Below are 60,948 nucleotides of genomic sequence, written 5' to 3'. Positions count from 1 at the left end.
GCCACCACTTGAAAGCCCAGGCAAATTCAAAATAACAGAATCACAAAAGTGACGCCCCTTGGTATGATCTCTTGCTTCCGAGCGTCACGAAAGTGACACCCTGAGGTTAAGGGGTTAAGGTGCTCCAGTTGGATTGAGCTGGTGCAGGTTCATATCCAGGGGGTGGCTGGGGTTGATAGCACACGTAATGCCACTAGGGGATGGGTGAGGCTGGTAATGTTCATTTTAAATGTCAGGACCAACTTGCCTAGCCCCGGTCTCCCTAGGCTTCTCATGGGGCAACATCGGATTAGATGATGAACAAATGAAAATAGGTCTGTGACGAACACTAGGATCTGTCCTGACGCCACTGGTTTGAAGAGTCAAGCTGAGCAAACTAGATAAAATTCTTTCAAGTTGATCCACAATTAACTAAGAAAAAAGTGTCCTTCACCCAAATAGATGGTGTTGATTAGAGGATCATATTTCTGCTTAAAGTTGCCTCATCCACTTTACTGTGCTGGGCTGGAGGGATGTGTGTTTGACTAAAGTTTACAATCACCATAACACTGGGTTGGAAGGATATTGTGCAGAGAAGCACAAAAAAAATAAAAACAAGATACAGAATTTTTCCATATAGTTGCATTTTTGGTTCATCTACTTTTGCTTATAAGTGTTGCTGTTAATCTGGTTATGTTAGATCACCTGAGAAGTTCCTTTAAAAATGTTCTGTTTTCCACACATTCTACCAGAACACACTAGCCTGGCCAGTGGAATTTGTGTTTCTTGGGGAGACTGGAGACACTGACTTGCAGTTATCCATGATGGTACTTAGCTTAGTGGAGGAGGGGGAATTGGAATCATTACTCATGTGTGACTTATGAACTTTATATCTAAAGATCCACTCTCTCTTGATAACCTGATCTGTATCTGATGTAATGTGCAGCTTCAGTCAGAATTTCCTGATTCACACAGTGGATGTCAGTTAGCCATTCTGGCCCTTCTTGGACAGCAGGTCACAGAGCTGAAACTCCAACACAACAGTATGCAACTGATAAATGAACGATGTAATTCATGGGACTCATCATGAGATGGGAAAGGATGAAAATATGTATGCCATTGAAAGTTACTGCTGGTGGGTGAAGATGTCAACATTCTCATTCCATAGTCATACAGTAAGACATGGAAATAGACCAAAGAAACATCGGGTGGGAATAACATTGTTTCATATACAGTAACAGGTTGTGTTCACCTTGAAAGGCATCTCTGACACTAACATCCCAAAGAAAATGTGTGTGTGTGTGTGTGATATTAGGACCATTCAGGTCTTTCACCTCCATTCAGGCTTGGTAAGAACTAGGCAGAGATAATGAATGGTTATTAAACCGCTAGTACCCTAGCTTGTGGATAGAGTCAAAGTTGACATTTGTGCAGCTCATATCCCCGTGTGACCAAATGAATTCTCATGTGAGCCCCATATCCACTGGGCTTAACAAACTACTGCAACTACAGTGTGCTGGGGGAGGGAGGGGGGACCTTTTACACATGCCATCTGACCTGTTGATTATGCAGTCCTCACAATCCCTAGCTTCATTGAGAACCCACAATAGTATCTCATGCTGAACCAGTGTGCCAATGTGTTGGTGGTGGCTCCCAGGTGGACATTTAACTGACAATGTCCAGGAGGAGTGCCAGTTTACATCTCTGTAGAGGTACTAACAGTTGTGTACCAACTTTGTGGCAAGGATGATACAATCACCAGATGACAGCAGACTCCAAAAGCTTACCACACTTCAAGATCAAGAAATGCTTCCCATAAACAAGTGGCCAGACAGCGCAGTGAACACTGAACATTTGACTTACTAATCACACTCCTGCAAAAGTGACCTGGGTCTGGATGCACAGACACTCTTAAGCCTACACATGACCTGAAGTTGTATTGTTTGAGGTCACATCTTGTTGAGGTTTATAACTGAACCACTAAGACAAGTCTCCAGCTAACTTAAACCGTGGTTGAGCATATAGTTTCCCCTGTGTAAAGCACCAATTGTATATTCTGTGCCACAAAAACCTGACCAACTAATATTTCTGGTGAGAAATGTAATGGTCTCTCCAAGGATCTCTTCTTGCCCTGCAGAACTACGTGGTCCATTGGTCCTTGCTCAGGAGATTCACCCAAACCAACCCATTAACTGCTCTATACAGCCTGGGCTGTTCCGAGTGTGACTGCTCAATACAGCCCTGGCTGTGCAGGTGAAATTCGAATATAGTGCCATGGTGACCAAGGCCGACTCATGCAAGCATGTTCGAGCCTTCAAAACTGAAACTGAAAACCATACATTCCAATAAGGAATCAGACACTTTGATGTTCATCCATGGCTTTGCCAAGGTAAATATTGAGCTAACATTTCGTCACTATATACTTTGGCATGTCTTCTCTCAATTCCTAAGACAAAATATGGCCTTTGGGAAAATTCATTTTCCCCCTATGTCTGCGCACCACAGACACCTCCAAAAAACCGCCATGAGCAGTTAACGGGTTAATATATGTGTGGTCATATGCTGATGGTGTAGTTCTGCCATACCATGGTAGTGGTCATGTTATGCTGGTGTTGTCATGTCATGTGAGTGCTGTTATGCCATATCATGGTAGTGCTCATGTCATGTCAGGGATCATGTGATGTCAGTGTGATCATATGTGGGTGCTGCATATTATGTTAGTGGTTACACTGTCAGTGCATTCATAGCATGAGGTAAGTCAGTGCAGTCATACCACGTAACTTCAGTTGACAATCAGTGAATCAGTATTGTCATTGGTCGGTTTTTGGCTGGTAATATTGAGCAATGTTTTGAGCGTCTGATATATCCACTCTCTGATTAGTAGAGGGGATCTCGACTGATGTGGGAGATTGCTCTGACATATTCCCTGTGCTTATGGCCTGCTATACTTAAGGTCTGCCAGTCCTACAGCAAGGCTGGCAATCTTCATGCATTGGTCTTACAGGTAGCTTTACTTCTGTGGAGGCACCTTAAATACTGGTACTTCATGGAAGGCTGCCTTCCAAATTTGTGCATCCCAGTCATGAAAAGATGGAAAGTCATTATTACAGAGACTCAGCCGGGAGCGCTTATGTTACAGCATAGCAATAACGTGTTATGGACTGTATATCTTTAACCAATGATGTTTTAAATACAGTACAGTACAGGTAAGGTACTGGAAAGCTGACTCTCCTAGTTAGAATTGGAAGATGTACAGTCAGCATCAAAATTCCTGTCACCTCCTGTTCTTTTTCCATGGTCAGGGAAAATCAGGATGGTGAATGTGTAGCAGTGGACATTGACAACACTGAACTGTAGACAAATAAAATTATTAGTGTTAGCTGCTGTGGACTCACCTGATTTTCAAAACTCATGGAGAGAAAACCAGGACAGATGACATAACTTCTGAGGCTGATTGTACAAAAATGTACAGTATATGACAATGGTGTTACCCCGAAAAATATATCACAGAAAACCTTGTGGGATGCGAAAATCAGACACCATAATCACATCATCATAATTCTATTTCTCACTGACATACAGAACACTGTGTGCATAGGATCTAGAAACAGGGAAAGGCAAACACAAAGTAAGGGACCGATCACCAGATGACCCAGTGAAATGAGTCATGCATCCAGTAATATACTGTATACAAGTCTTAGAAATTCCCATATCCATCCCTCACACTCAGGCCTATGTCTTCCATGAAGATGTGATTACATGGTTCATACTTGCAACACTTGTGGGGGGGTGGGAATGGCTGTGAACCCTGACCTTGATTTCCATGGCAGATCACTCCTGCCCTGACATAGGTGTAGATAAATGGAAGTGTAGGGTGTGGAAAATAAGCACACAGCAGGTGCCAGAATATACTAGTATCTAAGTTGGACAAATGTTACAAGGAACCATAATGATGTACTATTAACCCATACTACAGGACCAGACAACAGCACCTTGATCACAAGGTACACTCACAGATAGAACACAATTATTTAAGATATCTGTCATCCTTACCTCATTTAATACAATGAAATCTTGTATAGTTTTTTCTTAGTACTACCAGACAATGTTTTATTCAAATGAGGCAAACCAGGAAGTTCAAGAATGTTGTGTCAATATGGATGTGCTGGAAAGTGAGAGGTAACCCAAGATGGTCTAGTCATGTGGAGAGAGAGGATATTGACAGAGTGTGTACGTATGGTCGAAGAAAAGGAAGGGAATGGGACATAACGGATGAAACTGAGGGGGAAAAGTGGAGAGGTACTGTATGAGCTTGAGGGAAGGCTGCCTGATGCCAGAGGACAGAATGGGCACTTTGCAGCCATCCCCTCCATAACATACATCATCCAACTATAGTACAGACGTACCAGTACATTCTCGCTACCAGTACATGATAATAGTTTTTTCTGGAGAAACTTTTTGAACTGGAAGGGTTAAATACATCCTCCACTAACTCCTTCAGAGTAAGAAATTTCTCCAACAATGAATAAAGTCCTCTGGTAGAAAAAATAAAACTGAGTCTGTCAGCACACTGAACACGTTGACACTTTAATCTGATGACAATTTTTTTTTTCTCTCTCTTTGTTCTTGCTATTACCAGATAATTATATCCAAATTATGTGAAACTAGTAAAAAGGAGGTTAATGAAAGCTACCACTAAACTCTCCAGTTCAGTCTCTCTACAACTGAACAAACTGGCAGGCATCGAGGTGAGTAAAAAAAAAAAGTCAGATTATAGGGGTTACACAAGGATTAACTATCTCCAGGTTCTGGTAATGCAGTATGGTGCCAACCCTATGACAAGCAAGAGGGCAGTTTGATATCTAGAGCAGTCAGCAATGCAGTGAGAGAGGTGAGGAACTGAGGTGATGGGGTGAGATCCTCCTCTTTCATGGCCCAATACAGATCTAGTGCCTTCCTTCCTCCACTTTCATCTCCTCTGGCAACTGTTAGGGATAGGAAAAATAATTAGAGTATATATGCATGATCACATTAGCCTGCCTTTTCTCATCCACCATTCACTCACTCCATGCCTACCCTTCTGGTGACTCTACACTGTCAAGCCAAGTGGATTCCTATAAACCAGGAAACCATATCTCTGTTGTGTGATGACCATATAACAAACAAATAGTGACCTGGTGGTTTTGTGAGTTAGAGCATTCCAACCAAATGTGGTCCATAAAGGGTGGTCTAAGGGATGGTTGGGAATCACTGCTCTCATAATGCCACTCAGGGACAAGCCACAAGTAATTCATGTCTTACATGCCTCGACTGAACAGCTTAGTCCTTGGCCCCTATGCTCCTGGAGAGAAAAAAGGGGGGGGGGGCAAGTATAGGTCTTTCATTTGATGACAACTCCATGTCGCGCACTCTTTGGACTTCTAACTATTCACATGACAAAAATGAAAAGCAGTGTGGTTCAAAGCACACAGCTCGTAAGTGATGATAATGATTTCCTTCAGTCACTCACCATAAACATCAAGAAGAGCCGAATATATCCTGTGACGCAAGGCAGCAGCATCACCATGCTGGAACACAGTCATCAGGTGGAGTAATGCTTTTTCACGCCTTGCCTTCCCATACAGCACAACCATCTTTTTTACCAGTGCCACATTCACTTTCTCCACATGGGTCTGTCAGATCAAAAAGTGTTGTGTAAACCTCTTGAATCCATGTGATTTCCTTTTTAATTTATTCTTCCTGCTATAGCCAGTTTGTCTCTGATGGAACTAGGCCACTCCCACAATGTAGGTACAGTACTTGGTTGTGACTGCATGAAATTTGATGAGTTTCAGCTGAAGTAGGAATAAATCTCCTTAGTTACTAGTCAAATCAGCCTCCAACTGGACACTGGGTCATCAACCTAGCTGAAAAGGGTTTGGTGTCTGTCACGTTTGAGCAAAACAAGTTATACCAAACAGCTTAATTCAACTTGGAAAGGGTTCTCACTGTGAAGGGAGTTTAGAAGTAATATATCTAACCAATTCAGTTTGAAAAGTCTATCCTAATCTAATCAAAAAAAAAAAAAAAAAAAGACATCCTCAAATACTCAGTGAGATAACCCTTTTGTGTGCAGTTAGGCATCTTATTCAGGCTAACATAAGAAAATTACATTCAGCCGAGAGAAATGCCTTCAGTCTGATGATGTACTGTATTTTGTATATATTTTTGAGTCATGATTATTTTATTCAGCTCTGAGAGAACTCGGAACTGAAAGAACTGGCTATAGCTTTCCTGAACCCTTTCACTAATGGAGACCCTTCCATGGTAGAGTAAATTCATCTGGTGGTCGAATGATTATAATGAAAAGTATGTCAAAGGACTGAGGAGGTTAAAGTCAAATAACTATTTGCAATAACCCTTTAAATGTTAGTTATGTACTTGGGAATTTTGTATTGGTCTGTACTGTAACTGAGAGTTTCGTTCAGCTAACAATTACAGCAGACAGAGATACTGAAGTGGTGTCTCACAAGCAGTTCTGGTAACTTTCTGGGGCGATGATCTTCGTGGCAACTCTTCCGGACAACTACAGCTGCAAAGGTCCATGTTAGTTTATTCTATGCCCCGAGTTCACTGACTGTGAACCCAGTGGACTTCAAGCTGAACTTGCCCTTTGTCTGCAGTCCACCATCATCCCTTCAGGATATGGGGAGGAGAGGGAGCTGAGGGATGTTTGTATAATCAGTTCCTCAGTTATAATGGTGTTATCACAAGAAGACATCCCTCTCCAGCATCTCCAGCACTGTACTTCTTTAAAAGCTATCAACAGAATGTCACCAAGACAGAGGTCCCAGGGAGAAGTTGTAAGAAAGAACAACTGTATGACATTGGGTTTAAACAACTGTATGACAATGGGTTTAAACAACTGTATGACAATGGGTTTAAACAACACAATGTCATATTTACCTTAGTTAACAATAATCCAGTACTTACCCTCAGTTTCAATGTCAGGAATAAGTGGTCTAGCCCCAGGCCCCTACACTCTTGATAGGGCAGAAAAAGGGTTGGACAACAGATGGATGGATAACAGTAGTACTACAAGTTTTACCCAGGAAAGGCAATACATGATCAAGGGTAAAGCATTAAATTACTAACCTTTAAAACTTGTTGGGCAGCAGAAGGCAGATCAGCTTCTATACAAGCAAAGAAGAGGTCGTGTGAGGCTTGCTGGTGACCGTAACAACTGACCACCAAGCTCATCATCTGCCCTAATGGGCCATCACTTTCACCAGTCCAACTGAAAAATCACCATCACCATCACCGACATCATTATCATCATCAAAGAAACACATTACTCAACATTAATACCAATACGATAAACTTCTAGAGGCCCTTCCTATGCTGAAAGGGGGGCGCGGTAGCACAGTGGTAGCGCGCTGGACTCGTAATCGGGGGATTGTGAGTTCGAGCCTCGCCTGGGCTGCCGTGCCGGGAGTGGTAGCTCGCTCCTGTAACCCTAGCGGGGCTATATAGTCCAATACAGGGCTTAGCTCGGGGGAACTCCATTTCTCCCATTTTCTCCCTATGCTGAAGAACTTCATCCAAGGGTAGCAACAATAAACTCAAATGACATTCTCTGAGTAGTAGTAGCAGTAGATGAGTAGCTATGATCCCAGCTTCATCTGAAACATGAACCCAGAAGACTACAGGCTGAAACTGCCCCCCTCCTGCAATCCACCAGGTGACTGGAAGACAGGTGAGGGACACTAGCATAACCTGGCAGTGGTGCCACCCAGCTTGACAGTGCCACTATGCAAAGGTGCCCCTTTCCAGCACCACATCCTCTGAGTTAAGTGATGAATTAGGCATGCAGCACTCAGTATGGAGGTTGGGTTCATCAGGATCACTGTCACAATCATGATCATCATCTCAGATGACTTGCACCCTCCTGGGAACCCCCAGACCGGGGATGGCTATGACAGAACTACCTCTGAGCTACTTTATTCTGACATAGCTCTTTCACATTCCCTGAAACCATCCTCTTCCTTCTCTCTCACCATTATACTGTTCCACTCTCCTCTTCTGTACCGCATATGGTAAGGTGGTCAAGCTTATACGAACCTTAATTCACCAACTACCACCATGTAACAGAGAGCAACATCTGCCCTGGGATACTCTGGTAGCTTTCTTGCATATCTCCCCTTGTCAATTTTTAAGTAACACGTCCTTTATATATACTGTAAAACCTTAATATAATGGACTTCAATAGACCGGAAGTCGCTTTTATCGGACTCGAGGAGCTACTGGACTAAATTCCTATATGTTGGAAAAATTCTGATAAAGGCAGAAGCAGTCCAGACTGCCTGACCACTTCAGCTATGTTCACCACAATAAAGTAAATAAAAGACATGTTTATCAGTGTACAGTACAGTATTATTATATATATTACACCATTTGATTAATGTAGTGAAGTTATAACACAGTACACTACCGCAATGGTAGTCAAAACAGTTTAAAAACCGTTCATGCGATCCGGACTGTCTGATACTGTATATCGGAAAAAGTCTGGATTAGCAAGGGAAAGACCAGATGTCGCTTTTATCGGAATTCGCATTTTTCGGAATGGTTTGGGCCCGAATTAGTTCGTTATAGTGAGGTCTTACTGTGTTTCTCAGGGCTCTGTCCTATCACCAACTCTTCCTTTTATTCATCAATGACCTTCTAAGCTGTACATCTAACCCTATCCACTCTCACACTGATGACTCCACCCTTCACCTTTCCATTCGATTCCCACAACGTCCATCTCAGCAGTTACTTCAACAAACAAGGGATGAGGCTATGGCACACCTAATGTCTGACTTGGCTCATATCTCTGACTGGGATAAAAATAATCTTGTTGTTTTTAATGCATCAAAGACTCAGTTTTTGCACCTATCAACCCAACAAAATCTTCCACAGGTATACCCACTAATGTTTAATAATATTCAGCTTAATCCTGCATCATCGTTGAACATGACTGGGGTTTCATTTACTCGGGACTTGTCTTGGAAAGACCATCTTACATCTCTTGTAAAATCTGCTTCCAAGAGATTGGGTGTACTAAGCCAACTCCGTTCTTTCTTTACCCCTGCACAGTTGTTGACTCTATGCAGGGGTTAAGATAAGCCCCTGCATGGAGTACAACTCGCATGTGTGGGGAGGCTCCCCACATACAGCTCTGCTCAATAGGGTGGGGTCAAAGGCTTTTCGTCTCATTAACTCTCCCCCTCTTACTGACTCCCTTCAACCTCTGTCTCTTTGCTGCACTGTTGCATCTTTGTCTCTTTTCTGTCACTACTTCAATGGTCACTGTTCCTCTGAACTATCTGCATGCATTCCTCCACCTCTACGACGGACGCGTAACACCCGTCTAGCAGCAAACTCTCGCCCCTTTTCTGTCCAACTCTCTAATGCAAGAGTTAACCGTTACTCCCAGTCCTTCATTTATGCAACATGTCAGCTCTGGAACTGTCTCCCTCTGTCTGTATTTCCTGCTTCCTATGATCTCCAGTCTTTCAAATGGAGTGTGTCCAGGCATCTCGAAATGAATGGATCTTGAATTTGGCTCTCTCTTGTATTTTGTTTTTCTCTTGGAAGGAACAGTTCTGCGGGCTCGTTGCCTTTGGTTCCTTCTTCCTCATATAAAAAAAAAAAATATATATTCTTTTTATGTTAAGATAAATTTCAGCTTTAAAATGATCAAGACAGGGTTAGAAACAGTCACCATTACTCCCTTCACACCCTGATCTCTCTACCCAAGCTGAGTAAAGTCATCTGCAGGGCACAGACTAAATAAAATGGTAAAATATGTCTTCAGACTGAGAAGCTTAACTACAAATAACACTTTCCCAAAAATTATTGTGGCATGAACATTCAAAACAACTACAGTGCAGGAAAATATTTACTTTACGGGATCCTCTTTTCCGTGTTTGATTTTCTTAAAAAAAAAAATGTAGATCAATTTGATACTGTGGAAAGTTAAAAACAGGTTTCTGGAGACGAAATGAAGCTAATCTATCCCTGGAGAGGATACAGCATGAAGGGGATGAGATGTTTTGGCAAGAGATGTGCACCATTTACTGTTATAGCTACATGATGAAATTGTGCAATCTGTATACATTACAATCTCTTTTTTAAGTGTTTATAATAAGTTAGTTTAATTTATAAAACACACATTCAACCAACAACATCATATTAACCCACACAAGACCAATACAAGCTGGTAACAGAGAAAAACTGCTGAAAATGAGGAGCTTGTAACATAACTATTGACTCACCTAAATTCTATCTCCATAACATCACTCTGCAGCACTACAGTATAACATATTCTTCAACATGATTACTTACTTCATGCAGCTGGGTATGGATATGTTTAACTTCCTGTTGGTACAGTCCTTGAGGAGGGCAATTAAGATTTCCATTCTCTTGGGCAGAAGTTGGTAGTTTTGATATATCTGAGCTGCTGCCTCCACTGCTCCTATTATATCACCACTGAAAAAATATAGTAGTAGTAGTAGTATAACAGAGGGTAACTTTTCCTCTACAGATATCTTTTTTATGTACCACCTTTTTTTAACCCTTTAAACGCGGCCATGAACAGTCGACCCCCCCCCCCCGAGTGGCGGGGTTGTATCGCGGTCTGAGTACCTGTAGGAAAATATTAGCTAAAAATCGGAGATTAACCCTAGAACATTATACTTGGTATGGCAGATAGTACTTACATTCAGCTTTCTCCAGAGACAGGTGTTGAGCCTTCGTGGACTACCCAAGGACTTGTGGAGACTTGCAAAGTTGGGTAACCAAATCTTCACTTTCACACCTCCAGCAACCCGGTTTCCCCTCTACCACAGCCTCATTCTGTCACAGTAAACTTTACTACTACAACGTAAAGGTAGTTTGGAATCCGTATTTGTACAATAAGCACTGAAAATAAGGCTAAAATCAACGGAGTGTACGGCCGACATGCAGCGCGGCGGCGGTCTTCCCGTCACTCAACAAACATTTCCATTTTCACAGCTAAAAACATGTATACTACATTATTTTCAATCATATTACTTCCCAAAAGATCACCGCGGCGCGCTTTTTATTCTGCCTTACGCCCGTCACTTTATTCTCGTTCCTGTCGGCTGCTTGCACTGACTCGGAAGAGCTAGAACTCGCCATAATGTCACTTTGAAAGCCTGCGGTAAACTGACGCTAAACAGGGGCAAACCATGTGAAAAAAAGCTAGTGTTACAACTGGGGAAACAAGTGTTTCCTATTAGCATAAACTGCTTGTGAGAGGAGAGCGCAGATTTACAGTTCTGAGCAGTCAGAGCGCTGCCATGTATCACAGCCAGGCTGGCCGGGCCTTGGGGGGGGGGGGGGGGAAACGCGATACTTGGCAACAACGGAGGTCAGTAGTACAAAGGTAAAGTATGCTAATTGTAGCTAAAGGGTGGTGGTACTGATAGACAATACCAGCTGGAGCCTGCTTGCCCGCGGTTATTCAAAATTTACTAGAATCGCAAACGTGACGCTCCACCGTTAAGTCCTTTTCGCCGAGCATCGCAAACGCAACGATCCGCGTTTAAAGAGTTAATGTTATTTTTTAATTTACAAGTCCACAGTATTTTACAAAAATACATAAAAACAAATTTTACTACCGGTGATGCCCTGGAAAGAGGAAATTATAGAGGTATAAAGCTTTTAGATCAGATAATGATCAGATAATGGAAAGAGTTTTAGAAGGTATGATTAGAGAAAGAGTGAATATTGATGAGATGCAGTTTGGGTTTATGCCAGGTAGGGGGACCACTGATGCCATATTCATTGTTTGACAGCTTCAGGAAAAATGTATTGGCAGGAGAAGGGATCTTTATTTTGTTTTTGTTGATATGGAAAATGCCTTTGACAGAGTACCTAGAGAGGTGGTGAAGTGGGCAATGAGAAAACCTGGCTTGGAGGAGTGGCTGGTTAGGGTGGTTATGGCTATGTATGTGGGTGCTCACACCCAGGTAAGAGTGAATGGAGATTTGAGTGATGGATTTTCCGTGAATGTTGGTGTGCATCAGGGGTCAGTTTTGAGTCCCATGTTGTTTATCATGGTACTTGAAGCCCTTTCACGTGACTTTAGAAACGGACTCCCGTGGGAGTTGTTGTATGCTGATGATTTGGTGTTGATTGCAGAGAACGAAAGGGAGGTGGAGGAAAGGTTTAGGAAGTGGAGAGATGGTATGGGGCACAAGGCCTTAAGGGTAAATGCAGATAAAACAAAAGTGATGATATCTAGGGCTGGTGACGGTACTGTCCAAGACGAGGGAGAGTGGCCACGTGCAGTTTGCCACAAGGGCGTGGGAAGTAATTCCATCTTGTGCGGTGTCTGTGATAAATGGGTGCATAAGAGATGTAGTGGTATCAGAGGTAGACTGCTAGATAATGCTGATTTTATGTGTATGGCGTGTCGGGGAGAGCAGGTGGAGATTGTCAGACGTGAAAGAAATGAACTTGCTGGTGAATCTCTTGAGTGTGTGGAAGAGTTTTGTTATTTGGGAGACATGTTGTGTGCTGGAGGTGGGGCTGGAGCTAGCTCTGTGGCTAGGGTGAGAAGTGGTTGGAAGAGGTTCAGGGAGATCTTGCCTCTCCTGACAATGAGAGGAATCTCCCTACATGCTAAGGGGCCTTTGTATGCAGCATGTGTTAGGAGTGTAATGCTGTATGGTAGTGAGACCTGGGCAGTGAAGGAGGAGGATATTCGCCGGCTCAGACGTACAGAAATGACAACGATTAGGTGGATGTGTAGTGCGTCCCTGCGTCCAAGGTCTGGGGGGGCTGGGTTCATGATGGAAGAGTTGAGAGGTAGGATGGGACTGGAGTGTATTGGTGTTGTGATGAGGAGAGGTAGATTGAGATGGTTTGGACATGTGGAGAGGATGGGGGATGATAATTGGGTGAGGAAGGTGAGAAGTGTTAATATTGGGGGTGGGGTTATAAGGGGTAGACCGAGAAAGACATGGGACGAGGTCATTAAGTGTGACCTCAGGGTTAAGGGACTGAACAGGAAAGCTGCAATGGATCGTGCAGCATGGAGAGCTGCCATTAGGTGACCAAGGCCGACGCACGCAAGCATGTTGGAGCCTTTAAAAACGAAATGAAAACGAAACGGTACCTACAGAACGTATTGCCCCACTTCCCCAATTTAGAAAATGAGCAGTACAGAAAAAGGCTGTGACACTCTGGAAAACATTATTGATAATTAATGATGACTTATGTAGAATACAGTATGGTAAAGTAAAAAAAAGTGGCAGTCCCTCTACCCACCACTAAAGTGCATGCAGTCACCAAGCTCCTATGACACGGGAGGATGACTACCAAACCGTTTTCACTTCCACTCCACAGCTAAAACTGATAGCAAGAATAATTTTAGATCTTCCTGCCTCATGATTACAATGGAAACAAGGTTCAAATAAAGATAGTAAGGTAAGACCTCTATCTTAGACATGTTCTACAGTATTCTCCATGCAAACTTCGCAAGGAAAAGCTCTAATGACAGAGGAGAGTCTTAAAACAGCCATTAAATGCAATCATCCCATGCACTCACTACATCAAGTTTTTGTTTTTTTATTGGAAGGAACGGTTTGCAGGCTCCTGGCCTTTGGTTCCTTCTTGCATAAAAAAAAAAAAAAAAATGCATCATGATGCTACATATCTGTTCACCATGTTTCCATGCATGTCATCTGCACTCACTTCTACAATTATTTCTTTCAACTGTTGTTGCTGCAAACCATGTTCCTCAAGCATCACCAATATTATAACATTTCACTAAAATGTTTGGCCACGTGGACAGGATGGAGAGTGAGAGACTGACAAGGAAAGTGTATGAGTGAGGTGGAGGGGAAGAGAGGGAAGGGAAGGCTAAGGATGAGATGGAGGGATGGGTGGAGAGGTATATGAGACAGGGGTGTGTGAATTGGAAGCAGGGCAGTGAAATGGCAGGGGACAGGGTGACGTGAAGGCGATTTGTTTGTGGCCACCCCATATAGGATTAAGGCATCTAGCAATAGATAGATAGATAGACAGACTAAAATGAAACAATGTTAGAACTAGTACACTCTAATGTAATGTTTACTCTGCTCTCACACTAATCTGAAACAGTTACTGCACTCAATGCTCCTGAAACTTTCCATCTTTGCCGCACAATCACATTCAGCTCATCATCTGCACAACAGTTCTTACCCTATACAATACACTGCCCAAGTACAGTACCACATTACAATTGGACATCGCACATTCTCCAACAACATGCCACTGTCTAAAATTCAATTCCATTTCCAAGTCACTATTAAATATCACTCATTTATTCATCCATCCGTCCATCATCCAATCCTATGTTGCCCCATAAGGAGCATAGGAGCCCAGGGCTAGGCAAGTTGGTTGTGACATTCGGGATGAGAGTGACCCGCCCCACTCATCCCTGAATGGCATAACATGGGCAATAAACCCCAACCATCCCTGGGATATAAACCTACACTGGCTCAATCCGACTGGAATGCCTTAATTACCCACTAAATCACCAGGTGCCATAATTCAGTTATATGGTTACCACCCAGCATAGTAAATGGTTTCCTGGTGTACAGGAAACCTGGCTTGTCACTCAGTGCAGAGCCACCCATAAACATTTAAAAAGCAAAAATGAAATTTATAACAGAATATAAGTCATGTATATTCACTCTCAACACTTCATTTATCACATTCATTACTGGGGAATAATGAGCATGGCTTTCTTCAATCTTGCAGTAGTGGCTGCTTGCAACAAAGGCACTGGGCAGGAGGGCTGTCATATACCAATATGACAAGAAGGGGAAGAGCAGGGGAGGGAATGTCCAAAGTCAAGTTCATACCCCCTGTAGAATACAATGATTGCCTTTTATCACAAATATGTAGTTAGCATTCTTATTCCCCTAGCCTAAGAGACCATCCATCCATCCATCATCCAATCCGACATTGCCCCATGAGGAGTGTAGGAGTCCTGGGCTAGGCAGTTGGTACCGACATTTAAGATGAGAGTGACCGGCCTCACTCATCCCTGAGTGACATTACATGAGCAATCAACCCCAACCACCCCTTGGATATAAACCTTCACCGACTCAATCCGATTGGAACGCAATAATTACCCACTAAACCACCAGGCGCCAAAATTTGGTTATATAGTTACCTGAAAGAAATCAAAGACATGAACACAATTTTTACTACTGGTATATGCTCAATGACCTCGTCCCAGGTCTTTTGGGGGCTACCATTAACACTTCACTTTCTGCACCCAATTATCATACCCCATCCTCTCCACATGCCTATACCATCTCGGCCTACCTCTACTCATCACAACACCAATACACTCCAGTCCCATCCTACGTCTGAACTCTTCCATCATAAAACCTAGCCCCCCCAGGCCTCTTACTCAAGACTGCACTGCACATCCACCTAATCACTGTCATTTCTGTACATTTGAGCCTGCAAATATCCTCTTCCTTTACTGCCCAGGTCTCACTACCATACAGCATTACACTCCTAACTCATGCTGCATACTAAGATTCCTTAGCACAGAGGAAGTGCCCTCTCAATGTTAGGAGAGGCAATTGCTCCCTGAACCTCTTCCAACCACTCCTCACTCTAGCCACAGAGCTAGCTCCATCCCCACCTCCGGGATGTCTCCCAAACAACAAAACTCTTCCACACACTCAAGAGACTCACCAGCAAGTTCAGTCCTTTAACACCTGCCACTCTCCACACGCTATCCCCAACACACCTCACACATGAAATCAGCATTATCTCACAGTCTACCTCTAATGCCGCTACATCTCTTATGCACCCACTTATCACAAACACTGCACAAGATGGAATTACTTCCCATGCCCTTGTGGCAAATCGCACATGGCCACTTCCCCTCTTCTTTGACAGTACCACCACCAGCCCTAGATACCAGCCCTTTTGTTTTATTTGCATTTACTCTTATGCCCTTGTGCCCCATACCATCTATCAACTTCCTAAACTTTTACTTCACCTCCCTTTCATTCTCCGCAATCAACAGCAAATCATCAGCATACAACATCTCCCACAGGAGTCCATTTCTGAAGCCACATGAGAGGGATTCAAGTACCATAATAAACAACAAGGGGCTCAAACCCACAACATCCACTACAGTACATGGCAGCACATCCACCCACACCAAGGAACATCAAAACAACACCCAGCACACGATACCATACACAAATACTGTCATCTCTCCCCCCTCGCCCACCTCAGACCAGCTTCCAGAAGCATATCCAGACTCAAATCACTTGCCACTCCATTCAGTCACTCAAAGACAACACACAGCTGCATGCACGGCCTCCTGACATCCACCCTTCTGAATCCTATCTTCCTCGTGAGGACAGGGTCCACCTGGCCAGGCTGAGATGTGGGCACCATCCAGCCCTCTTAAGCTACCAGAAGAGGCTGGATGACTCCATCGCTGATGCCTGTCCAGGATGCAACACAGCACCCCATACTATTAAGCACATTATGGAAGACTGCATTGCACACAATCACCTACGCCAACAACACAACATACACTCTTTGAGAGCTCTGTGGGAAAGCCCAGTCTCGGCCATGGCCTTCCTAAGGGACTCAGGGCTGTTCGGCCAGACTGCCTAGGGAACAACTACTACAAGGGGCTCAAGACTGACCCCTGATGCACACCAACATTCACGGAAAACTACAGTGGGGCACCAATTTTCGCGCCTAATTGGGTCCAAAAATAATGCGCGAAAGTGGAATTAGCGAAAGTTGGGGCATTGTCTTTATGGCAAAAAGGCTAATTGGTTCCCGGTTATCCTAAAGTAACATCAGATTTTCATTTTCACTTGCAATACAGTACATCAAATCACTATTGTACATTGCATTGTGAGATACAAACAATCAAAACTGTACAGTACACATTATATGAGGAGAAACATACCACAGAGACCAGGTTGAGGTGTTTAATGGATGTTGGGGGTAAGTATCCGAGGCGCGTGGCGGGCTTATTTAGCCACGCCAGACGTATTGGCGCCACTTTTTATCACCGCCACTGCCTCCCGGCCCTCCCCCCACACCACCAGGCTCTCCCCCCACACCACCAAGCCCTTTCCCCACACTACCAGGTATAGTAGAGGCCATTGAACCGTGAGAATCCAACACAATGGAGCTAGCACGCTCGTACACAATGGCGGGAATGGGTGGACAGAGTGTTGACATGACGTCATTCAAGATGGCGGTGGGTTGCGGGCGGGCGGTGCAGGAAATTCAAAGTTCAAAATATTGTCCCAAACCCAAAATTTGTGCGCGAAAATCGATTTTTTTCAAGCGAAAGTGGAAGTTAGGGAATATTTGGTGCATGCCGCGAAACTGGATTCCGCGAATCCTGCTGTAGCGAAAGTTGGTGCACTACTGTATTCACTCATACCTCCATTCACCCTTACTTGGGTTCGAGCACCCACATACATGGCCATAACCACCCTAAGAAAAACTATTCACTCAAACCTCCATTCACCCTTACCTGGGTGCGAGCACCCACATACATGGCCATAACCACCCTAACCAGCCACTCCTCGATCCCAAGTTTCTCACTGCCCATTTCATCACCTCCTTAGGAACTCCGTTAAAGGCCTTCTCCAAATCAACAAAGTACAGTTCCCCTTTCTTTCCTCTTTATTTTTCCTGAAGCTGTCGAACAATGAATATGGCATCAGTGGTCCCTTTGCCTACCATAAACCTAAACTGCATCTCATCAATAGTCATTCTCTAATCATAGCTTCTAGGACTCTCTCCATTACCTTCATTATCTGGTCCAAAAGCTTTATGCATCTGTAATTTCATCTTTCCAGGGATATCACCCTTCCCCTTGTAAAAATTTGCAATTACACTATTCAGCCAATCATCTGGGACAACACACTCATATATGATCGTATTTATCAAAACAGTGACTAACCTCATTCCTATATCTCCTGAGGCTTTCAACATTTCAGTAGTCAACCCAAACACATCTGCTGCCTTCCCTAACTGCATCCAGCCTACTGCCCTGCTCAAAGTAGCAGTGTCAATTAATGGCCAAGGGCCAGACACCAGATCTGCTGGCTCCAAACTTTCCCTGTCCCAGTCAAACTCCTCATTCAACAACCAGTTGTAGTGCTCTCTCCAGGCGTCTTAAACATTCCCACTGTTCACAACTACCTTTCCTTCATCATTCTTCACACACTGCTCACTTATGATATCCCTATTCTATCTCTTCATCTGATCTGCCACCTTAAATATCATATCTTTCCTTTCCAAACTATTTAGGTTATCAAGTAAATGTCTCCGAGACTCAGACTTTGCCCTGTAAACCTCTCTTCTAGCTCTATGTTTGACAGTCAAGTATTCCTCTTTGCTACCACCCTCTTTCCATTCCTGGAAAAGCCTTTTCTCCCTAACTGCAGCTTTTACACCCTCGTCCCATCATCAAGCCACTTTATGTCTTGGGTGGACCCCTTGTCCATCCACACAATAAATCAGTAACTGTCAAGAGGTTGTTCTTGAAGGCTCTGTACTGTTCATTAACATTTCTATCAATGTCTCCCTGTTCAGCCACCACTTTACTCATCTCGCAATAGAAGGCATCCTTTACTGCCTGGTTTTTTAACCTGCATATTTTCCTCCCAGGTGCATAGGTCCTCATTTTCATCACCCGCTCCTTAAACACCATGTCATACAGTGCTTAAGGAGCAGGTGATGAAAAAAAAAACCTAGGAGGAAAATATGGAAGTTGAAAAACCAAGCAATAGGAAATGGCTTCTATAGCAAGACATCCCTTAGCTGCTATACAAATATGTTTTTGGAGGTCAAAAGTACCATCACACATACTAAATTACGAAAAGTGCACAGTTCATACTCATACCTGTTCATTCTACACTGTAGTAATGGAACCACAGTGTAATTCTCTGGCTCAATCATCTCTGCATGGAGCAACTCATCAAAAATCTGCTGAGTTAGTGTGTGGTCACATGTGTTGGCTGCAGAATTCAATAATGTCTTGCAGTCTGTCCTTAGTTTGTCCAGTTCTATCCTTTCACATGCATCCAACTGGAGGTATTCTTTTAGAATACTCAGTGCTTCTGTGAAGTAGAATGGTACATTGTTATAACTTGCATACCTATAGGTTTTTCATTCCAATGTCCAGACATGTCACTCTTCATTCTTCATGTTAATATTTTTCTCCCATATTTCCCCTCTCAGCATCACTGGAAAACATGAGAAAATTTAGGTAAAAATTTTCAGTATATGATAATGGTGATGATTTTCATCAGAGGTGACAAGCTGTGCTTTCTACAGGAGAAACACAGATAAATTTCTTTTAACCTTCACATGCAAAGAATAAGGAAGATACAGTACAAACTGAGTTGTGCCACAGCTGTATACTGTATAAGACTCTCCTCCTAGGTTCAACAATGTTAAGAGTACAGTACATAATATTCTGACAATGACCAACAGATTCACAATACAGTACAGTATCATCAAGATTATATCTACTACATTTATAATATATTTATTGACCTCTTCAATACAAGGAGGTCTTTATGGTTATATTCTTGTACAAACTAGAGTATTCTGCTCAAATTAGGGAGGACATCTTGAAGTCATGGGGATTAAGGAAAGCAGCATCTATCCACTCAGTACTGAAAGGACTCTCCTAAGATGAATAAAAATCATCTGACATTAGCAAGAACAAAATGGAAAAAATATTCCTAGGCTAAAGGAGTTAATGATGGTGATGGAAGACTAAAAATGACCAGCATCTAAGCTCACAGCTAACTACTTTCTCCAAAATGACTGCAAACCACAAAAAATAAAAAGGTGAACTGTAGTATGATTAAGCATTTATAAAGGCATATCTAACACTGTACAAAGGTTTCAACTGCATTCGCTTCTTGGTTTAGAATGTTCAGGAGGAGGGGATAGTAAGGGTGGGGAAAAAAGTGATTTTTTTTCCCCCAAAAACAGAAATGATCCAAAGCATGCAGCCTGCAAAACTTGACCTTTCCAACAAAACTATACAAGAAAGTCAAACTCAAGATTTGTTCATTCTAAGATGCCTAAACACACTGGGTTTAAAAGACTGGAGATAATAAACAGGGGAAAAGACAGACTCAGACAGCTCCACAGTTAACTACTGTAGTTGCATAAATGAAGGACTGAGAATAAAGCCTGGTTCTTGCATAACAGAGCTGGGACTAGAAAAAAGGTGAGAGTAAGCAGCTCAGCAGGTGCTGTGTCCCCATCATAATGGGAGAAGACTGCAAGCAGAGAGTTCTGAAGAACAATAAGGACCCCTTTCATAATACAGTACCATAATATTACCGTAGTTATAAAATAAGATCTTATAAGCTGATTTTTCATTAAGTTATCTTTTATAAATTCATTATTATTACTGCCCCACGTACATTACTGTACAGTACAGGAAAACTGCCTATTAAAAAACTCCATCGATACCTACAGAGCTGATTTGCAAGTTTCTCCCAATTAGCAGTCCAGTTGTAAAGGAAAGTAATGATATTCTACAATACATCCTTGACTTGTATGATAATTAGTACTGTCTAAATGTCATGCCTACTAAGGAGTGAATGGGAGCTTCCAAGCAACCACACAAAATGATAAATATATAAATAATAAATAAACAAATTAATTAATATATAAATTACTACCCTTTCATTTGATGTAGTGTTGCCTTCAGGTGACTACTACAGTGGCAGCCCGAATGCTCTACTACAGCACAGGAAACCATTTACTAAGCTGATGATAATCACAGAACTAAATGATGCCTGGTGGTCTACTGGGTTACGGTGCTCCAATCAGATGGGGCCTGCAAGGGTTTACTGGTACATCTGAGGAATGGTTGGAGTCTACTGCTCATATACCACTTAGGGATGTATGAGGCTGGTCATCCTTGCTTTAAATGTCAGAAATGAACTGGATCATAGGTATTGGATTAATAAAGGAAATATAAAAGGGATTGGGTGATGGATAATGGATGTGTCAAGAATGAGGAAGAAAAGAGGAAATGGACTGCATGATGATCAATAAATATACAAATATATAATAAAATAACCTGCATATACCCACACTTATGGAAATGTTGGGTTGGAGAGAGACACAGGTTAAAGTCTGACTAGAGAATTCAAGCACTAACCTGTGTCTCTCTCCCACCCAACATGTCCACTTGTCGTAATGGACCATCTCCATACCCCAACTGCTAAGACCTACCTGAGCCTCTCTTCGTTTCCACAAGCAGTGTGCAGAGACCCACGATGGCAGCTGGAGAGACAGTGTGCAGCAAGTGGCGAGTTTTCAGCCAGGTGTGGAGCTGCAGTGTTGTCGCTATGTTGTTATTTTTAATGAAGACTCTCATAATGGTGTTCATCATTCTCTTGCTCACCTCCAGTCCTTCAATTTCTGCTTTCTGTTGAAGAAGAATTTTTCTCTTATAACTTTCTCACTTGCCAATTATCATCATCATCATCATCATCATCACCAACATTATCATTCCCCATACCTCTTTTCCCACCTTGGATGGCTGGGAGAAAAGAAAAAAAAAATGACCTCCAGTCTTTCAGGCACAATGTAAGCAGACATATCAAAATTAACAGATCCTGAATTTGGCTCTCTTTTACTTTTTCTCTTAGAGGGAACAATTTTGCAAATTTCCAGCCCTTGGTTCTTTCTTCCCTGTGTAAAAAAAACTCTCATTCATGCCCTTGGAATCCTGCCTCTCCCTCACAGGCGTACACAGCCACACTTATGGTACTAGCCAATTATAAGGAATAAAATAATTCATCCATCCATCATCCAATCCTACATTGCCCCATGAGGAACATAGGAGCCCGGGGCCAGGCAGTTGGTTCCAACATTTAAGATGAGAATGACCAGCCTCATTCATCCCTGAGTGGCATTACATGAGCAATCAACCCCAACCACTCCTTGGATATAAACCTTCACCGGCTCAATCCAATTGGAGCGCAATAATTACCCACTAAACCACCAGGTGCCAAAATTTGGTTATATGGTTACCACTCAGAGTAGGAAATGGTTTCCTGTTCACCAGGAAACCATTTGGCTCGTCTCACAGAGTAGAATCACTCACAGGCTGAAGGAAGTGGAAAGAATGAAGGAAAGAAAGACAGAAGAGGGAGTGTAAAGTCATCCGTAAGCGGAAGGACAAGGAAAGAATGAAGGAAAGAAAGACGGAAGAGAATGGAAGGAAAGAAGGATGGAGAGGAAAGGGCAGACACCCGAGAGCAGCACTACATCGAGTGAGTGGATGGTGAGCGCCCCCACCTACCACAAGGAATAAAATAAAATACAATAAAATAATGATAATACAAATAATAATAATAATAATAATAATAATAATAATGGGGGCACTCACCATCCACTCACTCGATGTAGTGCTGCTCTCGGGTGTCTGCCCTTTCCTCTCCTCCGTCCTACTTTCCTTCCATCCTCTTCTGTCTTTCCTTCATTCTTTCCTCATGCTTCTGCCTACGGGTGACTTTACACTCCCTCTTCTCTCTTTCTTTCCTTCATTCTTTCCTCTTCCTTCTGCCTGTGGGTGACTCTACACTGAGTGACAAGCCAAATGATTTTCTGTACACCAGGAAACCATTTACTACGCTGGGTGGCAACCATATACAGGTAGCCAAATTTTGGCGCCTGGTGGTTTAGTGGGTAATTATTGCCCTCCAGTCGGACTGAGCCAGTGAAGGTTTATATCAAAGGGGTGGTTGGGGTTGATTGCTCATGTAATGCCACTCAGGGATGAGTGAGGCTGGTCACTCTCATCTTAAATGTCAGGACCAACTTGCCCAGCCCCGGGATGCTACGCTCCTCATGGGGCAAAGTAGGATTGGATAATGAATGAATGAATGAATGATGATAATAATAATAATAATAATAATAATAATAATTCATTCACTCATTCATCATCTAACTCTGTGTTGTCTCATGAGGAGCATAGAAGCCCAGGGCTAGGCATGTTGGTCCTGGCATTTAAGATAAGAAAATGACAGTGATCAGCCTCAATCATCCCTGTGTGGCATTCCGTGAGCAATACACCCCAAACACCCCTTGGATAAAACCTGAACTGGCTCATTCCAATTAGAGTGCCTTAATTACCTACTAAACCACTAGGCACCATAACTTGGGTATATGGTTACCACCCAGTGTGGTAGGCCTAAATAGCTTCCTGGTGTACAGGAAACCATTTGGCTTGTCACTCAGTGTAGTGTCACCTGTAGACAGAAGGAAGAGAAAAGAACAAAAGACAGAAGAAGAAGGATGGGAAGAAGGAAGGAAGAAAGGAAAGGGCAGGCACCAGAAAGCAGCACTACACTGAGTGACTAGTTGGTGAATATAATAATAATAATAATAATAATAATAATAATAATAATAACAATATCTATCTATATCTACATATGTATCTATATCTATCTATCTATATTTAAATATCTATCTTGAACCTTTTCCTAACCAAGGATCATGCGACAAAAAAAAAAAAAAAAATTAAATACAGTAGACTAATTACAAGGGTTTACATCCAGAGAGTCGATGGGGTTCGTTGCTCAAAGAATGCTGACCAAGGAGAAACAACTGGTCACTCTCCATAAATAACTGGATTGAGTTACCTACTTCTGAATCCCTACACTCATGTTGGGACAGTAAAGAATGGATGATGGCTGGATGTATGAAGGAGTCGATAAGTAAACAGATTAACAATTAAGGAGCATTTAATAGCAGTGCCATTTAATAAGGTCACACATGCTTTTCAATGACATTACATTATTTCAGAAATCTTGGTTCATTTCCCCAGGTCAAATTAATACCCATCAGTTACCTCATAAATGTCTGTAGGATGGAACTGTTCAAGAGACTGCCAAGTTAATAAAGGAGAGCAACCATGTCATGTGCATTTCCTTCCAATTAGCATCCTTTCAGCTTACTATTCTTTGATAAAGGTACTGAGTAATTCAAGTGCATTTCCTTACAAATATCATTCATTCAACTTACTGTCACCTATTAATACTTTTGTTTCTGTGCTTTCCATATCTTGTTCTACCACATATTAATTTACCATCTATCATCTTCTTAAACTGCCACACATTTTACCATACAAGGAGAGAGCAGACTCTTCATATATCTCTCATTTTTCTTGCTACAACAAATCTGAACTACAAATGGGAAATGACTGTATGTTTATTGGTGAATAATGCCCCTGAGCTACCCTGTTGTTGTTCTTGTTGTTGTTACCCCCCCGTTTCGTCTGGAAGTACCGTACTATATTTACCCAGCTGTAGTTAACTTGTAGTAGTACACAGGATATGAACTAAGCTTGTGTTGTCCTGTTTCCATATCTACTTTATCCAATCTATATTTGAACACACATACACATATTCTTTGTTCACAATGCCTTTCCATCCATATTGTTCCAGTGGATTTAAGGAAACAAGTCATTTCATGCAAGTGATGCCAGAGATATTTTGATGGCATTAGGCGAAGGATTGTCTATGTTGTGATAGTGTGGTGCATGAGGCAAGTATGTGTGTAATGGTGTGGTAGGTTCCATTATGGTGAGGGTAGAGTAGATTGTCTGCAAGTTGCATTTTGTGTTGGTAATGATGCAGAGAAAGGTGGCAGCCACATCGAACACTGCCAAGGTGCAATTGTGTTTCTCTGGAAAGGGCAATCTTTGTGGAACAAAGATTCTTGTAGGATGCTGTGTGGTAGGAGGTTTTGGATGGCTACACCAGCAAGTCCACTATACATGTCTCACCTGCAAGAGTACAAAAACGGTGTCGGGGTCATTGTTAGCAGCGTGCAGTTGGAGCATGATCCACAAAGCTCCTTGCAACTTCTTACCACTGACTTCATGCTCCACAATCTGGTCATCCCCAACACTTGTTCCTGTAACATGCTGTAATAAATTTTTTTTTTTGTTCATTTGAAGCACTGGTCAAGTGACAAAATAGTGGAATATTACTGTACAGTGGGGCACCAATTTTCGCGCCTAATTGGGTCCAAAAATAATGCGCGAAAGTGGAATTAGCGAAAGTTGGGGCATTGTCTTTATGGCAAAAAGGCTAATTGGTTCCCGGTTATCCTAAAGTAACATCAGATTTTCATTTTCACTTGCAATACAGTACATCAAATCACTATTGTACATTGCATTGTGAGATACAAACAATAAAAACTGTACAGTACACATTATATGAGGAGAAACATACCACAGAGACCAGGCTGAGGTGTTTAATGGATGTTGGGGGTAAGTATCCGAGGCACGTGGCGGGCTTATTTAGCCATGCCAGACGTATTGGCCACTTTTTATCACCACCACTGCCTCCCGGCCCTCCCCCCACACCACCAGGCTCTCCCCCCACACCACCAGGCCCTTTCCCCACACTACCATGTATAGTAGAGGCCATTGAACCGTGAGAATCCAACACAATGGAGCTAGCACGCTCGTACAAAATGGCGGGAATGGGTGGACAGAGTGTTGACATGACGTCATTCAAGATGGCGGTGGGTTGCAGGCGGGTGGTGCAGGAAATTCAAAGTTCAAAATATTGTCCCAAACCCAAAATTTGTGCGCGAAAATCGATTTTTTTCAAGCGAAAGTGGAAGTTAGGGAATATTTGGTGCATGCCGCGAAAGTGGATTCCGCGAATCCTGCTGTAGCGAAAGTTGGTGCACTACTGTACTCAAGAAAATGTGAAGTTAATCCCTGGATGGAACTGAGAATAGACTGGGGATTTGAATACCATTAATATTTTCACTCAATTACATTTTCATATTACATCCATAACAACACCAGACACTTCTGTTCAGCTCTGCAGAGACTATTCAAATCACAGGAGTTTGGCATCGCATTTATTGACCCCTTCACTACTTGTGGTTCTTCGTAAGGTGAATAAAATCACCTAGATTTACCAAGGATAAAATAAAATATATGTCATAAGACTGAAGGGGATTGTTAGAGCATTGCCAAGACAATTCAATTTAGGAAGGATGCTTCATAAAATCTCTGCTAAGCTGAATAAAATCATCAGAAAAAAAAAAAGTACTGTACAGGTCAAGTGGCAGAATAACTGACTGATGTTCTGAGGGACACTGAATCAATCCCAGGCTGGGGCAAGGAACAGTTTAGGGATCTGAATTTCCAAAAATATCTTTCACAAGGCACACTGACACATCATAAAAACATTATCATCCTCATCATAACCCTCTTTCCTGCTTGCATGGGTTGAGAGGCATCCAGAGACAGGACTAGGAAAGTACAAAAGAAAGAGAACTACTGACAGAGTGCCCAGCTAAAATGGGCCAAACATCCAGCTGCTCATCTTTCAAGCTTGCAAAATTTTCGGTCCTATCTCACTGGCCAAACAATGAAAAAAAAATACCCTTCAAAATGTGGTACAGCCATTCTGTTGATTGCCTATTTAAAAAAAAAATGGGGGGGTGCAACCTTTTTCATATGCACTGCTGTACAACTCATTAATATCATATACTGTATTTCTCTTATTAATGCTGCTGCTTCCTCAACTAACTACCATACTTTGCTTATTCACAGCTCCATATACATTATCTATTCCTCTACTTCTTGTCTTCCGTGCCTTCTTCAACCCTCAAACTCCCTCATGTATACTGAATACCTTTTTTGCCACCTCATCTATGGTACAATCATTCTTCCTATGTGACCCCGCCATCTAATCGTACCACATTCTCTTCTATCCTTTTGTTAAGACTTCCTTTTTCCAAGTGTTAAAAATCTGTGACTGTCTTACCCTATCCAACCTATGCAGCCTACGTATATTCCTTATCCATCCCATTTCTACTACTCATACTAATGACTCTTGATGCTCATGCTACTGCAAAGTCTCACACCTCTACTGTATATTCATTCATGTCAGCACTATCCACAGCCAAGTACAGTAGTCATAAAAACACCCCAGCTAATAACATTACACGAGTCCTGAATGAGAATGTATGGTGTTAACACCAAAGAGGTCTATCTATCTATCTATATACCTAGGCTGCTTCCCCCAAGGAAAGGGAGGTAGCCGAGACAGGACGACTCACTCTCCATTTACTCATCCATTCAAACACATTCATTCGCATCTTAGCCCCAAAGGGGAGAACGGACAGATCCTCACCGCACCACACCGCACAAGGGTCAACTGGGCAATGCAATCAGTGACATCCGCAGCAGGGCCAGACAGCAGAACTGGTTTACCCCTGCCACATCATAACAGACCCATCCCCTTACCCGCACCAGACCTGACTAGCTGATCAGACCAAATGCGGGAGAATATCCCCTCAGGGCTGCGTCATCACTTATTCATTCACAATTTCTCTCCATTTATTTCTGTCACGCACAGCCACTCTTCCTTGCTCAACAGACATCCCTCTCGCATCCAGCGCTCTCTTCACACTGTCCATCCATCCTATTCGTGGTCTTCCTCTCAGCCTTACACCTCTCACATCAGATCTAGTTATCTTTTTCACCAATCGCTCATTATCCATTCTCTCCATATGCCCAAACCATTGCAACACCCTCTGCTCAACTCTGCCAGCCATCTCCCGAACAACTCCAGTTCTCCTTCGCACTTCATCATTTCGCACCCGATCCATACGCGTCACTCCACACATACTCCTCAGACATCTCATCTCCATTACATTCAAACTTTTCCTCTCTGCTACACCCATATTCCATGTTTCAGCCCCATATAATGCAGTCGGTACCACAACACCCTCATACAGCCTTCTCTTTACATCCATTCTAAGCGAAACGACATTTAAACACTTTTTTTCATTCCTCCCAGCACCTTTCCTACTTCATTTATTCTAAACTTCACTTCTGCATCTATTCTTCCATCCACAGCAACATGTGACCCTAGATATTTAAAACAATCTACCTCCTCAAGCAACTCACCATTCAAAACTATATTCATCCCCCTACCATCTATCAACCTCGTACACTTCATCACTTTACTCTTATTCTCATTTACTTTCAATTTCCTCCTTTCACACACCCTTCCAAACTCCTCTATCAACTGTCTCAATCTCTCCTCTGAATCAGTCACCAGTGCAGTATCATCTGCAAACAGCAGCTGCTTCAGATTCCACTCTCCTCCATCAACATTTACCAGACTCAGACCACCTAAAACTCTTGCATTCACCTCCCTTACAACACCATCCATGTAAATATTAAACAACCAAGGCGACATCACACATCCCTGTCGCAGCCCCACTCTCACGGGAAACCAATCACTCACAGCATTTCCCACTCTTACACATGCTCTACTATTTACATAAAAACTTTTCACCCCTTTTAGTAACCTACCATCAAGTCCATACAATCTTAAAACAGTCCACAAAGCCTCCCTATCAAAGAGGTGATAAGCAAAAATAGCTATGTGACATTTCTGTTGTATCACTGTGGGCCTCAGAGACAGACTATTTTTTCCTCCCCAACTCTGGGCATAAGCTTCACAACCTGCTCCCAAAGCCCAGTAGTCCTCCTGCATACCATACACCTCCACATGTCACCACTTCAGTGCTAACCCACCTCCCATATTGAATATAAGCTAGGGCTGTTTCATACAAGACTGGTGTATTATTATGAGCGGGGGTACCTTTACAACATGCTGGTGGGACCCTTGGCAGATCAGTTAAGTATGCTTTTATGAAATTCAAATCTTCAAACTGTTCCCTTTCCCAGCAGGGATTCGAACCTGGGTCCATTAGGACTGCAGGCCACCTCTCTACCGATTCACCCACCGCCTCCCCCTGCTCTAATACAGTAAACTCTCAATTATCCGATGTAATAGAGCCAAAGGCATGTCTAGGTAGTGGCAATGTCTAAATAATGAACAATATCCCCCCTACTATACCCATACCCCACCTATACCCAACCTCCTACCTGTACCTACAGTAAACCTATTTGTACAGTACCCCTGCTTATTCAAGTAGTGTTCTCTAGTCATTCTGGCATATTTAGACATCAAAACACACATAGGAATGTGCAAATTAATGCAAGACACCACGAAAACCATGCAAAAAACATAAAGAAAAAACTACCTATATGTACAGTACCCCTTCTAACTTTGGCAGTGTTTACTGGTCATTCTGGCATACAGTATTCAGACATTAGTGATAGACAATATGGTTTTCGCCACGAAAGATCCACCATTGACATACTCAATCTCTTAACTCATACCATTCATCAATCAATTGATCTTTTTGGAGAAACTCATGCAGTAGTTCTTGATATCTCTAAGGCTTTCGACAGAGTATGGCACCGTTCCCTGCTGTCCAAACTTCCTTGCTATGGACTAACGTCTTTTGTTCCTTTGATTTCCTCTTATCTTAGTGACAGGAAAATAAGAGTAAAAGTAGATGATGTATATTCAAATTTCCACTCAATTAACGCCGGCGTGCCGCAGGGATCAGTTCTGGCGCCAACCCTATTTCTGGTTCATATTAATGATCTCTTATCTGTCACTCACAATCCCATTCACTCATATGCAGATGACTCAACACTACATAGTTCATTCACACTCAGACATCCATTTACAAAGTCTAATATCTCTACCTCTCAACTCAGTACAGCCATCTCCATAAATCAAGATCTATCTACAATCAGTGAATGGGGACAAAACAACCTTGTCTCTTTTAATGCTAGTAAAACTAAATATATACAGTTTACTAATAGACAGATATTGCCAGATTCGTACATTACCTTCAATGCTACTAATATTCCCATCTCCAAAAGTATTGAAATTCTTGGTGTCTCACTTAACAGTGCCCTCAGCTGGACCTCTCATGTCAGATCACTTGCTAAAACCGCCTCAAAGAAACTTGGATTATTGTACTGAGTCCGTAACTTCTTTGTCGATGAGCAGTTAGCTATAATTTATAAGAGTCATGTGCACTCTCAGCTTGAATATTGCTCACCCTTGTGGAATGGTTGTGGAGAGGTTGCATTAAGACAACTAGACAAAATTCAGAATAAAGCCATTAGAATCATTAACAACCCTGCCATTACATATAAACTACCTCCCCTGCAAGTAAGAAGGAATGTTGCCTCCCTTGCATTATTTTACAGATATTTTTTTGGCAAATGCTCAGACAAAGTTGCGCCCATGGTGCCACCTCTCCATGCCTTCCCTCGTGCTACACGGGCATCTGGTAGCGCTCATGACTGGAATGTCACTCAACCATATTGCAGAACTTCTGCCTTTCAGAATTCTTTCATTCCCCGAACTGCATCTCTCTGGAACTCGCTTCCCCAGAGTTGTTTTCCTCTAAATTTCAACCCACAGCTGTTCAAGTCTAACTGTTACAGATATTTTATGAACAGAGGACACCAGTAATCTGGTGTATGGATTATTTTTTTTTACCCATTTGTTTTTCCTTCCTCCGTTCTGTTATTTATAAAAAAAAAAAAAAAATCAAAACACACATAGGAATATTCAAAGTACTGTAATGCTAAACACCAAGAAAACCATGCACAAAAAAAAAAAAACTATATGTACAGTACCCCTCCAAATTTTGGCATTGTTTTCTGCTCATTCTGCCATATTGAGACATCAAAACACATAGGAATATTCAAATTAATGCTAAACACCAAGAAAACAATGGATAAACAACAAAAATCCACAAAAAATCTGAAGATGGTTGGAAAATCAGTTATCTTTCTGGGACATGAGTGATGGCTGGTCCTGGGGCACACACACACACACACACACACACACACACACACGCAAGTCCAAATATGCCATCTGAAATTGGTTACATTGGTATAAATGGTATACCATCATCTTCGCTGGTGTTTATACTATAAGATGAGCTAATAAAAACACAAGAAACTGACGAGTAAAATAACAAAACTGCAGTAAGAATAAATGTTGTTCAAGAGTAAAACTTACCTTCAAATAACTTCCCGCCACCCACTTGCAAAATTATGCCCACACCTTGCAAGAGCTAAGCATACATTTAGATGCAGAATTTCATGGGCTTTCTCATGGTATTTCTGAATTTTGATACGACCAACACATTTCACATACTGTACATCGACAAAAACTTTAAAACTCGCATGTCAACGCCTTCAGCGCAAAGGAGGGAAGGGACTGAGGGAGTGAGGGGGGAGCCGGGAGGCAGGCCAAACAAGAAAAGGAACATAGGAGAGTATGGAAGAAGGACAGGAGGAGGGGAGAAGTAAGGCTGTGGGCGGGATTTTCACCTGTCACGAGGGGGACGAGTGCTTTCACCTGACTTGTGGCTTGCGGTCTGTGTTACACGCACAATGGTAGTTGGGAAAGACTAATCCCGGTGGCTGTGCGACTCTGGACATTTGGTGGGGATGCGTATGGGCGTTTTGACACCACCTGTGGGTTATGTTCGGTATTACTCGGGTGCTGGAGGTTCGTAGGGTGTGATTGGGCCAGCAAGCAACTTTGACCATTCAGTACAGGGGCAGACGGACATTTCAGCCTAGGTTGTGGGTTACAGTATATTTCCCGTGCACAGTTAGAGCCCTTTCCCACACACGGTTAGAGCCCAGCGGCCACGATACTGATTGTTTGAACATGTCAGCTGGCCAACCGAAGTTCTCGGGGACTTTTATGTTCGGATACTGACAAGTAATTCGAATAATGGTTTAACAAAGTTAGTCCACTATCCGGAAAATGAACAGGTCTGGGAGGCGCTGAATCGGTAGAGAGGCGGCCTGCAGTCCTGGTGGACCCAGGTTCGAATCCCGGCTGGGGCAGGGAACAGTTTAATGATCTGAATTTCATAAAAGCAAACTTTCCTGATCTACCAGATGACCCGCCGACATGTCGTAAAAATACCCCTGCTAATACCAATACACCAGTCCTGTATGAGACAGCCCTTGCATATATTCAATATAGACGGTCGGTGTCAGTGCCGAAGTGGTGACATGAGGAAATGTAGGAGGACTACTGGGCCTTGGGATAGGTTACTGCCCCCGAGATATAGGCCCTGAAGCCTTTGCCCAGAGTTGGACACATAAAAAAAAAAAAAAAAAATAGATAAATGAGGGATTACTATATTAAAAAAAAAAAAAAAAAAATCAAAGATGCAAAGAGACCTTGGAATGAGGTAATTCAATGCCAATGTACAGCTAAGGTTTCTTTATCATGCAAAGCATACTCTATATTTCAGGCTGTTATGGCATTAACCCCTGCTGGGCTGATTCTCTGTTAGGTAGCTTACCTCCCCTGAGTCACTGTTGCATAACTAATGTCAACTGTTTTTCATATGATGAATACAGCCTGACCCACGGAAACCTTCACTCGTTTCATATTGGAAGGCTCCAACATGCTTGCATGCGTCAGCCTTGGTCACCTAATAGAGGCTCTCCATGCTGCTTGATCTCTGGCAGCTTCCCTATTTAGTCCCATATCCCTGAGGTCACACTCAATGACCTTATCCCACGTCTTTTTTGGTCTACCTCTTGCTATCCTACCCCTACCTACTTCTCACTTTCTGCACACAATTATCATACCACATCCTCTCCATATGTTCAAACATGGTATGTATGGTATGTAGGAGGACTGCTGGGCCTTGATAGCAGGCTGTGAGGCCTATGCCCAGAGTCGGACACATAAAAAAAAAAAAAAAAAAAAAAAAAAAAAAACTCTCCTCATCACAATACCAATACACTCCAATCCCATCCTACCTCTCAACTCTTCCATCGTAAACCTAGCCCCCCCCAGGCCTCGCACTCAGGGACGCACTGCACATCCACCTAATCACTGCCATTTCTGTATGTTTGAACCTGTGAATATCCTCTTCCTTTACTGCCCAAGTCTCACTACCACACAGCATTACATTCCTGACACATGCCACTTACAAAGATCCCATGGCACGAAGGGAGAGCCCTCTCAATGTCAGGAGAGGCAACAGCTCCCTGCATTTCTTTCCAACCACTCCTCACTTTAGCCACAGAGCTAGCTCCAGCCCCACCTCCAGCACATAGCATGTCTCCCAAATAACAATACTCTTCCACACACTCAAGAGACTCACCAGCAAGTTCAATCCTTTCATGCCTGGCAATCTCCATATTCTCTCCCCGACACACCTCACACACGAGATCAGCATTATCTCGCAGTCTGTTTCTAATACCAATACAGTATATCTCTTATGCATCCACTTATTAAAAACACTGCCCTTGTGGCAAATCACACATGGCCACTCCCCCTCAAAGACCGCCCCCAGCCCTAGATACCATCACTTCTGTTTTATCTGCATTTACTCTTGAGCCCTCGTGCCCCATACCATCTCTCCATTTCCTATATCTTTTCTCCGTCTGCCTTTCATTCTCTGCAATCAACATCAAACTATCAGTGCAAAACATCCCCCAAGGGAGTCCATTTCTAAAGTCACATGAAAGGGCTTCAAGTACCTAATAATAAACAATAAGGGGCTCAAGACTGACCCCTGATGCATACCAACAATCACGGAAAACTCTTCACTCAAAACTCCATTCACCCTTACCTTGGTGCGAGCACCCACATACATGGCCATAATCACCCTAACCAGCCACTCCTCGATCTCATGTTTTTTCATTGCTCACTTCACCACTTCCCTAGTGACTCTGTCAAAGGCCTTCTCCAAATCAACAAAACCAAAGTACAGTTCCCTTTTCCTTCCAATGGATATGGCATCAGTGGTCCCTTTGCTTGGCATAAACCCAAACTATATCTCATGAAGATTTACTCTTTCTCTGTTCATACTTTCTTGGCCTCTCTCCATTACCTTCATTATCTGGTCCAAAAGCTTTATGCCACTATAATTTCATCTTTCCAGGAAATCACCCTTCCCCTTGTACACATTTACAATTACACTCTTCAGCCAATCATCTGGGACAACACACTCATATATAATTGTATTTATCAAGTCAGTGACCAACCCTACTCCTATATCTCCTGAGGCTTTCAACATTTTAGCAGTCAACCCAGACACACCTGCTGCCTTCCCCACCTGCATACTACCTATTGCCCTGCTCACAGTAGCTGTGTCAATCAAGGGCCATGAGCCAAACACTGAATCTGCTGGCACCAATCTTTCCCTGTTCCAGTCAAACTCCTCATTCAACAAGCAGTTGTAGTGCTCTCCCCAGGTGTCTTTAATATCTCCACTGTTCACCACTACCTTTCCTTCATCATTCTCCATACACTGCTCGTCTATGATATCCCTATTCTCCCTCTTCATCTGATTTGCCACCTTAAATACCATATTCTTCCATTCTCCACTATTTAGGTTATCAAGTAAAAGTCTCTGAGATTCCAACTTTGTCTCATAATAACAATATCAGTATGAGACTGTTTTACCCTGTACACCCTGCCTTAAATTATACAAATATATTACAGTGTTTTTGGAAAAAGCACCAAATACAAGCTACGGTATGTTGGAGTATACAAAAGAAAATATGAAACTAGTACCTGTCCAGTAAATGACTGATTGGCACTGCTACAACTGCAAACTCCAGCTGCTGAATACCTGTTGTAAAACATGAGATTTAACATAACAGTAAATACTTAGTCCATCCATCCATCATCCAATCCTACGTTGCCCCATGAGGAGTGTAGAAGCCCGGGGCTAGGCAGTTGGGCCCGACATTTAAGATGAGAGTGACCAACCTCACTCGTCCCTGAGTGGCATTACATGAGCAATAAACCCCAACCACCCCTTGGATATAAACCTTCACCGGCTCAATCCGATTGGAGCACAATAATTACCCACTAAACCACCAGGTGCCAAAATTTGGTTATATGGTTACCACCCAGCATAGTAAATAGTTTCCTGGTGTACAGGAAACCATTTGGCTTGTCACTCAGTGTAGAGTCACCCATAGGCAGAAGGAAAAGGAAAGAATGAAGGAATGAAAGACAGAAGAGGGAGTGTAAAGTCATCCGTAGGCAGAAGGACAAGGAAAGAATGAAGGAAAAAAAGACCTTCCAGTAAAAAAAAAAAAATGACAGCTATGATAGTATGGTACCTGTACTCTGCAAGACAAATGCCACACTGGGAGACCACTGAATCAGTTTAGTCTCACTCTGTACAAAATACATTACTGTGCTTGTGTCAACCATTACTGAATTGTTTCTGTCATTTATAAAAGCTCCAATATGCAGACGGTGAACTAAGTGAATTTTTCTATATGAAAGTTGAGTTGAAACAGGGATGTGTCATGTCTCCATGGTTGTTCAATCTGTACATGGATGGGGTAATGAAAGAGGTACAAGGTAGGGTAGTGGATGTTGGAGTGGCCCTGGTGAGAGAGGATAGTGTTTGGAAACTCCCTGTACTGTTGTTTCCAGATGATACTATGTTGTTGAATGAAGACGAAGGAGAGCTGTAAGGCTTGGTGGATGAGTTTGGGAGAGTGTGTGAGAAACGGAATCTAAAGGTGAATGTAGGGAAGAGTAAAGTGATGGTCTTTGAGAGAGGTGAAGTCAGTGAATGTACAGCGAGGTTGGATGGTGAGGAATTGGAAAATGTGAGTACGTTTAAGTACTTGGGTAGTGTGATGAGTAAGGATGGAGGTTTGGAGGGTGAAGTGCTTGAAAGGGTACAGCAGGGAAGAAAGGTTGCTGGTTCTTTGAAAGCAGTGATAAGAAACAGGGAAGTGAGCATGGAAGTGAAAAAGTTACTACATGACAGTATTGTGATACCAACTCTAACGTATGGAAGTGAAGCTTGGACGTTGTTGGAAGGAGACAAGTCAAGAGTGAGAGCAGTGGAAATGAGTTATTTAAGAGGAGCCTGTGGAGTCACATGGAGAGACAGGCTGACGAATGATGATATAAAGGAGCATTGTGGTGTGGATGTGGATGTGATAGGAAGCGTTATGAGGACCACACTGAGGTGGTTTGGCCATGTGGAGAGGATGGAGGGTGAAAGACTGACGAAGAGAGTGTATGTGAGTGAGGTGGAGGGGGGAAGAGTGAGGGGGAGGCCAAGGATGAGATGGAGGGATGGGGTGGAGAGGTATATGAGAGAGGGGGGTGTGAGTTGGGAGCAGGGCAGTGAAATGGCAGGGGACAGGGCGACTTGGAGGCGATTTGTTTGTGGCCACCCCAAACGGGATTGAGGCATCTGGCAATAGATAGATAGATAGATAGATTTATAAAAGCTCCAATATGCTTGCATGTGTCAGCCTTGATCACCAAATGATAGTTCTCCACATTACTCAATACCTGGCAGCCTCCCTATTCAGTCCCAAATCCCCTAGGTCCACTCTATGCTCTTGTCCCAGTTCTTTTTTGGTCTGCCTCTCGCAACCCAACTCCCAGCCTTAACATTTCTCGGTTTCCACACCCAACTGTCATCCTCCATCCTCTCAACACGCCCAAATCATGTCAATCTACCCCTCCTCATCACAAAACCAATTCAATCCAGTCCCATCCTTCCTCTCAATTCTTGAATCACAATCCTAGAGGAGTGGCAGATCTAGGCCACTCCTACTACTGTACATTTTTAATAACATGTCGTTGTTGCATAAAGCTCAATACATCTTGGTTATGATATGAAGATGAGTCTCCTTTGATACTAATTAAATCAACACTCCAATATGACCATACCTTGCCATAACTAAGCTGAAAGGAGTTAGGGATCTTTGCAGATTACAGGCAAAATGCAACAGCTGGGGTACTGTACAAGTATTATATTAAAAATTACTCCACATGTAAATTCCACAAAAAAGATTATCACTGGTGAACAAAAAACTGATATGGCAAACTGTAATCAACAAAACTTTGCTATCTTCAGGCCAATATGAAAACCAACTTTTCTGTAAATCTTTGGCTGCTGGTTGCTCCATAATAATACAGTTGTTGTTGCTGAGTACCAGGTAGCCACAGTCAGTCTGGTGGAGCAGACCCAATAACTGCAAGCAAGCAACTGCCCTGCAGGGCTGTCCCATGCAGTGAACCAATGTTCCCTTTTGGCAGACAGCGCCTCACCTCAGTGAGGAACAGGAAAGAATGTGGAAGTATAGTTCCCATATGGATGTTGTATTTGCATCTCTCCACTCAGTTAACAGGGGTACCATAGTAGGTTCTACATCTGCCCATTATTTGGTTATATGATTTGTGGAAGGTGGAGGCACGCACCATCCACTCACCCAGTGTAGTTCTGTTCTCGGGTGTCTGACCTTTCCTCTCCTCCCTCCTTTCCTTCCTTCCTCTTCTGTCTTTCTTTACTTCATTCTTTCCTTGTCCTTCTGCCCATGGGTGACTTTACACTCCCTCTTTTGTCTTTCTTTCCTTCATTCTTTCCTCTTCCTTCTGCCTGTGGTGATTCTACACTAAGTGACAAGCCAAATGGTTTCCTGTACAGTACACCAGGAAACCACTTACCGGTACTATGCTGGGTGTTAGCCTATCTATCTATCTATTGCCAGACGCCTCAATCCCGTTTGGGGTGGCCACAAACAAACTGCCTCCAAGTCGCCCTGTCCCCCGCCATTTCACTGCCCTGCTCCCAACTCACACCCCCCTCTCTCATATACCTCTCCACCCTATTGCTCCATCTCATCCTCGGCCTCCCTCTCCCTCTTCCCCCCTCCACCTCACTCACATACACTCTCTTTGTCAGTCTTTCACCCTCCATCCTCTCCACATGGCCAAACCACCTCAGTGTGTTCCTCATAACGCTTCCTATCACATCCACATCTACACCACAACGCTCCTTTATATCCTCATTCGTCAGCCTGTCTCTCCATGTGACTCCACAGGCTCCTCTTAAATAACTCATTTCCACTGCTCTCACTCTTGACTTGTCTCCTTCCAACAACGTCCAAGCTTCACTTCCATACGTTAAGAGCTGGTATCACAATACTGTCATGTAGTAACTTTTTCACTTCCATGCTCACTTCCCTGTTTCTTATCACTGCTTTCAAAGAACCAGCAACCTTTCTTCCCTGCTGTACCCTTTCAAGCACTTCACCCTCCAAACCTCCATCCTTACTCATCACACTACCCAAGTACTTAAATGTACTCACATTTTCCAATTCCTCACCATCCAACCTCGCTGTACATTCACTGACTTCATCCCTCTCAAAGACCATCACTTTACTCTTCCCTACATTCACCTTTAGCTTCCGTTTCTTACACACTCTCCCAAACTCATCCACCAAGCCTTGCAGCTCTCCTTCGTCTTCACTCAACAACACAGTATCATCTGCAAACAACAGTACAGGGAGTTTCCAAACACTATCCTCTCTCACCAAGGCCACTCCAACATCCACTACCCTACCTTGTACCTCTTTTATTACCCCATCCATGTACAGATTGAACAACCATGGAGACATGACACATCCCTGTTTCAACCCAACTTTCAATGAGAAAAATTCACTTAGTTCACCATCCACACGCACTGCAGCATTCGCACCAACGTACATACTCTTCACAGCATTCAACAACTTCCCATCTATTCCATATATTCTTAACACTTTCCACAATCCTTGTCTATCCACCCTGTTGTATGCTTTCTCCAAATCCATGAAAGTCGCATACAACTTCTTTCCCTTCTCTAGAAACTTTTCCACTAAAGATCTAAGAATGAATATCTGATCTACACAACCTCTTCCCTTCCTAAAGCCTCCCTGTTATTCTCCAACTAATTTCTCTGTTCTTTCTCTAACTCTGTCAATAAGTATCCTACCATACACTTTTCCTATTATACTAAGAAGACAAATGCCCCTATGATTACCACACACTTCTTTTTCCCCTTTTCCATTGTACAAGGGAATAATTATACCTGACTTCCAATCCTCCGGGACTATACCTTCCTCCCAGGCCAATCTGCACATCTTCCACATCCATTCTACTACCATCTCTCCCCCATGCTTCAGCATTTCACCACACACTCCATCAATTCCTGGGGCTTTCCCCGATTTAACTTTCTTCATTGCTTCCACAACTTCTACTGATTTCTTCCTGTCTTCTCACCTCCCTCCTCTTCCCAGCCATTCCCCTGCCACTTATACTCGCATTACTTCCATCCTCTATGTTCAACAATTCCTTAAAGTGTTCTCTCCATCTGCTCACTTTTTCTCCCTTCTCCACTAGTAATCTACCATTTTTATCTTTCACTCCCCTGCTAACTTCACTTCCACCCTGTCTTACTCTTTTCATCTCTTTCCAGAACATTTTCTTACAGTCCCTCCACTTTACACTCAAATTCCTTCCAAATTCCTCATCCACTCTCTTCTTACTCTCTCTTACTAATCTTTTCACCTCTCTCTTTCTTTCTACATATAACTCTCTCTTCCGCCTCTCAACTTCTTCCACGCCCCTATTTCTCATCCATTCACTGTATGCTTTCTTCCTTTGTGCCACAGCCTGTCTCACCTCTTCAGTCCACCACGCTGTTCCTTGCAACTCCCTCCATCTTCTCTTCCTTCCACACACCACATCACATGCTGCACATATTTCTTTTGTAAATATCCTAAACACACCTTCCACATCTCCCGTCTGCTCCAATTCATATTTGCCCAATCGTTCCTCCACTTCTCCCTTATACTCTGCCTTTTTCTCATCCTCTTGTAACCTTTCCACTCTCCTTGCAACTACTTCCTCTCGTCTTTCCCTTCTTCTATTCCTCCATCTTACTTGAATCCTAAATCTGGCCACCACAAAGTAGTGGTCAGAAAGTTCACTCCCCCAACCTCTACAAGCTCTTGCATCCATTACACAACTTCGCATCCTTTCCTCCACACACACATAATCAATCATTGCCTTCCTTTCATTCAGTTCACCATCCACCCTTCTCATCACTCACCATGTATACCTGTGGATCATTTTATGCCTGAAGAGGGTACTGGCTATCACCAACCCCCTCCCAGCACAAATGTCCACTAATGCACTCCCATTCTCATCTATCTCAGCAGGCACACCCCACTCACCAACTATTCCATCCACCTTCACATTCCCGACTTTACCATTCATATCACCGATCAAAAACACTCTCTCATTCCTTCCAAACTTTTCCATGCACACTTCTACATTTGTCCAGAACTCTTCTCTCACTCTTCTAGCACGATCTTGCGTTGGCGCATACACACACACAATCGCCCACATTTGTATTCCAACTTTCGACTTTACCCACACAATCCTTGACCCAACTGATCCATACTGTCTTATGCTCTTCTTCCATCTTTTACTCACAACTATACATACTCCTTCCTTTGCCCTCTCATTCTCACCTACTCCTGCACATATACCCCTTCCATACTCCCATTCTCTCACACTTTCTCCTCTCCATTTTGTTTCAGTTATTCCACATACATCCACTTTCGCACCCTCAAGCACCTGGACAATCTCTCTCTCTTTCACCTCATCATTCGCTCCACTTACATTCCAGGTTATGTGTTAACCACATAACCAAATTATGGCGCCTGGTGGTTTAGTGGGTAATTGCGACCCTCAAATCAGATTGAGCCGGTGACGGTTTATATCCAAGGGGTGGTTGGGGTTACTCCTCACGTAATGCCTCTCAGGGATGAGTGAGGCTGGTCACTCTCATCTTAAATGTCAGGACCAACTTGCCTAGTCCTAGGCACCTACGCTCCTCATGGGGCAGTGTAGGATTGGATGATGGATGGATGGACAAATTAACACCAAGCATTGTACCGGTACATGGTTTCCAAGGTTAAAGAAAATCAACTTGCTTTTGACACTCAGTGTACAGCCACCTGAAGTGGAAAGAATAATAACAAAAGGACAGGAGTGATGGAAGAAATAGGAAGAGAGGAGGGTAAACAGAAGAAAGAATGATAAAGGTGAAGGAAGAAGGCAGTACTAGACTGAGCGCATGGCTGATGGTCACCACTATTTACCACCACAATAATACAGTATTTTTCATAATACAGCAAGACTCAGCATAACTCGTTTCACTTTGTTTCGTTTACAAAGGTTTCAACATGCATGCAACGGACACTGTTCTCCTAATGGAGGACTTCTGCATTACTCAATCTCTGTCTGCCTCCCTATTTAGTCCCATATCCCTGAGGTCACACTGTATGACCTCATCCCAAGTCTTTTCTGGTCTGCCTCACTCAGTCCTATCTTCAACATTTATGACTCAACCCTCCACACCCAGCTGTCATCTCCCACCTCCACATACCCAAACCATCTCAATTTACCCCTTCTCATCATATCACTAATGCATTCATGTCTCAAATTTCTCCCTAATTTGGACAAAATACTGTACTGGAGAGATCCCATTCACAGATGTTGAAAACTTTATGACAGGGATTATGTATCATCATACTGTGGAAATAATCATGATACCTGGACCAGTACACTTAATGCTGCTTTCAGTTAGGTTAGGTCCCATTAGGCTTGGTATATAGCCTATATAAAACTCATGAGGTGCAACAATTAATAACAAAAATCACACTTCTGCAACTTTTAAACACCCATTAGGTACTTTGACACTCAAGGAAATAGTAAAAAGATGGAAAACACCCTTAAGAATATACAGTACTCAATTATGAATTTTTGGCCCACCTCAGGCCATTGTAAAGTATTGTCTATGTGACTAGTACCACAGTAAATATAAAAGGATCTTACTGAAACATACTGTTGATCCAGATTCCAACAGAACTAAAAACAACCCTACTCCCAGTTAAAAAGCTCAAAGAGAAATGCCAAGAACCACTCTCTGAGCTTTTTAACTGGGAGGAGGGTTGTTTTTAGTTTTGCTGGGATTTGGATTTACGTACTATGTTTTAGTAAGAATCATATTTACTTATTTACTATTAGTCATGCTGATGATATAAGGCATCATGATGATAGCCTGAGGTGGGACAAAATTCTTAATTCAAAATGTTTTTCAGGGTATTTTCCATCTTTAAACTACGGTACTTCTCTGGAAGCTGTGATGCCCAAGATCACCAGAAGATGTCTTATTTGGTTTGACAATCAAGTGATATTTAAAGATGGGAGCATACATCATTGCAACACTGACTGGGAAACTCTGCTACATTTTAACCACCAATGTTTCTTACTCCTTCAGTCAAACATTTTTTTTAACATAAACTAAGTGAAATCAGAAAGTTTGCAGTTTGGGACAGTCCAGGATATTCTATTAAAATATGATCACAGTCATGCTGTATTTCCAAATTTCCTATTTGAATGAAGTGTTGGCAGGATCCTCTGGTGGTTTTTATAGATTAGCATACAGGCTACAGTATGCTCTTTTAAAATGTTTGTTATTTTAAAATGTGCAAATAGAGAGTTCCATTATTGTACATCACAACGTGCATATCCTAAGAGTTTACATAATATGCAGTGTTTTAATTTAGCTGTCAAGCATTATTCTGCTAACCTGTACCATACTGTATTTTAATGGATGCCTCCTGTGTGATGTATATAAAGATTTGCTTTATTATTGCACTTACGTCCACATTCACATGGTTGTGTGATTATTGAACATTCCATGACTGACAAATGTTCCTTATGCAAAATACTGTTTTGGTGCAAGTTTTCCTTATGGCACATTTCAGTTTGCATGCTATGAGGCATGTTATAACACTCGAGGTGAAACTGCCAGTTAGGTTTCAATGCCTCCAGATGGCCTTCCACTACTATTTGTACTATTTAAAATGTGTACTTGTGAGTTTGGTGTACAGTACAGTATTGGCATTGTGTCCAGTCAATGGGATCAGCAGTAAACACGCTATCGGGGGCATTATGGCAGATAACCAAAATATTGCACAGTTGGTACTAGCATACTTTTTTTTTTTTTTAATCTTCATCACGTGATATTTCTAGTACCAAAATCTATAAAAGAAAGCAGTTTGAATTGCTGGGTAACTGTCGTTTTACCCCCCCCCCTTATTTTTACCTAACCAATCTACCGATGATGACTGAAATATTGTTGTCTAACTATGGAAGCTAAACTGATCAGCCGTAAGCTTAATTAACATACAATAACCTAACTAGCCCAAGTGAGGAATGTGACTGCTCGAAACTGCAAAACACACCACAGTTGTCAGTCGTTTGCCAAAATAAAAATTGTCCTCGTAGTGAAGAAAGTAACACCAGTCTGCCTTGCAAAGCCTTAAGTACCGGTACCACATGTGCCAATCACAGTGGAGCAAAGTACCTTACGAGTCCTCTTGAACAAAGTCTACGACTCAGTCCTTGTATTCTTTGCTGATAGGATGTTCTACACAGATATACATTAGCATGCTTCAAAATTTCCCGACGTGTCGTCCGCACCAACATTGTAAACAATGAATCCGCTCATGAGGAATCCGGATTCAGTTGTGATACATGCAAACTTACATCATTCAAATCTTGATTGATTGATTGAAATATATATTGCTGTAAAGGTAATAATTATGTTTGATCATATTTTTCATATTATTTACTCTAGCTATGATGATTATAATATTAGGTCCTTGCCAACAAAACATTTCATGCCAATCTCGTGAGGCTTTATGACGGCCTTGCGTACATCCAGGTACGTGATGTAAAGGATTACTGTAAATGGTAAAGGTAAGTGTTATGCTAGGTGATTTTAGGCGGCTTCCTGCACTAGAAACGCCTAGGATGCGGCTGGGTCCTTTCTAGACCGGAGCTTAAATATCAAGAGAGAGGCAGGGCACAAAAACTCAGGGCAACAACCTTACACATATATTGACCAATTCTGAGCTTGACCCGCCCCGTCCCGGAGACGTGAATTCACGTCCTCACATGATGTGCACTCATATCCCGGAGACGTAGATTAACGCGGCAACATTGCCAGGTCCCTAATTTGCACAATTTTCAATTTAATTTGCACAATTTTCAATTTTTGCGAGTGATTTTTGGCACGTACACACGGTACACCTTCCTCTACAAGATGCCAGGCAGGGACGATGCCTTACCCAGCATGACCTCCTCTCCTCCCCTGCATGCCCTTTTCTCAGCAATTCACCTGTTATCAGTGACCATGCCAGTAAAGCCATGTCATGCCACAGTACGAAATTCAGGGCCAGAGTGATTCCCCAATCGATGACAATGAGGAGGACAAACATTAGAGGAAGAAACAGAAATGATGATCAGGTAATGTGGCAAAAAAAGGTCAGGAATGGTGATGAGTTAGTGAGTGAAACAATGCTTATAATGCCTATGTTACTGTTTGAAAACCAATATACTCTCATACTACATATAAATTCGTACCAAATAAATAAATAAATACCGTTTGTGAGTGGTGTGGAATAGTTATCCTCCCATACCGGTAGAACTCGTTTTGCAGCCAGCCCGATAGAAAACCCTGTAAGGTAAGGAGGTACTCCTACCTGGATCGACTATTTTAAACCTCAGGTGAGCGATTTCTCTATGAATTTTCGATGTTTCCCTCCAAAAGTGGATGTTTGAGCCAAAAAATAAAAGGTCCAAAAATGTCGGGACTGGGGCGTACCACTGCCCAGAAAACGTCGGGATGGGGGGGGAACAGGCAGACATCACAAAACAGTAATCTAGACAATTATAGGACATGTACTGAGATAATGGGTGGTAGTATCGCACAGGATGCTGTTTGAACAATAGTTCTGGGTCAAAGTGAACAGCACATTGTACAGCACTCGTGATGTTGGGCAGTCACTGACACACTAGGGGAAATTTATGACACTAGGGTGCATGGCTCGGTCTCAGGCCCTACTACACTGAGGAACTTTATTACCGGGGCCGAGATGCGGATCTTGCACATTCACTGAGGTCACTATATTCACTACTCGGCTTTTCCTCACGTCACTGTTTTTACTGGGGGTATACAATCAAGCCACTACATCATTGGCGGATCTTTTACTTAATTTTCCCTTTCACATATTAACACACTGCCCTGTTTGTAAGTCACTGTTTCACTGTCACCACTTGCACTCACTGTCGGGATCTTGGTAGGGCGGTGGTGAGGGCAGAGGGAGGCGGGGAAGCTCACAGCCCGATTCCTGATGGGGCCTGAGCTTCGCCAGGGGCCTCTGTGTCCCGTGGCCACGGGACCACTCGTAGGTGCGTCCTCTCTCGTCCGGAACTGTGTGCGGCGAAGGGCCTCGCACTGTCGGGGCTAGGAACTGGAGTGCAGCCCACGGGACTGAGGCCAAAGAGGTTCCTGCAGCGCTCACTCAGGCACCTGACGGAGGACGAGCATCTCCTGTGTCTGGGTGGGGAGAGATCCCGCTCGGGGGTCCTGGGGATGGCCTCGGGGTCCTGTCGGCTGCAGTCTCCTGCAATCGGGGACGCTGTCAGGAGCTGGCTGCTGTGTCGGCCTCTGTCGGAGTCGGTCAGGTAGGGCCCCTTCGGAGCCGGCTGTACTGAGAAGAGCCCTGGGGATAGTATAGGGCCTCTCCAGTAGTCCTCGGGGCTGGGACCTTCCTCCTGAAGGTTGCCTCGTTCACGGTGGACAGCAGGGTCGTCTGCATCCCCGCCAGTCGGCAGGTCTGATGGCAGATCGCCCTCTCGTAGTGGAGTCACAGGGGGTGAGGGGCTTTGGCGCTTAGTTTATCTGAAGCCTTGAGCCGACCCGTAGGCGCTATTACAGACCGAACGAGAGGTGACTTGTAGTCAAGCTATGACCTCAGATATTTGGGTTAAACAGCCCAAAAGATTGGGGAAGCTCAGAGAGAAGAGTATAGAGTAAATTGATTACCTTCCTTGAAGGGGGAGCTCTTCCCATAGGGACACCCAGAAATAAGCTCTTTTATAATTTTGAGATGATAGAGGACACAATGTACCTGAAGAGCGAGGATATGGCAAAGTGAGGTCATGTCTCGTAGTTCCCAAAGCTCTGGTACCAGTTGCTTGTTCAGTTGCTCATAACGAGTCCCATGTAGGTGAAAATAAGACCATCGTAAGGCCAAGCAGTTTTTCTACTGGCCATCAATGCTAAAAGACATCCGGAAGTCTACAGGGTGTCCCGGGAGTTAAGTCAAAACTTTGGGAAATGATAGAGGGACGAATTCTAGGAAAAAATATTATATGAACATGTGTCCTAATCTCAACCGTTACGGAGCTACAATTAGTGATGACCTTATGGGTCAATTATATGAAGGAGACCATTTTTGCCCATAAGGTCATCAGTAATTGTTGCTCTTTGTAACGGTTGAGATTTGAACGCATGTTCATATAACATTTTTTGCTTAGAATTCCCTCATCTGTCATTTCTCAGAGTTTTTGACTTACCTCCAGGGACACCCTGTATAAAGTCATGCAAACATTGTCAGCAGTTTAAAGGATATAGGGTCATCGTTCACCACTGGAGGGACGTGCCACCAGTAGAAAATAATTGCCAGAGTGTTCCCATAGATCTGATTGATCTGCAAGGAAGTAGGGCAGGTTATCGATACTGCTTAACAGTTATGAATCATTTGTCTCATTATCTTTGGATTTATCCATTACGAACTAATACTTCCAAAGCAGTGGCTGAGGAGTTTAAGAAAGACGTATGTCGGTTTGGTAAGCCTAACTTGGTCACAACTGATAATGGAGGAGAATTTACTGGGGTAGAATTCAGAGAATTTTGTAAGAAGGCTGGAATTAAACAGGGTCTCACTATCTCATACCATCCTCAGGGTAACTCAGTCATTGAAAGGGCTCACCGAACCCTGAAAACTGTACTTGCGATTCTGAGCCAAGAACGTCCTAACACCTGACCAAATCACATCCATGAAACAGAGGAGGCCTTAAGTGAAACAGCCCACACATTTTTAGGAACTTCTCCATACTTGCTTTCTATGGTAGGCACCCGAATAGAGAAGTTGGTCAACTTTTGCTACCACCAGATGAAGATGTAGGTGAAGCTGACAGGTTAAATGTGAAGAATTGGCTTAAAGAAACCTCGAAGAAAAGCACTAGCAAATATCTGATACAGGCTAACACCGGCAGGAAGAGTATGGTCCTTGGAGTTGGAGATTTAGTTTGGGTGCACGTAGAGGAACCTTTGCCAGTTACTGCTGTCAAGCTCAACAGAAAATGGAAAGGACTATATAAAGTAATTAAGGTTGTTGATGAAGGGAGGGCTTACCAATTAGAAAACATTTTTGATGGAACAGTTGTTGACAGAGCTGCCAATAAGCTGAAACTATATGTTGAGAGATATGTTATTCTAGAAAAGGTGGAGGAAAGGTTCCTTATTGAAGAAGAGGAGCAAAATCTATTGTCTGAGGTTAGAACCAGAAAGGTCCCAAGGAGGTGTGAAGACTACTATATGAGTTAAGGTGTTATTATTTCTAGTAATGTAGATAAGGAAATAGCATGTACTGTACACTGTCATAAGGATGACATTGTGATTGCTGCAACCAGGAAAGGTGTTTCACTTGGTGATAACTGTTATGATGTGCATTATTTTAATCTTTGTAAGATTGTCAAGTAGGTGGGGGCGCTCACCATCCACTCACTCGATGTAGTGTTGCTTTGGGTGTCTTCCCTTTCCTCTCTTCTTTCCTTCCTCTTCTGTCGTTCTTTCCTTCATTCTTTTCTCTTTTTTCTACCTACAGGTGACTTTACACTCCATCTTGTGTCTTTCTTTCCTTCTTTCTTTCCTCTTCAATCTGTCTGTGGGTGACTCTACACTGAGGGACAAGCCAAGTGGTATCCTGTACACCAGGAAACCAGCTACTACGCTGGGTGGTAACCATACAACAAAGTTACGGCGCCTGGAGGTTTAGTGGGTAATTAAGGTGCTCCAATCCGATTGAGCCTATGTAGGTTTATATCCAAGCCGTGGTTGGGGTTTATTGCTCACGTAATGCCACTCAGGGATGAATAGTCACTCTCATCTTAAATGTCAGGACCAACTTGCCTAGCCCCGGGCTTCTACGCTCCTCATGAGGTGACATAGGACTGTATGATGGCTGAATGGATGGATGTAAAGTCGTAATGGCCATCCATGCTGGATGGGTAGAAGTAAAAGCCCCAGAAACTGATAGCGCTGTTTGAAGGGCATATTGAAATTATGTTGATTTCCCAGGACTGTGGTTTAGACAAGTGTTACCAGGGATGGTAGACGGCTGTGGCTCTCTACGAATGGGCAACAGTGAAGCTTGGGTGTGGCAAATCGAGGACACCTCTATAGGTTTCTGGATCTGTGGGCGTTTTTCCAACTCATGTATGATTTTATTTTTTTCTTTTTAATAGTTGTTTTCGGTCATGAGCTCAACAAATTGTTTTCGGGACATAAGATTAAGGCTTTATGAGAGCAGCATCTACCTGAAGGTCTCCAATCAGGGTACTGTACGATTGTGAACCACTGATATTACACTCCCAACAGGGACTTCCACCTGTAACATGAGTGTTTATAGTCATTAACTTTTGGACGGTTTGCGTGGGTGGCGGAAGAGAGTGGTGTGGTGTGTGCCGTGTGACATTTATGTTGCTCATGAAGCCTGATCCCCCTCGTGTGGGGTGGGGAAGACGGTGTTGCAAAGCATTCCTTTACCCTTTGCAGTTGGCGGGCGTGGTAAATCTCCAAACTGGGGGCTGGTTGTGACAGACGTCCTGCCAGGAATCTGACCAAAGCTGCTCCCACGTCTACAGGGTACAGGTGCCAGCCCTGTGTGCTCCAAAATCTGAGAATCACCACAAGAAGCCAGAGTTCTTGCCTCGGTGGAGCTACTGTGGCAATAGGGGGTGAAGGTGAGGAGGCGAGGGGGTGGGATGATGTTCTGACAGGTTCAGGAGACTGAGGAAGGGTTTTGGGTGAGGGTGTGCGGGGTTTAAGTAGCTGAGTGAGGGATTTGGGAGAGAGTGTGCGGTTGAGGGGTTTGGGAAGTTTAGGTGTGTGGGTGAAGGGTCTGGGAGAGGGTGTGCGGGGCTTAGGTCATCACCATTATAATAACTACCATCACCATCATCATCATCACCATTATAATAACTACCATCACCATCATCATCATCACCATTATAATAACTACCATCACCATCATCATCATCACCATTATAATAACTACCATCACCATCATCACCATTATAATAACTACCATCACCATCATCACCATTATAATAACTACCATCACCATCATCATCATCCCCATTATAATAACTACCATCACCATCATCATCATTATAATAACTACCATCATCATCATCATCATCACCAGTGTAATAACTACCATCGCCATCACCATCATCACTGTAACCACTTGTAATCCAGTAGTATGTAAGTTTATTCTACAAGTTGTCTGTAAGTGTGTTTCTAAGTAGGGTGTACGTGTCCTAAATCCCTTACCTAAGCTAGTTCAAATTCTGCTTAGCTAGTCTTTTTCAAGAGGGAGAGATAGGTGCGGGTCGGCTTTTTGCTCAGTGACAAAACAGGCGTGGTGGAGGCAAGATCTGTGTTCAACTTGTGTAAATACATGTCCGTAAAGTAGCGAGTGGGATAAATGTCACATCACGTCTTCTGTGGGCAATCTCCGTGCAATTTGCCCCCTTGCCCACGGTATTATACCTTCCATGGACGACAGTCTGTTCCTGTCCCCCAGCCTCCAGTCTTCCTACAGTTTTGGTATGGTGCTGCTGTAAAGGACCAACCTGAAACTTAACAAATTAATGACTGTTCTGGTCGGGATTTGAACTCAGGCCCTCGCGCCTCATACGCGCGCACTTTACCACTGAGCCAAAGAGAGGATCCCCGCTTTGCTACTAAGCAACGCGGGCTTTTATACACCCCATTACATCACTTTTTTCTCCCCCTGGTAATTAATTTGGTCAGTTTCGAACACATGTGGTAACGTAGCACACTGGAGACCACCATTAGGGGTAGCCCGCGAACCGCACAGACAGCTCACCCCCGGGATGTAAGGTTTAAAGCCCCTGTCACACATACGCGACTCAAGGCCCAACCGCGGCGGGACCCAAGGTCGTGTCCTAGTTGGCTCCCACGCCTCCCGACTGGCCCCGAATCTAATCTGCTCATGACTGCCTCACGACTGGTCGTGATGTCCTCAAGAACACGACCAGATCACAAGGCAACTGCGAGGCGACAGAACAACGAGTCCTGAAATTTGAAATTTTAACGGATTTTTGTCAGCCACGACCGCCCAAGAATGCAATATGAGTGCATGATGCGTTCGGGGATTGCACGACGACCCTCCCCCCGAGCCTCCTCCGACTCGGGGTCTGGTTGCGGTCTGATCGTGGTCTGGTCTTGGTTGGCGACTTGTTATGCAGTCGTAACGTTTTTTTTGTCGGTGACTGCATGCTGACACGCAATGAACGCATCACGATGCATCCAATTGAGTTAAGACTGCTTCAGGACTGACCTACAACACTCCCGACTATGACACAACTGTGACCCAACTTTTGGCAAGTCGTGAAGCGGTCGCGATTTTTTAACGCGCATGTTAAAAATTCGTGAGGCTCGAGGAGTCGTCCCAGTGGCTCACAACTGCCCTCAAGAGTCCGGGTTTTGTCAGAGAATCAAGGGACAACCGATGACAAAAGCTGTTACAACCTTGAATTGCACCGTGGTCGGGCCTTGAGTCGGGTATGTGTGACAGGGGCTTAAGGTACTGTCAACAACACCATGGCCCTCTAAGCCCTGCCTCACATCCCACACCGCTGCCAACCAATGTAAAGGCCCAACCTGAAACTTAACAAGTTAATTAATCACTAGTTTGGCTGGGATTTGATCCTGGGCCCTCGCACTTAATACGCGCGCACGTTACCACTGAGCCAAAGATAGGATCCCTGCTTTGCCTCTAAGCAACTGGGGCATTTATACACCCCATTACTCTGCTACGGGAATACCTTCAACCCACACCAACGCCCACCTGCCACTACGCCGCCACAACCCCAGTAAGTCCTCTACCACAAATCTTACTATACCTCATAACAATTAATCTTTTTTTTATTATGTGTCCGACTCTGGGCATAGGCTTCACAGCCTGCTTCGAAGGCCCAGTAGTCCTCCTACCTACCATATAACTCTACATGTCACCGCTTCGGCGTTAACACCTACCGCCCATATTGAATACATGCTAGGGCTGTCTCATACAGGACTGGTGTATTGGTATTAGCGGGGATGTTTTTACGACTTGTCGGCGAGTCTTCTGGTAGATCAGTAAAGTCTGTTTTTATTACATTCAAATCCTTGAACTGTTCCCTGCCCCAGTGGGGATCTGAACCTGGGTCTGATAGGACTACAGGCCACCTCTCTACCGACTGAGCCACCGCGAAAAATCATAGTAGGCTAAAGGAAAACTATTTCATTATATATCCTCTATTGTCACAGTACGGACTGATCTTAAAATTTAAATGTGTGTTATACCATTTCTTAGATTCAGCAGGTTTCCTTAATTTTCTGTTATATTACGGAATGTCGGAGATTTATAGGAATCGTTCAAATGCTGACCTTGACTTGGACTGTTACAATACTTTGTTGACTCAATATCTGTATCTCCCTACGAAAATTTCATTGCTGATAAGTATATAACAGATTTCTTACTGCTTTTGACGATTGTATTGTCGACAAACTCAGTATCACATCTGATAATAAAAAGAGTATCAGTGTGGGTAAAATTGAAAGTTGGAATACAAATGTGGGCGATTGTGTGTGTGTATGCACCAATGCAAGATCGTGCAAGCAGAGTGAGAGAAGAGTTCTGGACAAATGTGGAAGTGTGCATGGAAAAGTTTGGAAGGAATGAGAGTGTTTTTGATCAGTGATATGAATGGTAAAGTAGGGAATGTGAAGGTGGATGGAATAGTTGGTGAGTGGGGTGTGCCTGCTGAGATAGATGAGAATGGCAGTGCGTTAGTGGACATTTGTGCTGGGAGGGGGTTGGTGATAGCCAATACCCTCTTCAGGCACAAGATGATCCACAGGTATACATGGCGAATGATGAGAAGGGTGGGTGGTGAACTGAATGAAAGGAAGGCAATGATTGATTATGTGTGTGTGGATGAAAGAATGCGAAAATGTGTAATGGATGCAAGAGCTTATAGAGGTTGGGGGAGTGGACTTTCTGACCACTACTTGGTGGTGGCCAGAATCAAGGTCCAATTAGGATGGAGAAATAGAAGAAGGGAGGGACGGGAAGGAGAATTTGTAAGGAGAGTGGAAAGGTTACAAGAGGATGAGAAAAAGGCAGAGTATAAGAGAGAAGTGAAGGAACGATTGGGCAAATATGAATTGGAGCAGATGGGGGACGTAGAAGGTGTGTGCAGGATATTTACAGAAGAAATATGTGCAGCATGTGATGTGGTGCGTGGGATGAAGAGAAGACGGAGGAGTGTGCAAGGAACAGCGTGGTGGAATGAAGAGGTAAGACAGTCTGTGGCACAAAAGAAGAAAGCATACAATGAATGGATGAGAAACAGGGGCGTGGAAGAAGTTGAGAGGCGGAAGAGAGAGTTATATATAGAAAGAAAGAGAGAGGTTAAAAGATTAGTAAGAGAGAGTAAGAAGAGAGCAGATGAGGAATTTGGAAGGAACTTGAGTGTAAGGTGGAGGGACTGTAAGAAAATGTTCGGGAAGGAGGTGAAAAGAGTAAGACAGGGTGGCAGTGAAGTTAACAGGGGAGTGAAAGATAAAAATGGTAGATTACTAGTGGAGAAGGGAGAAAAAGTGAGCAGATGGAGAGAACACTTTAAGGAATTGTTGAACATAGAGGATGGAAGTAATGCGAGTATAAGTGGCTGGGAGGAGGAGGGAGGTGAGAAGACAGGAAGAAATCAGTAGGATAGAAGTTGTGGAAGCAATGAAGAAAGTTAAATTGGGGAAAGCCCCAGGAATTGATGGAGTGTGTGGTGAAATGCTGAAGTATGGGGGAGTGATAGTAATAGAATGGATGTGGAAAATGTGCAGATTGGCCTGGGAGAAAGGTAGAGTCCCGGAGGATTGGAAGTCAGGTATAATTATTCCCTTGTACAAAGGAAAAGGGGAAAAAGAAGTGTGTGGTAGTCATAGGGGCATCTGTCTTCTTAGTATAATAGGAAAAGTGTATGGTAGGACAGAGTTAGAGAGTTAGAGAAAGAACAGAGGAATTAGTTGGAGAAGAACAGGGAGGCTTTAGGAAGGGAAGAGGTTGTGTAGATCAGATATTCATTCTTAGATCGTTAGTGGAAACGTTTCTAGAGAAGGGAAAGAAGTTGTATGCGGCTTTCATGGATTTGGAGAAAGCATATGACAGGGTGGATAGACAAGGATTGTGGAAAGTATTAAGAATATATGGAGTAGATGGGAAGTTGTTGAATGCTGTGAAGAGTATGTATGATGGTGCTAAGGCTGCAGTGCGTGTGGATGGTGAACTGAGTGAATTTTTCTCTTTGAAGGTTGGGTTGAAACAGGGATGTATCATGTCTCCATGGTTGTTCAATCTTTACATGGATGGTGTAATGAGGTACAAGGTAGGGTAGTGGATGTTGGAGTGGCCCTGGTGAGAGAGGATAGTGTTTGGAAACTCCCTGTACTGTTGTGTGCAGATGATAATGTGTTGTTGAGTGAAGACGAAGGAGAGCTGCAAGGCTTGGTGGATGAGTTTGGGAGAATGTGTAAGAAACGGAATCTAAAGGTGAATGTAGGGAAGAGTAAAGTGATGGTCTTTGAGAGAGGTGAAGTCAGTGAATGTACAGCGAGGTTGGATGGTGAGGAACTGGAAAATGTGAGTACTTTTAAGTACTTGGGTAGTGTGATGAGTAAGGATGGATGTTTGGAAGGTGAAGTGCTTGAAATGGTACAGCTGGGAAGAAAGGTTGCTGGTTCCTTGAAAGCAGTGATAAGAAGCAGGGAAGTGAGCATGGAAGTGAAAAAGTTACTACATGACAGTATTGTGATACCAGCTCTAACGTATGGAAGTGAAGCTTGGGCGTTGTTGGAAGGACACAAGTCAAGAGTGAGAGCAGTGGAAATGAGTTATTTAAGAGGAGCCTGTGGAGTCACATGGAGGGACAGGCTGACAAATGAGAATATAAAGGAGCGTTGTGGTGTGGATGTGGATGTGATAGGAAGCTTTAGGAGGAATACACTGAGGTGGTTTGGCCATGTGGAGAGGATGGATGGTGAAAGACTGACGAAGAGAGTGTATGTGAGTGAGGTGGAGGGGGGAAGAGGGAGGGGAAGGCCGAGGATGAGATGGAGGGATGGGGTGGAGAGGTATATGAGAGAGGGGGATGTGAGTTGGGAGCGGGGCAGTGAAATGGCGGGGGACAGGGCTAAGTGAAGGCGATTTGTTTGTGGCCACTCCAAACGGGATTGAGGCGTCTGGCAATAGATGGATAGATAGATAGTTTCAGCAACAACGAAATCGAACAATTCCAGCCAATCAGATTCTCGGCAGGAACAGTGTTGCCATACATGTCTGGCCAGATTAATAATTGGTATGAGGTATACCTGCATGAACTGCCAGTCTTGTAAAACACATCATTACGTTACCACACTGCACAGGCTTAGTGATTTAGCCCTTCACCCTTCACAGCCCCTCCCCCCATTTCAGTGAGCAACCTCTAACCCCCCCACTGCAGTGAGCAATCACAACCGTCGCACCCGTAGGTTGTGCCAAGCCGCCCTGACGTCACGGAAGTGGGAACGTGGTCAGTAACGGAGGGCTATGTTGCAGTCTTCGTCTCCTATCAGCTTCCCACCTCGCCTACGTAGTCTCTACACTGTGGTTGCCGCCACACACTACTCTGCCTTCGAGTGATATCACTTTTCTACCTACGATATACAGGTACTTTGAATAATATTCTGTGAATATTCGTATATTTCCTTATCTGATCACACTACTCCATTCCTTTCTACAGAGATGGCGTGTTATCTCCGTAGATTGTGATTATATTATTTATTTCTGTTCATTACATTCTTCATTCCTTATTATTCGTTCACTCCTGCTTCTTTCCATTTTCTCCAAGTTACCTTCTGGTTTCGCTGTACATAACTCATTTATTCCCATTCACATTCATTGTATATAAATCATATTTCTTCATATAGTGTTATGCTGGTGTTTTTAAGGCGACTTCTCGTCGTAAAAACACTAGCTACTGAAGCGGGGTCCTCTTTCTAGACCGGAAGTAAAGCACCAACAAAGGAACAGGACATAAAAATCAGGCAGTATACCTTAACACATCTATTACCTTAATTCTAACCGTAACAATACACGTAGAGTGATATTTGAGATACAGGGGAACAGAGACACAGAGTTAATATTCAGCACCACAAAATAGAGTTACACTTAGCACACAGTACAATGTTCATACAGGGAGATCTTGAATTATCTATAGTATTGTTTATGTGTCACTTTTAGGCAGGATATAAATAGAATGGTTCGCATAGGGAATAAACAAGATTGGGAGTCTGTATGGGAAATATTACTATAAATGGGGTAGGGTGCGGATAGCGACACTCGACATCGTCACCTTGTCACGGCGACATTCACACTCATGCTTTTGACGGGCCCGCGCACCCTCACCTCAGGTGTTCACAGAAAGTTCTGTTATATGGGGGACTGGGATAATTTCAATAAAGTTCATTCTCTGCCCTGCCAACACTGAGTTCTTGTGGGCTACTATCTACACTGTTCTTCACTTAGTCACTGTGCACTGTTATTTTTCCCGACTTGTTCTTGACACGGGGGGGGGGGAGTCACTGTTTTACTATATTTCCTAGGTAACGTTCACTCTGGGTCACACTCGTAGGTGGGGTGCAGGGAGGCCCTCTGGTCTGGGGGCCTCGACCTGATAGGTGGCCCTCGGGACTGGGACCAAACAGCCGGAGTAGTCGGGCCTGTCGTCTTTGGCTCCGTGGAGTGAGGGAGCCCGGATCGCCTTCGTCAGGAGCTGGAGAGTCTGGCCTGGGTGTCCTGGGACTGCGGGCACCAAGGTGGAGAGGCGCCGTCAGGACTGGGCTGCGGCAGCGTCTCCTTCGGGACTCGGGCAGGAACAAGGAACTCCCGGGCGTAGGCGGTAAGTCCGATATCGGGCCTTGCCATCACTCTAGCGTCTCCTCCGGGGCTATATTCCCGGGTGGTGACGAAGGGCTTCCACAAGGGAAAGAGGCTGGAGAAGGACTCACGTCACTCGTGTCCTCTCTAGTACGTCCTGAGGCCGGAACCTTGGGTCGCCTTACTCTGGTACGTACTCTGGCTGTAGCCGTGAACTTGCCCAGCGTACGAGGAACAACTGAAGGGCATACTAGGCCGTCCCTTCCCCGCCACGTATATAGGCCGTCGGCGCGGTGTTGCTCCCGTAGTAGGGGACAAGCCGGAGCAAGGGGCACAGAGGCCACACACTCTCCAGTACGAACTGAAACTACCTTCAGGGGCTTCTCTACCCTGGTACGTACGTGCCCCGGCCGGAGCCGAGTGCCTACCCGTTTTACTGAGAACAACTGAAGGGCGTACTAGGCCGTCCCCTCCCCGCCGCGTATATAGACCGTCGGCGCGGTGTTGCTCCCGTAATAGGGAAGGGCTACACGTACGGTAGCAGGGGCTCTTAACCCTGGTCCGTACTCTGGCCGTAGCCGGAAGCTGATCTGTCCGATCAGGAACAACTGAAGAGCGTACTAGGCCGTCCCTTCCCCGCCGCGTATATAGACCGTCGGCGTGGTGTTGCTCCTGAAGGGGAGAACAGCAAGAGAGGGATGCACTGGGGCAACTCTCTCTCTCTCTGGTGTACTAAGGTCGGAGCCTTGGGTCGCCTTACCCTTTGTACACTTTGTTAGGCCGTAGCCTTGGGCCTCCTGCCCTAGAGGGTGTAACAAAGCCGTCAATACGGTGTTACCTGGGACTGAAACTTGTTCAGTCCCACCCCTATTCTGACGACCATTGCTCCGCCCGCAATGTAGTTTCCTTTCCCTGGTCACCTGGGGTTGGGGCAATTGCGGGGAACAAGGGCCCAGGATCGTGATATCCTGGTGACCCTCTTGATCGGGGTCACTAACCCCACCGTTGTGTCCTCCTGGGGTGGTGGTGCGGTGGCGGCCCGGTGGTGGGGTGGGGGGTGGTGAGGTGGGAGGTCCGGCGACGGGCATTTTATATAGTATAAGTGTTTTCATTCATTCATTCATTCATTCATTTCTTTTCTTCCCCTATTAATGAATATTTTTAGGAAAGTAGATCTCTCCCCAGTTAAATATGACAGTGAAAATGATGACAGTGTGGGCTGGATGATGCCCACATCTCAGCCTGGCCAGGTGGACCCTATCCTCACGAGGGAGATAGGATTCAGAAGGGTATCAGGAGGCCGTGCATGCTCATCCTGGTGATAAGTAGTTGCAATGTTTATCTCTCTAAGTATTTTTCTGTATACATATATGGTCAATAGCAGTGGTATAAGCTTCTACTGTTCCCCTCATTTTGATGGTAATGTTATGGCAATTTTACCTCATATTTATGTTTCCCTCCCATTCTACTTTAGCCATTATTTATCTATCATTATTGTCCATTCTCGGACGGTTTTATACTCTATGTAGTTGGTGAGTAACATGAGTAAATATATTTTCTCCTATCCTCATGTACTGGATAATTTTCTCTTCTGTATTTCATGTTATTTCTTTTCTTTTTTAAATATTTCTGAATTATAATATTTAATATGTCTGAATAATGAAACCAACAATAACAGGAGCATATTCATTTATATACTGTATTGCAATAGATAGTAAGCAAACAAACCTATTAAATCAAGGTATATAAAAAAGATTTCTGATAATCACCTGCATATCATATTAAGTATATGTAACTAAGAGTAACTTTGGTGTCTAATATAGCATTCTAAGCACCCACTGCAGGCATTTAGGTGTACACTGTAGGTTTCAAAAATATGCACCACAAAAGAACATATTTACTGTAAGCACTTAGCTTAGCAGAAACGCATACCGAAAGCACAAAGCTCTACAAACCAGTACGCATAATCAAGACAGTAAAATGGTGTATTATGAACACACAAAAACCAACAAACCAAGGCTGCCAACGCATATACATAAATGAGATATAAAATCTGCGTGTTACACAGTTACCGCATAGGCCTACTCTGTGTTATGCCATTCCGGGTCTAATGGTCAATAGCCATAAGTTAAGAGCACATGACACTACTTACCGATCGTTTTTTATTAGGAGCTGATGATACACATATTGTGTGTGTGTGTGTGTGTGTGTGTGTGTGTGTGTGTGTGTGTGAGAGAGAGAGAGACAGAGAGAGAGAGAGAGAGAGAGAGAGAAAGTACCGCACACAGCACAGTAATGTGAAAGCCTGACCATGTTTTCCTCTTTCATTATCAGGTGCAAATGAGAAAAGGCCTCTGGTTTGCTTTCATCTGAGGGAAAACACTATAGATAATATGAAATGTTCTTCATTATCAGGTACCCAAAATTAAGACTTCAAGAACGTTTCCTATTTCTTGCTTGGAGTTATTCCTGATGCAATAAAACACAGGTTAATAATTGTATTGTTCATCATTCTAACTAGTCCTTTCATTAATTTGATATATTGTCTTGTTATATCTTTATTTGTTAACCAGGTCTCAGGACTGAACTACAAGGCTGATGTTACAACTGCATTAAATACTTTTCGCATATAACAGTATGGTATATTTGTATTAGCAGAGCAAAACACGGCAAATTTATTCGCTACAGTCTCCCCCAGTGCTTCATGCAGCCTCATCACCACTGAGCTCTATAATTTGAAGAGGCTATGATCTCCGCCGCGGGCCTGTGATTTTGGCGCCCATATTGAAACACCGATACTTAAATTCAAATACTTCATTTCCACTAAGCAGTGATTATTAATAAAGAGACACTTTTTGCTTATAATACAAAACATATATGGATTATGATTTTTTTTTTTTTTTTACTGCCTAGTTCAAAGAATTATATTGGGTACATTTAGCCAGTAAGTATAAAACAACGACATAGGTTGCTGCAGTGCAGAACTTACCCTTTATGGCACTATCCATGTCATGAAACCGAATGTCTAGATTGATAAAGGCCGGAAGAAATATGGACATATCTACAAGAGAGTGTGAACAGAAGAGATGAGGACATGGAGAGAAATACTGGAGATAAATGGGCCCGTTTTAGTGGCCTCATTCATGCAGGGATACTGGGGAAGAATCTTCCCGCCGCACCCCAGGAGGTATTAATCTTATAGAATTAGCAACAAGATATATTTCTTACTTGTGAAATGTAATGCCATCTCTCTCTGATGAATTCCTGTATCCATTTTTCCATCCAGAAGCTGCACAGCTGACCATGGCACTATATATTACGGAATCATCGGCTGCTTTCAAAAACCAACGTACGCCTCAGTTCAAAAACCGTGGGCATCAGGCGAGGTGTAACATGGCTGCCACAACACCAGCGCCGCCCTGGCGGCGGCTACATCAGTTACGCTGTGTTAGCCATGAAAAAGCCTCTCCATGTTATAGAGCTCAGTGCTATCTCCGCAGAGGGCGAATGATTTTGGCGGTCATATTGAAACACCGACACTCAAATTCAAATACTTTATTTCCACTAAGCAGTGATTATTAATAAAGAGACACTTTTTGCTTATAATACAATAACATATATGGATTGATTTTTTTTTTTTTTTCTGCCTAGTTCAATGAATTATATTGGGTATGTCATGCTGGTGTTTTTAAGTCGACTTCTCATCCTAAAAACACTAGCGACTGAAGCGGGGTCCTCTTTCCGGACCGGAAGTAAAGCACCCACAAAGGAACAGGACATAAAAAACAGGCAGTACACCTTAACACATCTGTTGCCTTAATTCTAACCGTTACAATACCACACAGAGTGATATTTGAGATACAGGGGGACAGGGACGCAGAGTTTACCTTCAGCACCACAAGATACAGTCACACTTAGTACACAATACAAGGCTCATACAGGGATGTCTTGAATTATATATGTTATTGTCCATACGCCACTTTTAGGCAGGATATACACTGAACTGATCACAAAGGGGATAAACAAGATTGGAAGTCTGTAGGGGAAATACTACTATAAATAAGACAGGGTGTGGATCGCGACACTTGACACAGTCACCTAGTCGCGGAGACACTTACACACAGGCTTTTAACCCGCCCCGTCCCGTCGACGTATGGTTACGTTGCAACGATTTGCATTTGCCAGTCCCGGCGATGTACCGGTACGTCGTGCAATTGCAATGTGCATAATTTCGACAATTTTCAAAATTCACGCTTGATTTGCGGTACGTACCCTCGCATGACCTTCCCCTACCTGCCACCAGGCGGGGACACTCGGTGACCCCGCGCGACCCACGCTAGCCCACCACTCGTCCACTCACCTGGTAGCAACGGTCCTGCTCAGACATGGCTAAGAGAGGTCTCTCAGACAGCGAAATTCAAGTCGCCCTGGACACCTTTACCGGCGACAGTGATTCCCCACTGGACGACGAGGATATGGACAAGGATTATGTGCAGCCAGAGGAGGAAGAAACCACCATCAGTGACGAGGAAGTTCCGTCTCCCAGGAAGCAGCAGTACATGACTTACCGTGCTGCTAGAGAGGGGCAGCAGGCAAAGAAGGCATGTGCAATATCCTATCCCTATCCCCAACGTGATTTGGAACCAGAATTCGAGGACGAGGACGATGACAGAGCCGTGGGACGTGCTGCCACGTGGTATGGACGTGAGGTGATAACACAACATGGCCCAGAGCGCACACCACGTCGTATGAGCAGGTATGGGCCTAGCATTTTGTTTGGGGAGTTAGGAAGTCAAGTGGAGGGAGTGGGGAGTGAAAGGGAAAGTCCAGGGAGGATTAGGGAAAGTGAGAGTGACGTGAGTGAGTCATTGCTCTCCCTACGTAGTGTGAGGCGGCGTGGTGGATCACGTGGGCCAGTGCGGGTGCGTTCCTTATCACGTGGGGTTGTGAGGGAGGGGGAAGGTGGGGAGGAACCA

The 60,948-nt window shown here is 43.6% G+C and overlaps 1 protein-coding gene across 1 annotated transcript; it reads right to left on the bottom strand.

Annotated features, from left to right (window-relative positions):
- Positions 1 to 4,812: 4,812 nt before the first annotated feature.
- LOC145396088 (uncharacterized) lies at positions 4,813 to 43,343 on the bottom strand. The gene is made up of 9 exons (XM_080269554.1): positions 43,222 to 43,343; positions 34,548 to 34,605; positions 24,854 to 24,994; positions 21,292 to 21,487; positions 18,929 to 19,145; positions 10,345 to 10,488; positions 7,114 to 7,255; positions 5,489 to 5,651; positions 4,813 to 4,964 (listed from the first exon to the last, which is right to left on the bottom strand). Exons 1-9 carry the CDS (start codon positions 43,341 to 43,343, stop codon positions 4,813 to 4,815), a joined length of 1,335 nt encoding a protein of 444 aa, XP_080125680.1.
- Positions 43,344 to 60,948: the final 17,605 nt, after the last annotated feature.

This window comes from Coenobita brevimanus, chromosome 34 (genome assembly GCF_032717465.1).
Source record: "Coenobita brevimanus isolate Jiangsu-jjx chromosome 34, ASM3271746v2, whole genome shotgun sequence".
Lineage (NCBI taxonomy): Eukaryota > Metazoa > Arthropoda > Malacostraca > Decapoda > Coenobitidae > Coenobita > Coenobita brevimanus.
The sequence above is the reverse complement of the archived record's forward strand: the minus strand, read 5'-3'. Positions and strand labels throughout refer to the sequence as shown.

Coding starts and splice junctions, on each gene's coding strand:
- LOC145396088 (XM_080269554.1), bottom strand. CDS start 43,343: ATGTTGGTGCGGACGACACGTCGGGAAATTTTGAAGCATGCTAATGTA. Junction 34,606..43,221: donor TGTTCAAGAGGACTCGTAAG/GTACTTTGCTCC, acceptor GTTTTACAACAG/GTATTCAGCAGCTGGAGTTT. Junction 5,652..7,113: donor CTGCCCAACAAGTTTTAAAG/GTTAGTAATTTA, acceptor TTGATCTGACAG/ACCCATGTGGAGAAAGTGAA.